Source organism: Lactuca sativa, chromosome 4, assembly GCF_002870075.4.
Source record: "Lactuca sativa cultivar Salinas chromosome 4, Lsat_Salinas_v11, whole genome shotgun sequence".
NCBI lineage: Eukaryota > Viridiplantae > Streptophyta > Magnoliopsida > Asterales > Asteraceae > Lactuca > Lactuca sativa.
Window position 1 is genome coordinate 19,077,289 of NC_056626.2, and position 72,089 is coordinate 19,149,377.

The following is a 72,089-nucleotide window of genomic DNA, read 5'->3' on the forward strand; positions in this document are numbered from 1 at the left end:
CCGCAAATGACTGCCTTAAGGGCCTTTAAATAGGTCCCAAACCCAGGAAATTAGGGTTTCATTAAACAGCATGGACTCGCCGAGTCCAGCTGTGAACCCGGATACGAAACCGCGACCATACTCGGCGAGTTTAAACACCAACTCGCCGAGTCTCCTCACAACTTCCAAAAATACAAGAATAAAATATTATACTTGGGAATCCGGATGTTACAACATACTTTCAAATTCAATGAATAAAACAAGAGTTAAAAGAATACCTTTCTTGTTGATTGCTTGATCTTGACCTTTAAGAGCTTAGTGCCTCCATTGTTGCACCTCTAATGGAGTCACAAACACCATAAGAAAAAGACGAACAAGAGAGATAGATAGAGAGAGAGAGATAGATAGAGGATGAAGGCTTATTGAAATCGGCTAGGGTTCTCTTAGAAAGCATAGGGGCCGAATCCTGTAATCTATAGGGTCTATTTATACTTATGGCTGCTAGGATTTTAGGTGGAAACCCTAATTTGACTGATTAAGCCTTAAGCAGCCCATGGACACCTTCTAGAATACTCCTTGGATGAATTCTCCATGGGCTTCCCATAGATTTCGTCCAACCTTATTCCAAGGGGATCCATCAGCCCAATTGCAACTATCAATGAGTTGCAATATCAGTCCCCGTACTTTTAATCAGTCTCTTTTGATCACTAAATTAATTCCAAATTAATTTTTGATCAATACTAATTAAATAATATGATTTCTCAATTAATATATTATTCTTATAATATATTAATAAATCATTTATAAACTTCTTTCTCATAATTCATCTTGTAAAGTTGCTATGGTGAAGGCAACCCAAAAGGACCATGCTACTATCGGGCAAGTACATACCAATTATAGTTATGGCCTTAGACACATAATGCAACATCAATATTACCACCTTATCAACTGGTTCACAACTTTTCTATGTCTTTTTTCATATCCCAAATTTTCTCAACATAAAAATTATTGGGTACTTATCTTCTCTAGTCCTCAATTGCTTGTAAGCCAAATGTTATGACTCTTACACTTCTTTTTACTTTCTCTATACTTGATACATCTAAAAGATGTATTTTCACATACATACTCTTTTCTTACATTGGGAACTCACACACTCCTAATATTTTTAACTTTTCATTTCTAGATGACACTTAGCCATCACATTCTCTGCTTGGACTCTAAACCTGATTTTTGACTCTTCTCATGAGTCCACTAACTTTCCACTTCTCTATCTAAATTCATAATCTTTCTCTAATTGTCCCTTATTACGCATAAGGTTCAACCTTTCTTTTTCCTCTAGCAGTTACTCATTAGTTAGTAGCCATAACATACATACATCTACATACTTTCACGGGTCCATCTTTTCCTACACCTCCTCTTCTTTCTTTCTTATAGTCAATCTAACAAACTGTCCTGTTACTCTATATACTCAACATCTTTTACTTACTCAGAAGTCTTGACGCATTTTCTCATGTTACTTACCTCTTAACACAACTAAAATGGAACATTTGTTGCATCGCTTTCTCTTTATCTACATGTTTATCTCATTTCCATTCTAAACTTTCTTTGGTTAATGCTATCACCATAGCATCTACTAACATGATACAAGCTTTACTATACATATATTATACATTGTCCAAATAGAAATGGACTTTCTTCTCTACATGGATATTGCTCTCAAGCAATTCCTCTCTACTTTTGTACTCAATAGTACACTTCTTTACTCCTTATCTCTTTCTAATATATACTTGCTCTATCTTTCTTTTCTTTATATGGGTATTCAAACCTTCATACTCTTCCTAATATGTTTGTCCCGATTTCAATTTGTGCCTTTTCCCAGTCCATCTTTCTTTACATTTCTATCGCTATCCTGTTATGTCCCTCTTTTTGTACCCATTCTTTCTAAATCTCTACTAACTATACTTTTTGAGACAAATGCTCTATCTAGTGCCCATCACATCTTTCTTTCATGATACCATAATATCATTCTTTCTACATACTCTTGGCATATCTTTAATTAGAGACCCCTTCCATGTCGTTTCTCTAAATGACTTGTTCTTATTCATTCTATAATAATCTAGACCCAAACCTTCAAGTTTGGTCAATCTACTAATCTTTAACTGTTTAGGTTCTTGATTGTAACGCCCGTAGATCCGGGCTTGTCAATTTAGAGACAGTGAGCATCAAAAATGATTTTTGATGGAAGATTATTTAGAAGGAATAATCTTAACCAAGTGGTAGTATATGTTACAAGGGCTCCGTACATCTAAAGAACGTCGAAATCCGAGTTACAACGAAGAATTTATGGCCTGTCGAAGTTTCGCAACAGAATCGACACAACACTGCGCGACGTAAATAGTGAATTTACGATTGAGCAATATTTAGCCTTAGAGATCTAAATGAAAGTCATAGAATATGTTAAACTGAGTGTGTCTATAAAATGAATGCCCACATCTGACTTCGTATGAGGAAGTTATGATTTTTCAAAGTTTCGGCTTAACCATGTACAACCCGAAGTTCGAATATTAGATCGAGCGGTTTTTAGCCAACACGACCTTAACAAGAATCGAATATCTCGTTAATAGCAGCGTAACAATAAAAAGACAGACGAAATCGGACGTCGGATGAAGAAGTTATGAAGTTTTAACGGACCAACCCTGTCCCAGCCTGTTAAAAAAATAACTTATAAAATAGAGTCAAAATTAGCCAACGGAGTCTAAACGAAAGTTGTAGAGTACGGTCCCGCCTACGCATAGATATAAAGAACGTCGAAAGCAGAGCTCGTATGAAAAAGTTACGAATTTTAGAATTCGGGAAGGAAATTTGCGAAATCTGCGAGGGGGTGATGACGTGGCTCGATCTGGGCCGTTGTTTGCTGATCTCAGTGCTCGCTGCAGATGGATACATATCACACTTCGCCAAGTGTCCGAGTTCGGTATGCCCAATGTTTCGATCGTTTGCGCGGTTCCGGAGAATGCCACGATGACCCAGCCCTTTTGTGACATGTGTTGTACGATGGACCATTACGCCCCGCGTCCGAAGTGGCGTACGCCTAGCGTAATTCGAAAGCCTCGCCTATAAAAGGAGGTCGAGGGCAGCCACTTCTCTTATGCCAAATCCTTCTACTTTCTCTCTCTACTTTCTTTCACTACCCACTAAGCCTAGGTAAACCCCCTAACACCCGAAGGAAGCCCCGAGGCTCCCGGAGTCCCGAGAAAAAGAGCCTATCGGCTCAGAATCATTGCTCCAAGCGAAGCCCGGTTTTTGAGAAAAACCCGTTGTAAGTGAACTACGCCTACCTAATTTTAATATAGCTTTTAATTAATTATAGTAATGTTATTATGATGTTATAATAATTATTTAGGCTATTATTATGAGCTATATATAAGTGTCATTGTTATATCTTTTTAACCACTCGTGGTACGGAGAATCTGGTTTGGAGGGCCGCTTGGGTTGCTGGATTTCAGAAGTGCTATATGCCAAAATGATCTTGTCCTCCTGTGTTCCATGTCTGGCCGTTGTCTGTACATAATGGGTGAAGAGTATTTTGTAACACTTATATAATAATAATAATAATAATAATAATAATAATAATAATAATAATAATAATAATAATATCTAGACTATTAATTAGACGCGGTTAACGTTAGACTAAACCCTAGTGGTATTGATACTAGGTTTTGTCGAGGGAAAACTATTTTCTGTAGACGAAGCGCTGTCCAAGTACAGATTCACCACCTTATCAGGTGAGTGCATAGTTACTTTCATCTTACACATATATATATATATATGAATTATTTTATATAAACTACGTGCTATGTGTGCATAATGTCTGAAGACTTGTTGTCTATGTTGGGTAAAAGATTTTTATACATGTTGCAAATGATTTAAACTGTATACGTATTTTATATCTACAAAATGTGTTGGGTAAAACTTTGGTAGATGAAATAGTTGTTGTGTGACAAAAAATGATGAGAGGTGATATAGACCATAAGATAAGGGTGAGAAGTGAGCCATGAGAGAAGCCTTTTACTCAAGTGTTGGCCCCGTCATCTAGCAGAGTATGGATGACAACCATAGACTATTCTAGACAGTCCAGTGGAACACTAGTAGGCTCGCAACCTGTATGTGTTTATTTGAACTGTGTATTCACCAGCTGTACTCTAAAAACCCATTGATATGTATTGCGAGTGGATTCTCGGAAACGACACTGTCGATAAACGAGATAAACTCTGGCAACTATGGATTTAGTGCCTATTGAGTAAACCCTGGCAATGATGGATTTTGTGCCTATTCCATAGGATAACCCTTAGGAATAAATGAACGAGGAATAGCTGATTCTTAGGGAAGAATAAAGAAGATAATGGGGATGGGTAATTGGGTTAACTGTTTGATGATTAAGTAATAATTATATTATTGTGGGTTGAAAAACCCTATGTACTTACCAGGTTTCCCAACCTGACCTATTCCAGCTTATTTGTATCACAGATGTCGATACGAAGCTACCTTACACTAAGAGACTTAAAAGAGATGTAGATCACTAATGTAATTGAATGTAAGTTCTATTTATGCTTATGTTTCTGTATTGATGACGACATCCTAAGGTTTTAAAATGAATATAAATAGATTTCTCCGGAAATGCTTTGATAATGTATTTATCATGTTTTTCTGGCAACAAATTCCGCAACATTTTTATTAAAAGAAGTACTCTGATTTTTATAAAGCATAAACAAAATCGGTCATTTCTGGCCGTAAAAATGGGGATGTTATAGTTGGTATCATGGCATTAGTTTAAGAGAACTAGGAATATGGATTTATTTCTAGACTTAAACTTAGAATGCTAAGCATTGATTGTGAGGAGTGTGTCTTAGGTAATACACATGAATAGACACAAGCACATGCTTATTTAGGGAAAATGCCTAACATGATTTTATGTGCTAGATGCTTTATGATGCTAAATGTATGATCAAATCTATGGTCTGTTGCCGACCGGATCTGGAAACTTTATGTGTTCAAATTTCTAAATGTTTAATTAAGGTATTAGAACTGGCATGTAACTTTTCGGAGTAATAAGGAGATTTACACGTCGATTGTAAATAAAATCTTTCCTATCTTAATTCTTGTCACTACACACCGAACGTCTGACTTGGTGTATAGATCGACATGGTGAGCACTTGAAGCGGTTTTGGAGGTGGAAACCCGCAGCCCAAACCACAAATGATTGAGCATTCACCAGAAGTAGCAGTTGCACCTGGGCCAATCACGATGGTAGGGAATGGTGCGGATAATGTTGGATCAACAGATGGAAGAAATAAGGCGTTTACTTCAACAAAGTAAGGACGAACTTACTATGCCAGTACGCCAGGCACCCACTCTTGAGGCAACCGTCTGGGTTGCTAAGTCTGTCGAAGAAATGATCAACGATAGGATCGGCAAGAAGGTTGAAGTTGGCAAGAAGAGGAAATTTGAGGTGTATTCAAGGTCTGAAAAGAACTACATGTTCTCAAATTCTGGAGGAGGAGGTGAAGCAAAATGGTGTGACAAGTACGGAAGGAAACACAATGGGGGATGCCCTAAGGAATTCAATTGACCTGCTTCAAATGTGGGAAGACTAGTCACTATGCCTAAAAATGCTCAACCGAGGAAGAAGTTTGCTTTAAGTGCAGTAAGGAGGGACACTTCAAGCAATATTGCCCGATGAGAGCTACAAAGCCAAGTGTACCACTGAAACCCTATGGGAGGTACTACGAAAAAGAAACTTGTTTCTAGTGTGGAAAGCATGGGTATTACGCTGATGAATGTACATTCAAAACAAGGGTGTTACGAATGTAATGAGAAAGGGCACTTCAAGCAAGACTTCCCACAGAGGAGAGGAACTACAAAGCCAAATGTACCGCTAAAGCACTATGAGAGATGCGACGAAGAGGTGACTTGCTACAAATGTGGAAAGAATGGAAATTACGCCAATGTCTTCACATCCAGCAAGAGGTTCTGTTACGGATGCAGGGACAAGGGGCATATATCAAAGGATTGCCCGAAGAAAAGTAAAGCAGCAAGAGCTGATGCACCTCCAAAGCCAAAAAGCATCCCTAATGAAGCAGCTGACAATGCAATGAAGAGTGAGGATTGATATCCGAAGATCGAGTTATGAAGTAGCCATAGTATCATAGGAGTATCCTATTAGAGGCATAGTCTAGGGTGAAATTGAACGCCTATGTAATCTTTTCAAGGAATATTATATAAAACCTTCGTTTTGATATCTGGTGTGTTAATATTGTTATGTGATTTTCTTGTATAATGACTTCGAAAGAACTACGAGACAATACTTGGGATGAGTATGAGTAGGTGTGAATGGTAGTAGAGGTCTAATGTACCGGATGCACAGAACTCGCACTTGGATCAAGGAAATTCACAAGGTTACCAAGAAGCTAGTAATTGATTCCGTTTTGTTCATATTTGTCATTACCATTGTTTCGGTAATGATCAAGAAGATGATTGTCATTTTGACCCTAGTGGTCATAAATCGAGTCTGACTAAGACGAGTATGTTATATGGTTTAGAGAACCAAGATCGATGTAGCATCTGACTTAAGCCAGAAGATTTAAGTGAAACCGAAGCGATCAATAGAAATATCATGGATTGCCGTTAAAGTAAGAATTGTAGCTAGAAGTGCTACATGCTATAATGTGATTATATCACATTAGAAGATGAAGTAAGGTATAATCTATTCTAGAATCTGACTCTAAAAGACTTGTGTCTAAACGTTGCATCACACGATGATAGGTCATTAGAATATGACACATCGGTCCATTTTAGTAATCAAAGAACTTATCTTAAGTTTGATGAAGAAGAAGTCTCTAGTAAAGATCAATATTGTGACTTGAAGGTCATAATTTGGAGTCAAACATGAGATAGGAAGCAAGTGCAAGATCGAGCACCACCTGCGGTTAAGGAGTCCAAGAGTTGGATACTCGTTCAAGGAAGCATAGAAGTTACAGTTATTAACTAGGATGAGGAGATAACATATGGATTCATTATACAAGCCATGTTTCATTGATGATTCTGGGACGTAATTATCGTAAGGGGGAGATAATTGTAACGCCCGTAGATCCGTACTAGTCAATTTAGAAACAATGAGCATCAAAAATGAGTTTTTTATGGAAGATTATTTAGAAGGAATAATCTTAACCAAGTTGTAGTATATGTTACAAGGACTCCGTACATATAAAGTACGCCGAAATCCGAGTTATAACGAAAAATTTATGGCCCATCGAAGTTTCGCGAAAGAACCAGCAAACACTACGCGACGTAAATAGTGAATTTACGATAGAGCGATATTTAGCCTAAGAGATCTAAACGACAGTCGTAGAACACGTTAAACCGAGAGCGTCTATAAAAAGAATGCCCAAATCTGACTTCGTATGAGGAAGTTATGATTTTTCGAAGTTTCGACTTAGCAGTGTACCTAAACGAGAATTGAATATCTCGTTAATATCAGTGTAACAATAAAAAGACAGACGAAAACAGACGTCAGATGAAGAAGTTATGAATTTTTAACAGACCAACCCTGTCCCAGCCTGTTAAAAGTATAACTTATATAATAGATTCAAAATTAGCCAACAGAGTCTAAACGAAAGTTGTAGAGTACGGTCCTGCCTACGCGTGGATGTAAAGAACGTCGAAGGCGGAGATCGTATGCGAAAGTTATGAAATTTAGAAGTCGGGAAGGAAAATTGTGAAATCTGCGAGAGGGTGATGACCTGGCTCGATCTGGGCCGTCGCTTGCTGATCTCAGTGCTCGCTTCGGATGGAGACACGTCGCACTTCGCATACGCTCAACATCTGAGTTCGGTACGCCTAGAGTTCCGATCCTTTGCGCGGTTCCGAAGCATGCCATGATGACCCAACCCTTTTGAGACACGTGTTGTACGATGGACCATTACGCCCCGCGTCCGAAGTGGCGTACGCCCAACGTAAGTCCGAAGCCTCACCTATAAAAGGAGGCCGAGGGCAACCACTTCTCTCACACCAAATCCTTCTACTTTCTCTCACTACCCCCTAACCCCCTAAGCCTACGTAAACCCCCTAGCACGCAAAGGAATCCCCGAGGCTCCCGGAGTCCCGAGAAAAAGAGCCTTTCAGCTTGGAAACGCTACTCCAAACGAAGCCCGGATTTCGAGAAAAAACCGTTGTAAGTGACCTACGCCTACCTAATTTTAATATAACTTTTAACTAATTATAGTAACGTTATTAGGACCTTATAATAATTATTTGGGATATTATTGTGAGTTATATAAGTTCCGTTATAATATCTTTTTAACCACTCGCGGTATGGGGAATCTGGTTTGGAGGGCCGCTTGGGTTGTTGGATTTTAGAAGTGCTATATGCCAAAATGATCCTGCCCTCTGGTGTTCCATGTCTGGCCCCTGTCTGTACATAGTGGGTAAAGAGTATTGTCTAACGCTTATATAATAATAATAATAATAATAATAATAATAATAATAATAATAATAATAATAATAGCTAGACTATTAATTCGTCACGGTTAACGTTAGACTAAACCCTAATGGTATTGATACTAGGTTTTGTGGAGGGAAAACTATTTTGAGTAAACAAAGCGTTGTCCAAGTACAGAATCACCACCTTATCAGGTGAGTGCATAGTTACTTTCGTCTTACACATAGATATGAAATATTTTATATAAACTACATGCTATGTGTGCATAATGTATGAAGACTTGTTGTCTATGTTGGGTAAAAGATTTTTATATATGTTGTAAATTATTTAAACTGTATATGTATTTTATATCTACAAAATGTGTTGGGTAAAACATGGGTAGATGAAATAGTTGTTGTGTGACAAAAAAAAATGATGAGAGGTGATATTGACCATGAGATAAGGGTGAGAGGTGAACCACGAGAGAAGCCTTTTACCCAAGTGTTGGCCCCGTCATCTAGCAGAGTATGGATGACAACCACAGACTATTCTAGACATTTTAGTGGAACACTAGCAGACTCGCAACCTGTAGGTGTTTATTTGAATTGTGTATTCACCAGCTGTACTCTACAAACCCATTGACATGTATTGCGAGTGAATTCTCGGAAACGATACTGTCGATAAACGAGATAAAAACCCATTGACATGTATTACGAGTGGATTCTCGAAAACGATACTGTCGATAAACGAGATAAACTCTGGAAACTATGGATTTAGTGCCTGTTGAGTGAACCCTGGCAACGATGGATTTTGTGCCTATTCCTTAGGATAACCCTTAGGAATAAATGAACGAGGAATAGCCGATTCTTAGGGAAGAATAAAGAAGATAATGGGGATGGGTAATTGGGTTAACTGTTTGATGATTAAACATAATAATTATATTATTGTGGGTTGAAAACCCTATGTACTCACCAGGTTTCCCAACTTGAACCCCTCCAGTTTATTTGTATCACAGGTGTCGATATGAAACTAACTTACATTGAGAGACTTAAAAGAGATGTAGATCTTTAGTATAAATGAATTAAGTTCTGTTTATGCTTATGTTTTTGTATTGACGATGACATCCCAAGATTTTAAAATGAATAAAAATACATTTCTCTGGAAATGCTTTGATAACATATTTATCATGTTTTTCTGGGAACAAATTCCGCAAAATTTTTATTAAAAGAAGTAATCTGATTTTTATAAAGCATAAACAAAATCGGTCTTTTCTGGCCATAAAAATGGGGATGTCATATTTATCTTCACATATCTTTACTCGTATACCTTGATCTCTTAGCGTGGCTTACCATAAAACCAACTCATAATCTATACTTCTTATCTATCTTCCACAATATAAGACTAGGAATGGATACAACAAACCCAATTCACTTAAAATATGGATTTGATATCAACTATAATTGTAGTGCTGAATTATAGGTTCTTATACCAATTGTGGTGGTGTTGATTATGATGGCATGTGCGGAATTAGAAAAGATCTAGTGAATCATCATAAAAATCAAGAACACATGAAGTAAATAAATCTGGGTTTAGCTCTCATTAGTATTGTTAGAAAGAGTACAGATGGGTCTTGCAATTTCTCTCTCTAAACTAATGCTCTCAAAGTGTTCATTATATAAATGAGTGTCACTCACTTCCTATTTATAGGAAAGACAACTCATTACACAATACAAGTGGGTAAAACACAAATACATCCAAGCATGATGTTGCACCCTAACATTCTCCCCCTCAAAGTTAGGATTAGATGCATGGCTTCAATATCCGACGAGCTCGCGCGATCAATACCAGACTCCCCCTCGAAGTAACATTGGTCTTCAAATCCACAAATGAATACCCGAAAAACTCGCTTCAAATACCCATCATTCTCCCCCTTTTTATAATCAAAAAATGATTATAAAACCCATTAAGGGTGAGAAGCGCCCGAGGAATAAATTTCACAATACTCCCCCTTGATGAGTACAAAAAATGAAACTCCCAAAAAACTTGCACGGAAAAACAATCAAGAAAAAGCCACGAAAAAATTTCCAATTTATGAAAATTTTCGACTTTTGGGTGAGAGTTGCAAGATTTTCCAAAATCTGGGTAAAAACCGTCAATAACAGAATTCTACAGGGACCCATTACGCAAAAAACAACCAAATATGCGAAACTCTACCCCATTTGCGAAAGTGGGTAGAAAGTGTAAATTCGCACAAACTGTAGGGACCAGAAATGATAAATCTTCAATTTCTCAGCTTTGTAGCACCATTTTCAAAATTGGGTATGATCTGCCCAAATTTCGAATCTACAGGTACTAATTCTGAAAATTCTGCCTCTTTTCTTTAAACTTTTGAAAATTTGTCCAACTTTCGAATATAGGGTTAAAGTGTCAAACTTTCGAAACTTTAAGGTCCACTTTCGAAACTTTTATGTCTTCTTCTCTCAGTTCATTATTCCAGTCAAATTCTTCACACATTGATATCCAATTCTTCGCACATCTACTTCAAAATCTTCGTTATTAAAACATTCATTATCAACACCTTCTTCAAACTTTCGAAAGTCTTATATCTTCTTCAATTCGTTACCTAGTGAACGAAATTCACATCACCATTTTAGCGAAAATGAAGGCATGCATCATTCTGTCTCAGGAGTTGAAGTGGATGTGATGCTAAATGCTCAGGAGCATCGTAGTCAAAGTAAACTTGAGAACGTAAATAGAGATCTTGAATCTAGGACCAAAGCTCATTCTGACTCCTTTAATGGTGCACTGAAATAACTAAAGGTAGTTGCCAAAGAGTGACATGTTCTTTTTTTTAGGAAGTTAATAATGTTCGTGAGAATATAAATCTCAAGATTCAAGAACTTCGTGATGATATGGCAAAGGAAGTTACTGAGTTGGGTCATAGCTATTCCAATCTTCATAATAAGGTGGATATATTGGAAGATGCTATCACGAAATTTGTAGAATGACATACCATAATTGCTCCAAAAGTTGATAAGCTTGGTGATGATGCAGTCAAGGGGTTTGGAAATATTGCAAAACTGTTGGGGGAGCTAAAAGTTCTTATGGCCAAGGATGAATCTTCGAAAGTATGTCCATTTCTCTTGAGTTGTTAACAGAAAATTTTCAAAAGTTAGAGTCTTCAATTCACTCTGAATTGGCTCCACTTGTGAAGTTTGCTCACTTCATGCCAACGGATGCCCTGCCTGTTAACACATGGGTGCAAGGGGGAGAAAAGGGGGTGTTGGCACCGGTACGAAAATAAATGTTGGAAGCGGTTCCGGAGGAAGTGTTTCTAGAAAGGTTAAAGGTGATGCCAAGTTGGTTGGAAGAGTCTTAACTACTCAAATTCCAACATTTTTACCAACAACATCAACAACAATTGTTTCTTCATCAACTACAACAACAACTAGACCAACAGCGAAGGGAATAGTTATTGGGTCAGCTGATGGTAATTCAAGTTCTTCTAAGCCCAAGCCAACTTTAGTTGATAAAGGCAAAGGAAAAGGTGTCATCATTGAACCTTCGAAAGAAGAGATCAAAGTAGCTCAAGAAGCAGAAGTGGAAAAACAAAGGCATATTCAAAGCATTCTGAGGCAACGTGCAAATGATCCTCCTGCTCTGAACAAAGGTGATACAACGAAGCTATATCACTATGAATATATTGAGGCTTTAACAGTAACTGAAGCTATGCATGAGTTTGATAAAGTTCCTAAAAGAAGTTTCAATATTGTGAACTCAAATCTAAATCAACCAGATTTTCCAGTGAATAGAATAATGTTCTTGGATGAGCAGTTCGAACTTGCTGACAAGTACAAGGATAAGAATGAATATAAATTACTAAAGTTTCATTTTCATGTTGTACTTGGGAAAAAGGAGGAGGATGTATGGTGTTTAGTCAAAATAGTTCAAGTTCTTGGAATATGAAAAGACGTTTTGTTCGAGGGTATGTTACAGAATTACCGTTATTATGCAGTCTGAGCAAACAATGTTCAATTCGACTTCTTGTTGTCTTTTATTTCCTTGGTGTCTAATAGTGAGAACGAAGGAGGAGAAAAGGAAGGACATCCGATTGAGAAAACACGATGGGACTCACGTGGTAACCTAAAAGGCCTGCAACCCATACTCACGAAGTCAAAAAAAGATGATAAGAATTTGTGCTGATCTTTCACCAATTGGGCTATCATATATTCCCACAGCAAAAACAAAATGTGATTTGTACTTCCGTTAAGAAATTGGGACTTTCATATTTTATCTTAGATGGGATCCAATAGATGCATCTTTGGGCTCCTTTATTCCTTGGCATCTTATTAATTATTATAACAGATTGTGAGAGCGATGGCAAGATACGAACTTCCCCAAAGGTCAAAACTGAACAAAAGCTTCGTAGGCCCATTTCTGGTATTTTGTGTGTCCATTACGTTTCAAAAGAAAACAACAAAAAATTGTTGGGCCCACAATTTGGTATCCGTTAGTGGATTCACAACGTTTTAAAAAAATGAAGCAATAACAAACGAGATGGGGGATCTCTACTCCTCAAAAATGGCAAAATTAAATATGGTGGGCCTTAAGTTTGACAATTTCTTATGTTCAAAATTAGTAGAAAAAAAAATCGGACTATCTATTAGTCAAATGGGCTCCTGAATTTAGTTTAGCAATATGAGCTTATCCTACACCATTTCTTCATCTTAATAGGCCACTCTTTGCACAGCAATAACCAGCAATTTAACGCTAGTATGCCGCAAGCCCGCTCAACAAATACGTTTCCAGAATATGCGTTGCGGCCCGAACCACTCGGAAGAAATTCGATTGGTTTATGATTTAAATAAAATACTAGGACGCTACTACTACTACTTGTAAAGCATTTCGAAAGAGCCCCGGAAGAAAATCAATTGGTTTATGATTTAAATAAACTACTAACGGATTGATCGAGTTGTCTTTTCAGATAATCGTTCCAGCATCGCGACACTTAGGGTGCGCCAACAGCAAACTTGCGGAGCAAAGTCCGGTTTGTAAAGCATTTACAAGGGACTTGTGAAGTGTGCACCGTTGACTAGTCACTCAAAGTTCCCATCCAGCGGGCATAGAGATATAACTCCCCGCCCGGTGTTGGCTGTGGGTCTCGTCCCCCTCACCGAGGTGCGCGCGCGACGCTTAGAGCATCTATTTCTATTAACAACTTTTAGCTGTGACAGGATTGCGGGAATCACGGACCAAGTACGTTGTATCTATTTAAATACTTCGGAGCTCGACAATGGTCTTAGGGACTGTATCGAGGTTACACTTCTTAGCTACCCCGACGCGACATTTTATCGACATCAGTGTCACGTAACACTCTTTAGCAGCCTCGGTCCGCACGATCGCAGGAACAGTTACGTTGCATCGCACCGATCAGCTCGTACTCCTCTTAATGGAGGAGTATCAAGTCAGCTTAAGTAGTACTTGGCTCATTGCACAACCCCACGACTCTCGTGGGCGAGGTTCGGTTGTTCTCTCTGTTATTTAATGTATTGGTGCTTTGTCTAGTCCGTTCCGATTGTCAACAACCCAATCGCATCAGACTAGGGGGACTTGATGACGCACACTTTATATGACTAAGTCCAGTCCGATGTCATTGGCCGCGTACCAATAACACCAGACTGGGGGGAGGGGGACTTGATAATTATGGTCCATTAGCATGACCTAGACTACTCCAGCGCACCAGCCTGGCTTGGCGTGCTCCTACCAGCCCTGCCTGGCGTTCCCTTGCCAAGTCTTGCCGGGGACTCCCTTGCTTGCCTCGCTGGGGACTCTCCTAATAGTTTATATGACTAAGTCCAGTCCGATGTCATTGTATGCGTACCAATAACACCAGACTGGGTGGGACTTGATGATATATGGTCCATTAGCATGACCTAGACCACTCTAGAGCGCCAGCCTGGCCTGGCGCGCCCCTGCCAGCCCTGCCTATCGTTCCCTTGCCAGCCTTGCTGGGGACTCCCTTGCCAGCCCTGCTGGGGACTCTCTCGCCAGCCCGACCTGGCGCTCCCTTGCCTAGCGCCCCTTGCCAGTCTTCCCTGGTGCGCACCCGCCAGCCCCGCTCGACGCCCCCGGGCGGCCTTGCTCAGCTCCTTGCTAGTTAGGGCTGAATCGGGCTGGCCCAAGGCCTGACCTAGTTCCCCTTGACCTAAATGTCCACTATAAATAGAATAGTGCCCTTTTAATGATGGGGGACCTCTCTTAGACCTTTTCCCTGGACTCTTCTCCATGGTTCAGCCACCACACTATACTCCGACCGAGTGGTTCAGCCGCCACCCGCCGCCGTCAGCCACCATACACCACCACCAGCACCAAGATGGTTCTCTCCAGCTATGGAGGACCATCTCAGATCTTCCAGCTGATCTAACTCGACCGTCGGAGTCCGCTCCCGGGGCATAGTCCATGGGGCGGCTCTAACGGCTCTGCACTGTGATGTCCAGATCTACGGCACAGTTGAAGACAAGAAGACTCGCTGGAGGTCGATGTCGCATCACAGACTTTCCCATTATGAATCTTCATGATTTGATAATGGTGGCCATGATAATGAAGAATGTCGATGTTTCAAAGCTTCCAGTTACGATCAAAGAATATTTTTTGATTGGTTTTGCTCATTTGAAAACTTTTATTGATGGGTATTATGGAGCTTTATCGTTAACAGGTATTGAACTGGCCAAGGCTGTGGACAGATAAATTTTTGTTCCTCAAACTATTCATGTGAAAAAGGCTAGTCTAAACAAATTCGAAGATGGAGAAATCTGTTTAAAGCCACTGGGAATTGTGTTCATTAGAAAGAATACAAAGGGAAACAATTCTAAGTTTTTATACCCTGTGTGATGTTGAAAGGTTTACAACACCTCATTACACAAATCTTCTGATTCGTATGAATAGCTGTACCAAAAACAATGAGAAGGAAAAAGCTGAGATTCGAAAGATTGTGAATTGGTATGCTAAGATCAGAAGAGTTATTCATCAGTCTGCGAAGATATTAATGATTTGATTCATCACTGCTCACAAAGGGGGAGAATGTAGAGGTCGAGTTTTGTTGTGTGGTGTCGAATCCTATTAATAGTTTCGTTAGATTGTAAACTTATTGCAAGGGCATCATAATGTACGAAGTCTAATGTTTTAGTCCCTTGTATTTTTTGTTCGCTTTCATCTTTCCTATAAATAGGGAAGTATACTAGAGTAGAGAAGACCTTTTGCCTTTCGCTCATTCGTGTAAACTTGTCTAAACTCTCTGTACTGATTGAAAGCTAATTCGAGCCAAAAAGATTATATTTACATCATGTGTTCAAAATCAAACTTAACTCTGATCTTGTTATTCAATCTCGATTTTATTGCAACTTCATTATTAGAGTTTTGTCTGTAGTTGTAGAATTCTACTCTAACTAAAACACTTAAATTCCCAGGACAATCACTAGTTTACAATACATCTTACATATAAATTAGAAAAACAAGGAAATACAAAAAATAGTAACCTATTATGTAAGTCGTGTCCTTGTGCTCATGTCTTCTCCTTCTGTACCACGACTACTGCTACTTAAACCTACAAAACATGAAACCTCTGCAATATCAGACACTATGTGTCTAGTGAGTTATTCTTCCATCTTTCTTTATCATTCTTCCTACTTGTCTTTCTCATGCTCAATCATCTAACTCTTTTTCTAATAGCATACACTTCTATTCTTCTCATTCATCTATTTCTTCTATCTTTACTCTAATATTTCCTTCTACACTTTCTCATCTCATCTATCTCTTCCTCTGTCATTTACTCTGTTTCTTATACTCTTTTCTTAGCCTCTTCTTATACTCTTCTCATACTCTATCTCTATATTTTCTCTGCTCAATATTTTCTCTACTCTTTCTCTTCTCTAATCTTTCTTTACTATACTATTTCTTTGCTCTACTCTTTCTCTTCTCCATCCTTAGTTCTAATGCCTCAACATTTTATTCTCATTTAGACCGAACGATCACATCCCATACTCTATCTGTCACATCCTATTTCCAGATCGGATCGATTTAGGGTTTGAATGATTCAAGGAATGGTTTTTAGTTAAAACCAAGACTCAGAGCGTGAGCCATAGAGAGTTCATGATGTGAGTAGTGATCAATTACGATTCTGCTTTAAACTGAGCTCATGATGTGAGCAATAAGAGCTCATGACGCAAGGTACGCTGCAACCCAAGCCCATGATCTTTTAGGGTTTCCTTCGTATTTAAGCCCCATGAACCTCATTTTAGGGTTTCTAAACAACCTCCTTCATCCCTAAACACAATAAAATTCTAACCCTATCCTCTTATTATGATTCTTGTACCTTTAGTGGAGTTTTGGTGGCTTGAAGAAGAAGAAGAGATCACCATTGAATCATAGTTTCAGCTTGGGAGTTTTATTTTCAACCTCTAGCTACACTTCTGGACCAATGTGAGTAATTAAGATCCAAGCTTTATGGTTCCTCTTTGCTAGATCTAAGGTTTTATGAATATTTATCCAAGATCCTAATAGTTATAGTGTTGAGACTCCATAAAGTTGGCAAGTTTATGGGTCCTTAGGGTCCCTTTGTGCTTATATGTCATGGATCTGAAGTTTGGAGGAGGTTTGAGTCCATGCTTGAGAAATTACTCCCTTATTCTTCATGAATGACCTCGTTTGAGCTCAAATCTTGTATTTTACGTACAAGACCATAAAGCATCGGTTTTTATGAACCTAGGAGTGTTAAGAAGCCTCTTAGAAAAGATGGAATGATCGCTTAATGGATTAAGAGGTTTTTAGATCAAAATGGCACTCAGATGGATCTCACGACGTGAGGATTATGCCTATCATATCGTGATGATTGAAAGACCCAATTATTTTGTCCCGCAGTAGCTCATGATGTGAGGCCATAGATGGTCATGTCGTGAGGGTCTGTCTGTTGACTTTCATTGATTGTTGACCGTTGACTTTTTGACCAAGTTTGAATTTAGGTCAAACTTGAGGATTTTGGGCTATTGATTGAGATTTTATCTAGTTCTGGTGTTAGTGGATTCATGGAGCAAACGGTTCTAAGAAAGGGTTCGTATCACAGTGTTTAGAGTTCTTTGATTCAGGTGAGTTTCGCCTCATTGTACCGTGGGTCGAAGGCACCAATGTCGACCAACTAGTTATGGTTATCTGTTAGTAGAGGGATGCCTTAAGGACTATATATAGTCATGTAGGGTAGACTAAGGACTCTTGGTCTAGGCTCTTTTACTTGTTCCTTGTTTGGTTGTGGTTCTAGAGTAGGATCACCTGTTCAGGTGGCTATCTCACCTATGAGTATATGCGGTTATGCATTCCTTGGAGTGTTGATATTTAGTATGGTGCTATGCTATAGTGACCTCTTATATTTTCATTCTGGTATCGAGTATGATGTTGTGTTGTAGTGATCTATTAGATCAGTATCCTGGTATATAGGATGTTGCTATGCGGCAGTGATTTGTAGAATTGTATGTCTACTTGTACTTGTTGGTTATCATCTAGTGGAGTGCCCTAAGGATTGTCTCTAGTCATGTAGGATAGCCTAAGAACTCTTGATCTAGGATTTCTTTCATGTTCCTTCTTTGGTTGTGACTCTAGAATATGATCATTTGTTCGGGTGGTTATCTCACCTCTGGTCACTTATGGTTATGCACTTCATGAAGGCTAGCCAGTAGCAGGACAATGTGAGGTGTGTGAACTAGTAGGCGATAGTGATTTGTATGGTTGATGCTTACCTGTATTATGTGTCTGCTTGATCCTTAATTAATTATATATTGACATATGGTAGTAGTGGGTTGAGGTTGTCCCACTTTGTGACGTAGGCCAAGATACCCGGTGCGGGCCAACTATAATCTGTAGGCACGGAGGCTCAGGAAGAGCGGTTGGGTTAAGGCGACAGGACAACAAACCCTAGGTATTCCAGTCTGATGGCTGATTGGACCATTTGCATGTTGGCATCCTAGTCTGATAATTGGGCATTCCAACCGGGAGGTTGTGGGCCGTTATGCATGCTTGTATGTTTATCATATGGGGTATTTTGGGGGAAACTCACAGCTTTGTGCTTACATAGTTGTTTATTGTTTCAGGTATCATCGGTCACCATAGGAAGGCGTAGGCATGACTGTACATATTCATCAACAACAATGAAGATTATGCGCTTTAATATCCCTATGATTTTAATAAATGTATTTGGAATAAATGGTTTTCTTCATGATGGAGTTATAATTGGGAAGTTATACTTAAATAAAAATGAAAATTTTTGGTTGTGAAAATGGGACGTTACATTATCATCTCTATCTTCTAAGGGAAACAACATCCCACTACATTACCGATTATTCTTATCCAGACATACCTCTCTCTCTCTCTCTCTCTCTCTCTCTCTCTCTCTCTTTCTCTCTCTCTCTCTCTCTCACTCTCTCTTATGATCCCTCGTTGATCTTTCATCTTTCTTCTTCTCCTGAATCGTCTCATAGATTCTTACTCTTAATCCATCAAGAATTATCTCTACATTCTTACAAAGAACTCTCTTATCTTATTCCTCTTAATGAATCTTTCTCTATCTTCTCTAACCATAGATAATATGGATTCTCGACGAAACCATCTATCTACATTCCTAAAGGGAATCATCGTCTATTTCCTTATAGAGACACAATCTCATTCCTGAAACTCTTTGTCCCTAAAGGAAACCATACTCTTATTTCTAAAGGAATCTCTATCTCTTATCCCCAAAGGAACCATACTCTTGTTCCCGAAGGAACCATACGCTTGTCCCCATAGGAACCTCTATCTCTTGTCCCCAAAGGAACCTCTATCTCTTGTTCTCAAAGGAACCATCTTTCTTTACATCTCTATCCTTGTTATATGACTCATCACATAACAATTATCCCATAGACAATCTATCTTTTTATCTCTTCAAGAGATTATCTAATATTTGTCTTCTAGTACTTAACTTATTAAGTAGTTAATCTTTATTTATATGTAATAACATATTGCTGTTCTACACAACACCAATAATGTCTAGATATACATTCTTACTCCTATGATTATATTGCTTATAAGCATCTTCTGTTACTTTCAATTATCTCTTGGGTATTAAAAAATATCATCCTCATCTCTAACCATGCATATGATTATATTTCGTATGATCCTATACTTTCTCTATCTACTCTTATAGGTATTGCACATAATACCCATCTAGCTTCCTTGTATATATACACATACTTTGGTTATACATACATGCTCATGTACACAGTCTTACATATATAACCATAAGCATTAAGTCTTCCATAGGGTTATAAATTATATAAACCTGTATTTCCTTTCTCCTTGTCATGCTCAAATACATGAATCTAACACACATAAACACACTATTCGATTAAATTGTTTAAGCTCATAACTAAATAGGTATATTCTTGTAATTAAAATCAAAGTCCTTTTTGAGTTGCCCTCATACCTAAAAGTAGCTAAAAATGACATTAGGAGAGAGAAGAAATGATTTTTTTAATATATTATGTGATTAATATATTAATTTGAAATAGATAAATGTTTTGTTAATTTATTATATGATTAATAAATTAATATGAGATCAATAGTTAAATAATTGATTTGTTATTTTATATGATTAATAAATTAGTAAGAAATCAATAAAAATAATTTCGAATTAATCATAATTAATTTGAATTAATTTCCAAATTAATTGGAATTAATTAAAAGTGTAATGAGTGAATTGTATTGCTCAACAGTTGAACAAAAAGGGAATTCTAGAACCATCCATGATATGAATGAATTTAGAGGAGGTTCTAGGGTTTCTGGAAGCATCTTAGTTGCAAATAAGGAAAGGATTCAAACTAGGATTAAATCTATTATTTAATTAATTCAAATTTAGATTCATCTACAAGTTAACTAAACTATAAATAGTACTCGTTGGCCCTTAGTTTTCTTGGCATTTACCTCACACAAAGGGGAGAATGAAACTTCTTCCTCCTTCCTCTCTCTCTCTCTCTCTCTCTCTCTCTCTCGTCTTCATTCTAGGTTTACTAGAATTTTGGGTATGAGTCATTAGAGACATCATACTATTGGTGCTTAATTTCTTAAGTTCAAGGAAGGATTCAAGGATTTTTTTATAATAACAATTCAAAAGGTATTTAACTCTAATCTCATGAATTTCGATTATGAGTGAGGGTTCTAGTAGATCATTGTATGTTGATATTAATTGTAACCACATAAATCCTTTGGTTGAATGTACCCTTAAGTGTTATGAAAATTTCCATAAGTACATAGAATTTATAACCTTAAAATTCCATCAGTAGTATCAAAGCCTTGGTCGTATAATTGACTGTGCATGAGATAAATAAATTTTTTTTTTCAAAAAAGCACATCGCACTTTTCTGTTTTCGATTTTTGTGCCCTTTATGTGCCTTTTAGTTGTTATTTGGGTTTTGAATTGTTAAAATCCGAATTTTAATGTGATAAATATAATTAAAACCCTAATTCGAAGTTTGAGGAGATGAATAAGGAAACCTAATTTTTAGCTATAAGATAATTAAATTGAATTATCCTTTATGGACTTTAATAATATATTTAATTAAATGATTAATTAAAAGATAAATATAAAATCCATAGTTGGTTAAATGATTTAATGAATTTAATTAACTGATTAATTAAAAGATAAGATAAATCATAAATAAATTTAATAGATTAATTAATTAATAGCCAATTAGAAAATTAATTTTAAAACTTGAAAATTTGAAAATGTTTAAAACACACCCTATACATATATAAAATGTTTATTACTATATGTATAACTAAAAGTCCATCAAATCAATAGTATGACTCATTCATGAAACCACACTCTTAGAGAGGTGTAAGGAAACGACCTATAAAATGAATGTCAAATGGATGTCCTTTTTTACCCACCACTTCTTTGTGTGATAGAGGTTTTTTAGCCGAACGAGTTCAATAGGATAATCACACCAAAAGTATAATACTATAAAGTACTAGAACATTCTAAAATCCCAATCTAGTTACTTTAGGAAAATGTGAGATTGTATGCTAATCCATGAAAACGCACATTGTTTCTTTATGAGTCGTTAGTGGAATGTGTGTGGTTAACAGCCACACTGATGTGGGACTATAAAGATGAAATGATGAAACAACTCGTGTTTATAGTTTTCAATAAAGCATGTGCGGTTAACCGACACATCAATGGGAGATCATAAATCGATCGAGGGTGTTTGAGCGGGTTTGCATGGTTATTCACATCTTAGTTATGATCCTAGGCATCCTAGTCACAATTGGTAACAACATAATCCGAGATTTAACATGCCATCGATGCTTTAATGAAAAACGCAAGAGATCTAGGAGTTTCATTTGATTGAATTGGTGAAATGATTCAACCTACGAGATCCCTCTTCATATTACAAAATGAATATAGGTATCCTATCCTTAATTTAATCCTTTTGGGTTAATAATTAAGGACTAAAATCAACTAACTTGAATTCTCTATTTTCCCACTTTTAGATGTCTAATCAAGATCGTAATGGTCTTTCTCGTTCTTTTAATTTTTTTCCTCCATCATCTGGTGATGGTCTTCCACATTCAATTCAAGGTGAAATTGGCTTCCCTTCCTTAGGTAATGGTGTAGTTGGACATCATGTCTCTTCAACTCTTCCACCTCCTCCTGTGACTCTCCCAACGTCATGTTTTCCTTAAGTTGAAAGATATGAGACTAATCAAGTCCTATTGGCGTGTAAACACAAAGATGGAAATTTTATGTGTGCGCAAGTTCTGAAAATGAAATCATATAATGAAAACTTAAGAAGAATGAGTGTCGTGTTACCGAAGGAGAAAGCTAAGGATTTGGTTCTTCTGCCGCTTCCAAAGTCATATGGTTAGTTTGTTACGAAATTTCATACGAGGAATCTTGACGTGACCCTAAAAGATCTGACATAGATGTTGATAATTGCAGAGGAAGAAACGCTTAACAGTAAAACTAAAGTAGAAATGCTTAGGAGATCTAATACCAAGAGTTCCATGGACATTGACTATGGAAATATTGACGATCTAGAAAAGTTTTCTCTTCCGAATCGAAAGGGATCAACTAAGGTCAAATTGTTTGATCGTATGATAAAGAGAAAGGTTGGTTCTAAGATTGTTCCCAATGTGGACCATAATGAGTCCATTTGTTTCGACTACCAATTGAAGGGTCATTAGAAACAAATCTTCCCAAAATACCTAAAGTATCTTAAAGATAGTAAAGTTAAGTCGTGTAACTCTAATTCAAGTACATTCATTATCTAACTACATTATTTTAATAACTTCATATTCTAGACTTTTAACACATAACGTGATGATCACATTTTAATGGTATTGAAGGATCTAAGAGAAAGAAGGAAGCTAGAGAACAACAAGCTAAATATGATCATGGGAAATAGAATTTAGTTGCATGGTTCGATGGTCATAATTTTTGAGCTACTACTAAGGAATTAGGATAGTTTAATACAATGTCATTACTCTTCAGAGATGAACATAGTTTCCTTTTATGCATTATGAGGACAAGTTCCAATTTTCTCGTTAATCAATAGAAGTGAAGTTTTGGTTTATATGGTTGCCTTATTTTATATTTCCTTGTAATGAATTAATGAATGTGTTGATGATGTTTCTAATAACAACACTATTAATTGTGGATTTGATACTTATGATACCGTTCCTGTGGTACTATCATAATTGACCAAGTGAAAAGAAGTCTCACCACCAATTGGACATATACTTGGAGTCTTACAATTTGAATTGTACAATATATGAGAATCTTGTTTATTGGAAAATTATGACTGAATCATTTTTCACATGTTTATATGAAGCAAGTGAAGGATTGATGGATCTAGTACATGTTGATATGGACTTTTTAAATCCACCACAATGGAAGATAACTCTATTCGTCATGATTTACAGATGCTTCAGTAAATTTGATGTGGTTTATAAGAATAAGAAGAATTCTAACACTTTTGAAAAGTTCAAAGAGTAACAGAACGTAGAGAATAATCGATTAGGCAGAAAAGATAAAACATTCTCCCATCTGAAAAGAAAGAAGAATACTTTAGTATCATACTTTATGATCATCTTAGTAATTGTGTCATAATTGCTACTCAAAGAATATCTTATTGCAATTGTATGAATAAGAAGAGGAGTTGAACATTGTTGCAGATGGTTTGATAATAAATGAGTCATGTTTCGTTACCAATCAAATTTTTGAGCTATGTTGTAGAAACTATGAATAGTATCTTGAAACTCATTTCAAACTAAGAAGGTTGATAACACCTTGTAATAAGTGGAGTGATAATGCTTTCCTTACTCAATCACATTAAGAATTGGAGTTGTGATGTTTTCGCTGATCGAGAAACAAAAGATAAACTGAGTCCAATTCTATGAATTTTTTTCTTGTTGGGAATCTGCACGAACTTTTAAATATTTGTTTTAGCTCGTCAAGTAATGTTCCTAGAGAGAAAAACTCATATGTAAATAAGTTAGTGGGAGTGGTATTTATCTTGAGACTTTCAAGAGTCAATTGACAATGATCCTTTTAGTTATCACTCGCACGCGACCTGAGGTTGAAAACTTGTTGTGTTTAATTGACACATTCTTATTTTTATGTTGGAAATGCTTGTGAGTTCTATGTTTTCATTTAACTGCAAAAGCAAAGCATGTTGGTAAGTGAAGGTATACTGATCAATATGGGTGAGCTGCTAACAACATGGAAGCGCCGGTAGGCTTTTACGCTGCCAGAAGGCAAGAGATCAAGAACAACGGAGTTTAGTTCATGATAAAAAATTGAGTTTTAATTTGTTTCGTCCGAAACCTTGTCTTATGACTGTAAGTTGGAAATGAAAGGTTCACACAGATTGGAATGTATGAACCTTCAAATCTAGTCGCCAAAAAGTTTCACTGTAATTCATGAAAATGATTATGAGGAAACACATTCGCTGATAGTTTTTAAAGATCTAATAAAGATCAATATGGATATTGGTTATATTAATTGCATTCTCTTATTCGCAATATGATTACAACATCCCTCTTCATATTTCTAATTGTGAGGCATGGAAACGAATTGTTTGACTTACTTAACAAAGCACCGTGTAACAGAAATATGCACTTCCGTATGAAAGTTAAAGAGTATTGATTTCTTGAAGTCTAGTTGATTTCTGGGTACATGTCAAAGCTAATGGGAGCATAATTATGTTGCTGAAATTGTGTGAGGACAATATTTTTCGTAGGAAACAATGTCTATGGTTTGCAAATTGCAAAATTTGAAAAATGTTTCACTATGGTAGACTTGGGTAGAGGGAACTCATAATTCATTTCAAATGTAAAGGTTTAGATTCTATAATTTAATAGAATTTAGTCAAAGACATATATGAATATCATGTTGAAATATTTCAACATAGGAGATTTGATATATGAAAATATTATAGTAAAAAATTGAACATATATTAAATCCTTGTACAGGTAATAATGAGTCGAGTCCCATATATTTTGGATATATGATCGATCACATATGCTATAATATTTGATTATTCTAATTTTTCAAATGCCTTTAGCTTTATATGAAAAGGATTAGAATTTTATGTGACTAAAATTGCTAAACAACTGTCAAGAACATTCTTAGGTTTACCAAATATTGGTTGCTTGTGGACAGTTAGAAAATGATGTTATTTAGGACAAACCATAGTGACATATTTTGGATTGAGATGATTGTTGGTCAAAATTGATAGTCATATGAGAAATGGAAATGTTTCCATAATGGTAGATGATTGTAAAGTCTACATGTGAGTTGGAAACTTTAATATAAGAGAAATGTCCAAGGAATGTACCATGGTTTTGAAACTTCATAACCATGAAATTGTTTCAAGTAACAAGTTCCAGTGGAACATTCTACATTATCGATGGGCTAGTCTCTCTGACTTTGAAACCTCGACGTCACAGAAGGTCAATGCATGTAAAGATGGAATTCGACTACATCTTAAATAACAATAAGAATTGGGAATTGTGAAAATGAGCATCTTTTGATTAAATCTATTATTTGATTAATTCAAATCTGGATTCATTTGCAAGTTACATAAACAATAAACAAGACTCCATGGCTCTTAATTTTCATGGCTTTTACCTCACACAAAGGGGAGAATGAAATTTCTTCTTCTTTCCTCTCACCCATCTTCGTTCTATGTTTTATAGGGTTTTAGGTGTGGGTCATTAGAGGCATCATGCTTTGGTGCTTGCTTTCTAAAGTTCAAGGAACAATTCAGAGAATTATTTACAATAACAATTCAAAAGGCATGTAACGCTAATCTCATGAATTTTAATTGTGACCTAGTGTTCTAGTAGTTCATTGTATGTTGGTGTTAATTCTAAAGACATAGATCCTTAGGTTGCATGTACCCTTAAGTGTTAAGAGAATTTCCGCAAGTACATAGAATTTGTAACCTTAAAATTCCATCACATACATACATATATACATAAAAAGTATAAAATAACTTAAAGAGAAAGTGTGAGAGTAATAACTCACCTTGTCAGTTAATGAAGACTAACTGTCCCGTTCTCATCTACTCCACCATTGATGCATTCTAGATCCATCTTCTTTCTCTTTAGACATAATCATACATATATACAAGTTCTTATTACTTGTATTAGCCTATTAAGAGCTTAATGACTCTTAAGGTCAAAATGACCTCTTAATGGATCAAAACTCTATCTTTTCATTATCTATCTCTTAATCTCAATCAATTAATGAATTAAACATCACATAATACCTAATTCATTATAATCTACATCTAATACATCAATTAAACATAATCACTACTTAGGGTTTCAAACCCAAACTTTTATTAGATTGATCCCACTTCTAGGGATTACATACAAAGCTTGTTTAAGGCATCCAAACCCCTTCATTAACACTACTAAAAAGCTTTCTTACTCTAATCTAATATAGTTAGCTCAATTCATCAAAAATACCATTAAAACCATAATATATTAAAATGGAGAAGATGATTACCTCATGAGCTTTTCATCTCTAATCCAAGCCTCAAACACCTTTAATAGCCTCTTGATTGTCTATCTTCCTCAGATTCATCGCGCCGCAGTGACTGCTTGAGAATAGCCCTTTAGGCTGATTCTATACCAGCTTTGGGACAATTTTGTCCCAATTTCTAACATTCATAACTTCTTCGTTTCTTATCTGTTTTTGATGTTATTTATTCCCACACGAAGGTGGAAACATATTCTACACTTCTGTTAACTCATATCTCACTGACTTCATACGGGTCTTAATCTATTAAGTCACAAAGTTAGCCTAAAAAATATAAAATTCTCATTTTACCCTTTTGACCAAAAATGCATATTTTCATACATTCTTTCTCTTGAAATTACTCATCTACTCTCATATTAATGAATTAAACTCTTATTATCCATTTTCATGAAGTCACAACCAATGTTTTAAAACTCGGGATTTTAGTTGACTTGGTGTGATGACTGGTTCACGGGTCAACCGGTTGAACTGTTGGGTTAACCGATTTATGGTCTTTTTCTATTTACATATATTTCTACTTTTCTTGCATAATGCATAGACATATAAAACCAATAATTTGGTGTTCATGCTCTTGCTCATCAAGCATATTTTCCAAATCATCATAATTAAGTTCTCCTTCCCGCTCTTCTTCAACCACCCAAAATTCTGTCTTGTCAATATTTTCATAGTCAATAGGATCGTAAGACCTCATATCAATCTTCAGTCTATAAAAACATTCACAAAAATCTCAAATATAACTTGGTCATTTTATAGCATAGTATATCTTAGCAAGATACCATACCTATTTTGTAAACACAAGTTGTAATAAACAAATACAAGATCATTTACCCTTTGATGTTCCAACCTATTCCTCTGTTTCGTGTGAATCCTTTCAATACACTCCAATTATGTTCGCAACCGGAAGAAAATGCGGTTTGACTTAATATTGTGATAGCAAACTTTTGCAAAACCCGAATATCTCTGCCAGATAACTTCCACCACTCATCTACAAAAGATATGGTTAGCAAAAAAATATATTAGAAAAATACAATATTTTATATATAATAACAACACATTAAATTTAAATCATACCTGGACGAGTAAGATTACGAGAAGCAACGACACTAGATCTACCAAAGGTACCATGAGCATCACGAAACCTACCTAAATTCAATTCAATGTAATATTTAAAACATCATCACCTTTAAAAGTCTTTTCAACCATTTCAAGAACGTCTTGAAACACCTCATTCTTCTTACAAAGATTTGCATGATCATATTGAAAAACGAGATTCAACCAATAAGTTGCACAATAAATATTTTTTATTAACATCCTATCCCAACGACTATCAATTATGTTAGTGTAAGGCCTGTATAATTCCTTCTGCTTTTTAAACAATTCCTTAACCTCTCTCCTTGCCCGACGCATTCCCTCGTAAATTATTTTTTTGACAAAAATTACATATATCCATGCATTTTCCCCTTCTCATCAACGACTTGAGTTACATGTTCCCACGCTATATCCGTCCTTGTTTGTACATTTGATTGAACCCAAGAATGGGATTGAGATTGAGATTGTGTTTGTAATGGTTCTTCTTCCCTTGATTCCATATTTAACTGCTTTGAAAAACAATGTTATAATCAATAAACATATGTCAATTGGATCCTAATTACATAATCTACACAATCAAAACCTTTAAATAGATTAACAATAAATAATCAGTAAACTAACCAAAACCGTCACCCGTTTCAAAAGAAAAGATTTCAAAATTGATTTCAGATTTCACCTGTTTCAAATAAAAAACAGGTGTCAATGGTTGTTTTGCAACAGGTTTCAAACCATGATGAAACAAATTTCACAGTCGATAGGAAAAGAAAAGAAAACAGGCTTCAAAACCATGAAATCAAAAACATGTTTCAAAAGATGAAATCGGAAAAGGAAAAGATGAAACGAACTTCACAGTCGATAGGAGAAGTCGAGAAGAAAGCATCATCACATTAAGTGATCGGAGAACAGGAGAAGAAAAACTCACCTTCGTTGTTTTGCATCTTCGTTGATTTGGAGTAGGAAGAACCGAAGAAGCCGCAAACGGCTCGTTGTTTTGGCGTTCGCTACTTGTATCCAAACCCTATTAAAGCGGGTCAATCCGATTTTAACAGTTTGACATAAACGATTCAACCGCGGTTTAGGGGAAACTCGACCGGTTTGATCCGGTCCGTATTTTTACAAAACAAAACATTCTCAATTACCCGTCTTCTACTCCGGGTCATGGTCCAACGGATCGGGTCAACCCAGGTTTTAAAACATTGGTCACAACTTCATGATCTCATCTAATTCTCATTATTGGCCATTTTGCTCTATGGTCAATATGTGACTTTCTCTAAGTTTCAGGTTATTACATATAGTGGATTTTTATATAGGAGGTCCCACAATTTAATCCCGAAAGCCATACTTTAATCAGGTGTGGCTAGGAGGGGGTAATTAACACCGGATCATTAACGGAAAAAAAGACGTTTGTACATATTCATAGAAGATAATAAAACCATCTCCATGGTCGCTACTCTAAGCGAAAAACCTATTTTGAAAGTAATTAAGAACAAAAAACGTCTTAAAGTTGTTTGAGGTAGATTTACAATTATATACAAAGCTGCTTATTTATTTATTTATTTTTTGCAAAAGGTTAAAAATCACAAGTGTTATAATATAATATCTATAATCAGATTTTAACATATTAAATGTCAATTAAATATTTAATAAAATGAAATTTAAAAAAAAAAAAAAAAAATAGTCAAGCTTTTTAATGACTTAACCAAAAATAGTTATGAAACCAGGCAAACATGCATGCATTTTGCTTTGAATGGGCTGCATAATCATGACCTAGCCCATTAACCCAGTATATTTAAACTCTAAACACATTTACCTCATTTTTCACATTCAAATATGAGGTTCTGATTAACAATGTTGTAATTATCTTATGTATATCTTTGTATATCTTTCTTGTTCGTTTTTTTCCGGGAACTCGAAAAGAAAAGCGAAAGCCATACCATTTGTTGTTTCTTTCATCTTAATTTTTTTATTGTTTCGGTTTTTTTTACTTTTCTATGCTTTTTGTAGGCGCCCTTATATGATATCCCTGATGATGTAGACTACATTAAAAAATTTAGAGAAAAAAAAAATGCATACCAAGTAAATAAGCTTCCAATCTGATACCAAATCTGTTCAAATATGATATTACAAACAATAAACAAAAAAAATGATGTAATCACATGTGAAATAAAAGAAAAAAAAAACAAATGCACTTATGCCATACACGATTTCGTGTATGGACGAAATGACCATCCGATTTTTTATTTATTTTTATTTTTTTTAATGGAAAATTTGAAGTTGTAGATGGCTCGACAAAACCACATATGTAGTTTTTATGGCTAGTTTTCTGAAAAAACTCAATCTTTATCTATCTTATGGAAAATGATTAAAAAAGTGGCTACACTTTATAAATTCCTCTCCAGTAAAGGATACATGAAACTACTCAAAATAAACCTTTCTTCCAGGTGAAGCTCTCCCATGCTAGTTGACCATCATGACCACACTCCTTCTAATCATCTCCATGACACCGGCCTTATATATTTAAACCACAAATAAATTAGTATTTTGGTATAATAAACACCCAATACGAAGAAAATCATCATATTTATAATGTGGAACTTGCATCTTCTACACATCATTAAACATAATACTAGCTAGCTCTCTCATACAACTTTTATAATGGGGACCAACCAAACCAAGGCATGCATAGAAATTGGAAGTAGAGGCTTAATTTGTTATTTTATATTTTATTATCACGTGGCTTTCTAAAGACATCATCGATCTATATATTCCTTGAATTAGTTGATTAATATAACATAACATCATCTACTCCTTGAAGAGAGGGAGTGTTAAAAGTGGTTGTGGTGGATATAGATTGGTCTGGTAATAACTATGGCTATTTGCAGAGTGGTCAAGACCTTCACCACCATCGTCATCAACATCATCTTTCTGGTTCTTCTTTGCTGATGCCACCTGTAACTGTAAGTCAACATCTCATCAATAATTCTTCCATGGCAACTCCACAACAAGATTGAGGTGAAACAATTGCAGTTTTCATGTTAAAAAGATATGTATATATATTTACCTGCTGTTTCAGTTCTTCCTTTTCCTCAGTTAATTTCCTTACCTGTTCATGAAAGGTCGACATACGCTCCACCATCAATTGAGTCTGTGCAAACAATATTATAATTATTGTCAATTTACAGACTCAATGAGAGAGCAGAATCAGTTAGTTAGACGATGAATCACCTTTTTAGATCTTGTATGCAAAAGAGCAGCATGAAGTTCCTCCTCTAACTTTGTCATGTCACTCACAGAGACCTCATTTGGTTGTTCGTCAACCCTGTCAAGCTCTGGGATTATCTTTGAATTTTAAAACTACTTAATGATCCCTATATTACTACTTGATTCACCATACATCATATACAGACATATATAGAATAGTGCTTCCATGATATACCTTCTCACTGACTTTAGAAGCTCTTTGCATGTTCGGAATCTTGTGGACTTGTTAAATGCCTACAAGATATCTTGCAAATTTAATGTCATATGGGGAGATCAAGATATGAATAGACAATTATAGATCACAAATAGTAGAGAGCTACTACCAGTTGCTCAAATAGTCATTACTTACCATATCTTCAAAAGCTCCTTCTTGGGTGGTTCTCTCTTCTGCCTGATACCTGGAAAGGATAAGCTCCACACTGAACAATAGCTGGTTAGATAGATAACATTTAAGTCTAATGATTACTTGTAACCTTAAAAAAGGTAACCATATTTGGTTGTGTTGCATAATTTACTATTTGATTAGAATGGATTGCATTATAAAGGGAATCAAAGGACAAAGGCCCTTGATTAGCTTTCTGTGGGCTTAGCCCTGAAAATATTGGAACAACTAAATTATTCAGATTTTTTATGCCAAGGAATAATAAGCCCTACAATGAACCATAGCCAGTTAGATAAAATCCAGATCCAAAGATTAGATTGCAACCTTCAGCTACAGAAGCATTCAAGTAAGTAACTAGTGGCGGATCCAGAATCAAAGTAAAGGAGTATCCCCGACAAGTAAAGAGGTATCCAAAACGAAAAAAAAAAATCGCATGATACACAATAAGAAAAAAATTTCCGGAAAAAATTACACTATTAAAATTTTTTGAGGGGTATCCCGGGATATATACTAGATCTGCCTATGACTAACACACTCTCGTAATAAAATAGGGAGATTTCTATATATTGTCTTATTAAACATCAAAATATCATATTTTCCTAACTTCAAAATTAAATATCATGTTTACCCTTCATAAAATTTTAAAGTATTGTATATGTTTTTCTTAACCATATATATATATATATATATATATATATATATATATATATATATATATATATATATATATATATATATATATATATATATATATCAAACTATTATATATGCTCTTCTTCAACATGAAAATATCAATGGTAATTTCTAAAATATCATTTATCTACAACATGACAATATTCGCCAACAACAAAAACTAAACAATCAATGCATACATTCCATGGGAGGTCTGAAGATGAAGCGTTTTGTTTGTCAAGAGAGCGAGATCTCAACAATTTAAAAGTAATGTTTCATTATTATTGACGTAGGGATAATACATTTATGGGTTTTAATTATTATAATAATTCTAAAATATAAAAAATAATTATTAACTATTAAAAACGTTGTAAAAAAAGATTTGGGCAAATATAATATTTTGAAGGTTTTTATAAAGTGTTAATATAATATTAAAAAATTATGTTAGGCAAATATGATATTTTGATGTTTAAGAAGTGCGTATATGAAATTCTCCCAATAAAAAATTAGCCCAAAACCAAATTGTGGTGCATAACATATAAAGCTCCAAGCGTAAAGGATGAACAACCACCCTTGACCTTTACTAATAAAAGTTATGCATGTAAATAGTGTGTGTGTGTATATGTGTGTGAGAAGGGGGGGGGGGGGGGGGGGGAATGATGATGTTCAAGCACCATTGATGGACTTGTTCAAACTCCCCATGCATAGTTAGTCCCCTTAACTCAGCCAACTATAGGTCATAAACACCAAATAAACGAAACAAAGCCAAGTAGCCAAATGCTTGAATGACTTAGAGAACTTGTACAATAATTCAAAGGTGAGTACAAACGAAATGGGAGGGCCTTATTTATACTTGAGACTTTCTGGGAAACGAAAAGGAAAACGATTAAAGCATGTTGCTTCTTAAAGACGATCATACAATATCCTTCTACAAGCTCACTAGAAACTTTACAAAATATATATGAATAGGTGGCTCATTACATAGTGATGTCTCTATCGTGCCTTCTTCCTTGTTTCCTTGGAGTTAGGTTCAAATAAATATCCCCAATCACTCTATTGAAAGAGGTCATTACAGTCGTTGGTGCTTACTTAGGCACTCCTCAATTCAAATCTTCCAAGTCTTTGTAATATGAATTGCAGATGTTCACATAGAAAACCGAGTGGCTCTTCAAATTAGGTGGGAGTTGGAGTTGGTATGAGACTTCCCCAACTATCCTTATCATCGGGAAAAGACCTTCGCATTGGTGCACTAGGCTTTGTGTATCACTCCTTTTTCCACTTATAAGCAGTCATTACGTTCCCTTCATAAGTTATGGCCAATGCATTCAAAGTTAAAGGTTTTCGTCTCATGATTATATTAAAAGGGATTTGACCTATAGCCTCACCTTTTTGCTATTATATGACAATGAGCTATATCAAGAATTTTTTCCAAGTCCTTTGGTTCAATCATATAGTTCCATTATTATATATCAAGTACAACATTCACCATCTCTATATCCATAGGATATAAGCTTATGAAAAAGTTTAGCTCTGTTCCTAGTTGTTTCAACAGTTTCGTCTAAACCTACCCTAGAATCATGGATCTCGACCACTTATAATAATCATCTATGGTATATCCCAATAGCCATCTCATCAATAATGTAATTGATTGATGCTACACTGGAAGTTGCATAGTGTGATAATTGATCAATGACCACAATGATGTTGATACGTCCCTCCGAGGTTCGCAATCATGTGATATATTCCGTAAGTACACTTTCCCATGGACCCACGAGTGTTAGTAATGATGCTAATAATCCTTTTGGTTGGCGTAGCTTGACTTTGTCTTTACATTACACCAAACACGTTAACGTCTACTTCCACATCATTCCATACGAAAATAAGTATTAGATCAATGTTAATGATTGTCTTATCCCTGCTAGTACAACACTTTTGGAATCAAAACTCTTTTGTAATGCTCCACCTAAGGTTATCCCACTTAGGAACGGATAACAGATCCCCATTGGTGAACATCATGTCACCCTTTTATCAAAAAAATCAATTTTTCCTTTCTCGATCCATTTCCATTCGATTCTTAGGTAAACAATTTTGTGTTAATACTTATTTAATTTGTTAATGTAGAAAGAATAAGGATTACATAACTATTGCAATCTCCACCTTGTAACTTAGTGTGTTTGTCACTATGTTTGTCTTTGTGGGGTTTCACTCTACTAAGTAAGAAATTACACTAGAAAATCGTTTTTCAAGCTTGATTTGGACTCAACATTTTTTGGGTTTAGAAATAGCTCATGGAAATATTATACTTTTAGATCATAAACTTTTCCAGAGCAAATCTTGCCTTAAATCGGCAAGGAATGTATAACCACATTCATCTCTTTTTATTGAATGTTAGAACACCTCTCCAACTTATTTAACTTTCGATTTTCAGATGCAATTGAGTGTCTCAGGCAATAGGACATACCCAAAGTCTGATGTATCTATATGTAAGTTGAATGATTGAGCCTTATGTAGTAGTCTCATCACCGTTCTCGCATTACCACACCTTTCAACCTTTGGATAGCTACTTGACAATTATCATCCTATTCCCACACATAATCTTTTGTCAATATATCCATAAAAGGATCTATTTGACTCAAGCATCCTTGGATAAAACTATGTTAATGGTTCACATGCCAAAGAAAAATCGAAGTTCCTCAACCTTTTTTGGACCCATCCAATATCCAATAGATTTCATTTTGGATTCGCCCATCCTCTACCATAAATATTGATCTTGTGTCCTAAGATTCCATTTTCTTCTAAGTACATAAGCACTTCTATTTATGATAAAGCTCGTTATCCAAATAAACATGGAATACTCATGTCAAGTGAAAAACATGCTTGTATAAAGATGACTATAAAGAATGATTTTGTCCAAGTACATCACCAAAAACTTGTCCTGCAAATTATGGAATAAGTGAATTTGTTTAACAAAAAAGAATGACCAAGAACTTATAAGAAACATACTTTTAAGTTTTAACACATGTCATTTTTTCTTTGTCCTCTTCGGCAATCTAAATTTGATAGTACTTTGGTCTGAAGTTAGGTTTAGAGAAATATTAGGTTGTTCCCAATTGATCAAATAATTTCAAAATTAAAAGGATACTTGTATCTCCATGACCTTTTTCAAAACTCGAAAACCGATGCATACTCATTAAGAATCATTCATATTTCGTTAGAACAAGATTGTTGAACCATAGAGGTCCATGGATGGTTAATTTACCCTTATCATCTTTAAGCTGTTTCTACAACTACTATAACTATGGTCGTGCCATACAGGAAGAAGATTTGGAATTTGGCTTGGAATCTAGTTCCAACTCGATCCACCTCCGGTCTTGTGGAAGCTTCTTAAGCAACTCCTTATGCCTCATGTCCTTAAACTCACCATAAACTTGCTCAATTTTCTTTAGGACTGTTTATATTATCTTAATTTTTCCCAACTCATCCTTTATATCCACTAAATAAAAAGACTTGTTTCGAAGCCCAAATTGAATTGTATAATGTATATCATATTCATTTCGTTCTTAACAACCTTTTGCATAAAAACCATGAAGATAAATATAGAGTTAGCAAAAGGTATTTGGAAATCACATACTTTGTGAAAAACTCTAACATAAGTACGAGTTAGAAGCCATCTATTGGAATCGCTAATAGGGTGATGATTTCTTCACATTCTCTAATCTTGGCACTTATATCATGTTTCACTCTGTAGTTAACTATGTATTTGAGTTTAATCCCTTGTTGAAGCAACTCCCCTTCATGATATTGATACCCAACTGTTTTGCTTCACCAAGAGACACAAAATTGTGACATCACTATCGAAAATAACAAACCAGAATACCTTAAATGGTCAATTCCACAAATTAAAGTCTTGTTTCTCACTTTTGGAGTCTTCGTCTTGGCATTGATTCCATCAAGGATTCTCAATGCTCCCATGATAAAATCTCCATTCTTAATTGCGACTCTACCAAAATGTGTTGTTATTATGAAAAAATAAGGTTAAAACACTTCAAATTATAATCATATATGAATGCTAAAGAAGTTAGATAATATCTTGCCCTTTCTGTTTACCATTGTTAAATTGATCCCTAAGGCCAGATTGAGAATATATATTGTAAGAGAGAGAGAGAGAGAAAGAGAGAGATAGGTTAATATAATCTATGAAATATACAATAAAAGTCCACCAAAACAACCTAATTGGTTTGAGAAACTAAGTGTGAGCGGTGTTTACTGCCAAGTCCCCAAATCCAACTGGGTGGAAAGTGACCGGCCTAATTCTTGCTACACTAGTCAATCAATGCTAACCAATCAGAACACCATGTGCAAACAAAGAACGAAAATAAAAAATAAACATAAAATCATAGAAGCATGTAAAATTATAAAAGGAGGCCATGAACATATACTAAGAAAATTATACTTATGGTTTATAACCTTTGAATTCCATGTCAGGTATGGGACATGTTCATTAATAAATAGTAAACAAAATCATGGAAGCTTGTAAAAGTGCAAATAGAGGAAATAAGCATGTACTAAGAAAATTATACTTATGTCATAACCTTTGAATACTCAGTTAGGTATGGTCATATGTTCATTAGTGTGCTTATGGGTAAAATCAAAGCAAATCATTAATTAAGTGGTATGATATTGAGAATATGTTTAACAATAAAGCATTGAACAATGAAGTAGGTTATTTAATTGAGTAATTATAGACTATATAGATTGTAAAAGGCTTTTAATCCTTGTTACATAGGGCCTACCACATAACATGTAAGGAATAAAGTGTGGAGGTTTGACTAGTTAATTTTATAAATAAATTGTGGAGGTTCGACTAGTTAATTTGGTATGTTAATTTTGTGGCCAGTTTGTTTTTGATATACCAAATAGACTAGTCCCCTCAAAAAATCAAAAAAGCTATGTAAAAAATACTATAACATATAAAAGAAAGAAGAGACAAAGGTTGAGAATCTAATAAAATTGAAAAAGGAAAATCCAAAAGAGTATTTAAAGATATAGTTTGTAATAATTGTGGTAAAAATGTATTATACAAATACTTTGGTCTAAAAGAAACAATGATATTAGAAAAGATTTAAGAACTACAAATTGATGAAGATTTCAAAAAGAAAATGGGAACCAATAGAAAACATGGATAATGAATCCTTAATAACTATCCAGATAGTGAGAGTTTAGATATGATCTCAAAAAACTCATAAAATAGTACTAGTACTGATAGTAGTTTTAAGTGTGTATAATATAGTATTAAGATTGATTATTACAAGCCTATTATAGATATGAATGGTTTGAGCATAAATGTACTCAATAATGAACAAAAGTTTATCCTAGATTTAGTTGAACAAATTGATGAAGAACTTTAGAAAAACAAGATGCTTTAAAAAGACTTATTGAACATGAAAAACAAGAACAAATTAAAAATTAAAGAATAGAAAGATTTCATACTCTTTAATGAAGTTCTAAATAAATTTCATGGTCAGTCTACCAAAAATCCAACCATTAATGATTTGAGAAATGAAATAAATATACTAAAAGAAGGAACTATAGGAATCAAAACCAAACTTAGTAAGATGGAAAAAGAAAAGAAATTATTAATATGAGATCTTCTAAAAAATGGACTTTAGAAAACAAAATAGATTACGAAATAGAAATCAATGACCTCCTCCTTCAAGAGATAAATTATCAAAAATGTTATATTAAAATTAACTTAGTTATAAATGAGGAATATAGTCTAGAACTAATATTATTTAGTGATAGTGGTGTTAATATAAATTGTACAAAAGAATGACTAATCCTAACTAAATATTTTGATAAGTTTATATATAAAAATAATATCATTATAGCCAACAAAACAAAAATGATATTATCATACAAAAGTTTTTTAAAAAAAACTTTTGTTTTTAATGATGGAATATGTTTAAAGAATGATTTTACAATGATATATAGGTTATCACAAGATTTAATTTTAGAAAAATAATTCCTACACCAAATTAAACCTATTGAAAGAATAAATTCTAATGGAATGCTTACAAATTACAAGGGAAGAAATTTTTATTTAAATGTATTATGAAACCTAGAATTAATAGGATAAATGAATTATAACGGGAACTTGTTTTTTTTTTAAAGAAAATCAATAAATTTTATAAAAGAAGAAATAAATGTTTGCAACCTACAAACAAGTTTATAAAACCCTTCTAATAAAGAAGAAATCAAAACATTAGAAAATAGAATGAGAGAAGAAATTTGTAGTGAAATTCCTTTAGCATTCTGGGAGAGGAAAAAAATGTGGTTTGTCTACCATATAAAAATAATTTTAATGAAAAAGATATTCTCATAAATGCTCATCCTATACAAAAGAATAAAGATATGATTTATTATTGTAAAAAAGAAATTCAAGGATTATTAGAAAAATATTTAATAAGAAAAAGTAAATGTTCATGGAGTTGTTCAATATTTTATGTAAACAACAATTCTGAAAAAAAAAAGAGGGGTCCCAAGATTAGTGATAAACTATAAACCTCTTAATTAAATTCTTAAATGAATATGATATCAAATTCCTAATAAACAAGACATTTTAAGTCATTTGGATGAGACTTTTATTTCTTTAAAATTCTAATCTAAAATCAAGATATTGGCAAATCCAAATTCATGAAGAAGATAGAAGATTGCTTGTGTGGTAGCTTTTGGTCAATATGAATGAAATATTATGTCATTTGGACTAAAAAATGTCTCACTCATAATCTCAAAATATTATGAATGATATATCCCATGTTTACTCTGATTTCATGATTATTTATATTGATGATATTATGATGTTTTCTAAAAATATTAATCAATCTTGTAAACATTTGAATATTTCTTCTAACCTGCCAAACATAATATTTTGATTATTTTGGGAAAGAAAATGAAAATTTGTTCAAACAAAAGTTCGTTTCCTTAGTCATGAAATTGAAGAAGGAAAATACATTTTCATTGATATATCTATTAACTTTGTAGATAAATTGTTTGATGAGATTAAACATCAAACTCAATTACAAAGGTTTTTAAGAAACCTAAATTACATTTTTCACTTCTGGTAAGTGGAATGATGCTCAAAAAAATATTCAACCACTAAAAAAAGAAATGTTCTATATTATTAAATGCATATCTAAATTCCAAGAGGAGTTGATAAATCAAGAAGTCATATTAAGAATTGATTGGAAATCAACAAAAGAAATTACTGAAAAAGATGTTAAAAACCTTGTCTCTAGATTGTTATAAAAAGATTTTGAAAATGACATGATTCATGATTATTCATCATAAAATACAAATTATCTAGAGGGGCCAAGAAACAATCGCCTCCAAAAATGCATAAATAGTAAAAATCATGCCCATAAATGAATGAGTTATAGCCCATACCAATTAAGGATTATAACAAGTAAAAATTTCAAAAACCAATGTATTATTACATATTAGGATTATATCAAAGCATATAAGTATGCTTTTTGTCATCATAATTCAACAAGAAGTCATACTTTGTTCTTTATGTTTGTTAAAGACTCTTATCTTAACATATATTTTCCAAATTGGTTCTTATAAACATGGGAGAGATAGTGTCCTCTACAAGAAATTTCCTAAAAGGATTTAGAAAAGGAAAATATGTCTTTATTTTTAAACAAATTTGTGTTTTTATTTGTATCAAAATACAAGGTGTCATGGATAACAACATATAGACTACATATTATAAAAAATTATGCAAATATTCTCTCTTTGGAGACAACGTATTAGGTCAAATGGTGGGAAAATTCAACCCTAAATATGTTATTGGTCAAGTCATGGATGCTCTTGCAGAGCATGATAATAATCAAAAATTAAAATCTTATGAGGTAGATACATATGCCAAAAATGAAGATAAGTTGTTATGGTCCATTACATGGAAAAAATAATAAGAGAAAATCCAATCATATCCCATGATGAATTAAATAAACTAATCCAAAAAAGAGAAAATTCTTATAGAATTCTATGTGGAAGATAATAATAATATGTCTTCACAATGATATTTTGATAGTGAGGATATGGATGGAATCGATCTTAGTTTAGAAGAACAAGAAGACTAACTAACGAATGAAGTTGCAGGTACAAATTCCAAAGATGGTGCATTTAGCAAGAAGAAAGAAAAAAAGAAGACAAAATCAATTAAAAAAATTCCAAATCCAACCAAAGGAGGTGAAATCTCTACAAATCAAGTGGAATCTTTACAGTCACTGTTTAGAGAATTTAATTGAGAAAATGAAAAAATGATTCTTATGCTAAAAGAAAACAAAAATACATTTTCCAATAAAGAATCCAAGTTGAAGTCTGGTTTTCAAATCTTACTCTTGGTTATAAATAGAGCATTGCTTAGTTGAAGAAGACATCCATAAAATTTCATATCTCTCTTTAAATTTCCTTAGTTTTGTCTATGGATTTCAAGTTGTAAAAGTTTTTCAATTTCATAGAAGTGTGTAAGGATCTCATATACATGGATACAACTTGTAAGTTTTATTTTCTTTAATCTTGTAATCATTTATGTATTATGTTTATGTTTTGTTAATTAATTTAATAATTTTTTATAGTTATTTAAATCTTTAGTCCACATTAAATTAAATTATATAAAAATAACACTTTTATTCATTAAATTTTCTATTTTGGGAACACGATCCTAATGTCCATTGGTAAAAAAACTATATGATGGTAAAAAAAAATCAACTCATTTGGAGCTCATATGAGCAACTTAAGGTTGTTTAAAGTTAGGAAAATTATTCTGCAAAATGCTAGAGACAACCCCAAAAACCCATGTTTAGGGTTATGTAGCTCAGTCAATCCTAGCAAATAAGGTAATTCAACAACCTAAAATGTAGCCATGATAGAGAACTACATGTTGGAAAAAAAAGCTAATTCTGAGTTCGTATAAACAAGTTAAGGCTATTCGATGTTCGGTAAAAATTTATTCACACAGTTGGAAACAACCCTCAACATCCTTAACAGCCTTTACTTAGCGTTTTCTAACTTGGTAAAGTCTTAACCAATTAAGGTGATTCAGAATCTTATAATTTATCACGGACATATAAGTACATATTGGGAAAAAAATCAGCTCATTCGGAGTTTGTATGAACAAGTTATGGTTGTTCAAAGTTAATAAATCAATTTCCGGTTCCAAACATGAAAAAATCGAGAAATGTGGGACTGAAAAAGAATCTTTATGACAAATAGGACCCGAGAACCACACCATTTTTCATATTTGGTTCCGATTCGATTCTTTAGAATATTTTGCTCGTCCCTACAAACATAGAGCGATCACAAAAAATGCAACAAAACATGATCTTGAGAATTTTCATACTCATGGATGCAACTAAATGCCCTCCATTGATGTAAAACTATTCAGTTTAGTTATGGTATCATACAAGCAACACCAATGCCATTGTATTCATAGATAAGGTAGTTACATAAACTTGTAATGTAGTCTTTTTCTACAAGGTTTAAGAAATGATTTACGAAAGTTTGTCATTATGTCTTGACCAAAACCTCTCAAGAAGTGATGTAATTAGCAATCTTTGTTTAGAAGGATGGTTATGTGCCAGTCAATCATCATCTAAATGAGAAAAGAAAGTTTGAAAGGAGGAACTATAGTCAAACATTTAAGAATCCATTAAATGAAGGCATAAGTACACTTGACAAACCAAATTGTTCCAAATGTAATAAGAATCATGCTAGAGAATGTATGATAGAACATTTGCAATAAATATGGTCATCTTGCCCATATGAGGAGTAATTGTCTTCGGAAGAGAGCCTGTTACAATTACTGTTAAATTCGACATCATACAAACAACTGTCTAAAGCCTAAGAAATTGAGACAACTATCTACTTATAAAGAGCATATTAGACTTACATGTGATTTTTTTAGTGGTCTTTATGTAATGTAAAAACCCAAATTTACCACTTTGTATTGGGATGCAACACCCCAAAGTTGAACAATGTTTCACAAAGAAGTCCATGAAAAGATCAAAATTGGAAAGTAGTAAAAAATTTGCATAATCTCCTAACGCTCAGTCTGCCCCTAAGCAAGGAGTAAAAGTGCTTAAACAAGCAAGTTGGAAAACATTATGCTAATTTGGCACAAACCATTCCCTTCATAGCCAAAATATGGAACGAAAAATACACACCCTTATGAGGTACTCAATAATTTATAAGGAAATCAACTTAACAACTGAGGGATTTTTTTTTCATTTTGTGAGGGGAGGGGGAAAGGGGGGGGGGGGGGGGGGGGTTGTCATAAGCCACATGCAACTTTTGAGGGGGATTTTTTAAAACGCCTTTGTTAGATTTTCAATCATTTTCCTCCTTTGATTAATTAGTGTAACCTATATTATTAGTTTAAGATGAGTAAGTAAAGTTTTATTTCCAATAATGGGTGTAACTAGTGGTACTATTAGTTAATTAGGAATGATTTGTGTTTGTTTTTATTAATTTTTATGAATAAAATCATTGCTTGAATGCTAAATTTTTTATATATATTTAATCAAGCTTCAAGTTTGAAGAAAAGGATAATTATTGTCAAGTGATTTATGATAATTACTTAATTGATTAGGAACTAGTGATGGTGACAATTGCTTTGAGTGAAATATTTGATTAACCTATTTAGATGATACAATCCAAAATAGTGATTTTGAGCTTGTAAAATTATGTTTTGGATTTGATGATGTTTAGTTCTTAATGTTAATATATAATTTGATGTTTGGTTTAAAAATATTGCCATGAGGGAGGAAATTAAGAGCCTATTCGATTTCCCTATGTCTAGGAAGAATCTTGGTTTCTTGAGTTCCTAAATGATCACAATCAAATCAAAACACATTAAACCATTTGCACCACAATGTATGGTTATCAATGAGTTAACTGAAATTGCAATTTAACTCAATAATATGTTGTTTCTTTCTATAAGGTTTTATCCCTATAGTTTTTTATTTTATGGTTTTGTGAATATTAATCTATAATATATAGTTTCTTTCTATTAGGTGTTATCCCTTTAGTTTTTCGTTTTATGGTTTTATGAATATTATTATGTTTAAAATTGATGATAGTTTACAAACTCATCCCCCTCCTTTTCTAGCTTGTAGTTGATTTTTACAAATTAAATGTATAGAATTGATTATGAGTCAGACATTGTGAATTCGGTCCTTTTTTACTGTTGTCACAAGTTCTTTTGTAATCACTTGATTAGATTTTGTTAGTATCGACAACCACCTTGAATACTATTAACTATTTATCATTTTTCATTTAAAATAAATCTAAAATATAGGTTGATACTTGATAGACTTTAATAGTTAAAGAGAATTTGTAGTGGATCTTTTAGATAGTGAAGTTGGTTTTTTTTTCAACATTAACCATTATAAATAACATGATTTATATATATTTTATCATTAATCAATTGGAGTAGAGTGTTTCTAATCAATGTACATCTAACCACTATCTACACCTGAGCTTCCTACTAACAACATGCTCAAAACCATTGAACCAAAGTAACAAATAGTTAGTACAGTAAAACCTAAAAGGACATATATATATGTTGTACTATCATGGCAAAAATGGAAACAGTCACTACAAGTGGCTTTGAATCTCCACATGCCACCAAGAATAGGTGCTTAATTACTACTTGGATAGTCGGATGAATAAAATGGACCATAAGATGTACATGCATTTCTAATTATAAGAGTATGGCGTTAAACATATCGTTAGTCAGACAAAAAAATCAGCTGTGAAAACCCTAGAAATGCCATCATGAAGTTCAGAGATCCCATATTTATATCTAAATTAGAACAACATATATAGAGAAAGATACAATAAGAACACATATATACGAACAGTTTTTGGGAAAGAAAATCAAGAAAATCATGTTGGATAATGTACAAAACAACGAAATGCACCTGTTACTATTATAGCCACCGCTGCAGAACTCATAGAGCTTGCCGCTATCGGAGATTACAAAAGCGGCGACATCAACATCACAGATCACGGACAGGTGTCGTGCTTTCTTAAATAATCCTGTTCTCCGCTTTGAAAATGTCACTAACCTGCTACTCTTATCTTGGATCCGCTTAATTTCGAGTTTCCTCCGCCCCATTTTCTCTCTCCCGGCCGATGGATGAATCAATCTTCTAACCCTAAGTTCTAACTTCTGATCACCGGCGTCTCTCACTAAAAGTCTAAAATACTATTTCTATCTCTCTATTATATAGATGTATAATCCTGTCCAAACTATTGTAAGCGATTGAAACGAATGCACCTTGTGAAAGATGACCTTAGTCCGTACTACTCCTTGTTATTTATATAATTATTTCCCTAAAAGTCTTTGTCGTTTAATGTCGGCAACGAAAAAATAGACTTCTCTCTTATTCAAGATTTGTATTATGTCATGTCATGTTTTTTAATGATGTTATTTTTATCAATTTTTATGAAGTGAACCAGTAATATTGTTACATATATTTTTAGGGTTTAAGAGAAAAATCGTTGGCTACCTCTACATTTACAGATAATAATTAATATTGTTTAGTTTCTTTAAACGTTTTCTCCTAAACCTAATGCATGGTTATTAAAGGTAGATATTAATTTATTATAAGTTTGTAACTTGTTTCATACAAGTTATAATATTATCAGTTAGCAACAGATACATTCAAATGAATGTTTACCAATTAGCCTGATTAAAACTTTGAACTTATTTTACAAAACATAAATTTGATCATTTCATCTAAGTTCTTATATAATGCGAACATAATATCGAACGTATAAAAATTACTTTCATGATTGCTATATTTTTAACAACCATGTATACAATTACACTTCTTAACCCATCTGATCATAATTAATCAATTGTCAAAAAATATATAAACAAGTTACTGTAAAATGTGGAAAAGACCCCATTGATTATGGTTTAATATCACCACAAGGAATGAGGCCTATACCGACGACACTTTCAGCAACTATGTAAGCGGCATCTCGTCGGAAAAGCCTATACCGATGACTTGTCATCGGTACTGAGTCGTCGGTAAAAGTGGAAAATGTCCTCATGATAAATGTCGTCGATACAGAGCCACTAATGCCGAAGACATGTCCTCTTCAAAGGGTCTTCGGGACTAATTTTTAAGGAATAAAAAGTTTTATTATAAACCTATTCCGACGACATGTCGTTGGTATAAAGGTCACATTTACTGACGACATGTCGTTGGGACAGGGTTAAGCAATACAGATGATATGTCATCTAGAAAAGCGGTTGAGAGACAACTTCCATTTTAGTAGTAGAGACGACATGTCGTCCGTAAAGGTGAAACCGTTATTACAGTTATAAAGCTATACCTACAATATGTCGTTTGTATAGCATTTTTTTAATATTTTCATACATTTTGTTATATATACCAAACCTGTTTTTTAAAACAAATCCAAACAGTATATATGTAGAATAATATCAAACACTTAATAACCATAACACACCATTAAAACTTAAAAAAAAAATCTACTAGATAGCAAAAAAAATACAAGTCTTCAACAAACATTGTTCAAAAATAACATAAAAGATCAATCAGAATCTTCATTGTTCTCATTCTCATTGTCGTCCTTGTTCTCCTTCTCTTCGAGCTCGTTGTTTTGTGTATTGGGATTACATTGGAATTGTGGCATTGGTTGTGGTTGGAAGTTAGGAATGACAGACGTGAATGTGTTATTATACATTTGTTGCATATGTAGCATTTGTTGTTGCATGTATTTCATTTGTTGAGTTATAACAACTTGGGAATTATCTGAAGATTAGGATGTGGTAGTTTTGGAACGGTTGGAATGTTCATTTGGAAATAAATTAGTGTTGATGTTTAGTTTCCTTCCAACACTTCAAATATATTTGCATCTCTCACTGAGGGCACGAGTGAGACAAGTTTCTTCATTTAACTTTTCGTTCTCCCTAAGCTCTTCTTGCATCAACATCTTCTCTCGTTGAATATTTTCCTAAAATAAAGAAACAATAAACATACATTAATTAAAACAAATAACTAAATATATATAGTAAAATAATAATAATATACCTTAAAGTAACTATAATAATAATAATAACAACAACAATAATAATAATAATAATAATAATAATAATAATAATAATAATAATAATAATACTAATAATAATAATAATAATAATAATAATAATAATAATAATAATAACATGTTTATCAAATAACGTATTAACTTTGTTTATTACTTATCTAAGTTGCTTCCGCTTGCGGTAAACACCAACCCCGACTTTCTTTTATCTTTGGTTATGGTTGCTCAGTCATGGATGAGCTAGTTGGTTTTGAGGTCTCGATGGTTTTGCTCAAGGTCGTGCATTCGAGTCGTGGGACTTAAGGATGGATCGACCATTATGATCGGTTTGGGGATTGCAGTTGGAAGTAGAATGGTTGATTGATGGATTTGTATGTCATTATAAATAACAACAATTTCGCCCTTTCAGTCTTCTGGGTTTGGTGGAGGAGTAATCAGGCTTGTGAATGTTGTGTGTTGGGATGTAACCCAGTATGGGGACTGTTAGTCGCGGTGTTTGGAGACAGACTGCCAGCACGGTAGTGCGCATGTGGGTTGATGTAGATGTTGGTAATGTGATCAAGGATCCGTGTTCTTAGGTGATAGGCAGGCCAGGTACCGGTTTGGCGGTTGGAATTGCAGGCAAGGAGTGTATGTGTTGGATCATAAGTCGGTATTGGGTTATGCTCTTATAAGGGAACCTCAATGTTAAGTGGGCATTATTGGGAATTCCAGAGGCCTTCAGCTGAAATTCCAGATTCTCTTTGGATTCGTTTGATCCTTATCTGGAAGATCGTGTGTGTATTATTCATTCTCGTGGGTCAGGGATGGTTGTACCTGGTTGAGCCGATTTGAGTTATGGTTTGGTTTCAACACCTGTGGGTGGTAGTTCAAACCTTAAGTATGGGAGAATTTGGTATTCTGTGTGACAATTCGTAATTTCAAATCTTGTAAAAGTCAATCTTGGTCAAGGAAAGTCAAACATATCAAATAAAGGTCAAACTTGGTTCTTTAATTACCTTAATATGGTTAGATTAATGAGATATAGGTGTATAAACCTTGTATTCAAAAGTGTTGTGTGTTTTGGAGGGAAAACACTTGGAATCGAGAACCTTCATCTGAGCCGCAAACCCTTGCATAGCTTGAGACTTTGGACCGCAAAGGGTTCGCAGCCGCAAACGAGGTTCACGGCCGTAAGCTCTGGTCTTATCCATTCGATGTGGTAACCAACGAAGGTGTCCCGTCAGTTTTGACCCTATATAGGGGTTGGACCATGAACACCTCCTCGCTTCTTCTTTTCTAGCCGAAAACACACCCTTCTCTCTCAAGAACACCAATTGAAAACCCTCATTCTCTCTCAGCTATCATCCTTCAATCCTTTGAATCTTCTTAGTATCTTGCTTGGATCTTCAAGTGTTCTTCATTTCATCAAGAACACTTAACCGTAAATCCTTGAATCTCCTTCATTTCTTCTAGAACACCCAACCGCAAACCCAAGAACACCAAGATCTTCTTGGGCCATAAACTCCAAGGTTGAGCCGTGAACTCCTAGCAGCCTCCCATTTTGCTTCTAACACTCTTATTTGTAAGTTAAACTTACAAATTAGTCAATTTCCTTAATGTGTCTATGATTCTATACACTAATTGTATACATATATATATATATATATATATATATATATCACGTGAAATGCATTTTAGGACTTGTTTTGTCTTGGGATCTAACTCGTGGAAATAACGTCCTATATCGAACATCCAAACGAATCCTTCACATAAGGTGAGTTCATACCCCTAGAATTTACCTTTTCAAAAGCTTTTAGGGAGGAATACAAGTAGAACACAATTTAATTGTGTTAACATTTACATGTGAAAACAAACAAAGATTTCTTATGTTTTTAGAGGTTGTTAAAATCATTTCAAAAACTCTTTTAAACTATTTTAGATTGTTGTTTATTTATCAAAATCATATTCACTTATATATTTATGTATAAGTATGCTTTAACGGACTTAGGACTATTGCTAAATACCTTGAATCCTGTTCCTTGTTTGGTTGTGGGTTTAGGGTAGGATCACTAGTCCGATTGTCAGTTAAATCATAATTATGCATGCTAAATATATACATGAATATTAAATCTCATTTTCTAGGACATACTTAACTCATTTGTATATATGCTGATCAAATGAATCTTTACTCCAAAACATTTACAGTTCAAACAAACATACTACTAAATTGTAATAGGTATAGTTTAGAGATCAATACATATTATTTTCTTGAACAAAGAAACAATATATTCTAGAAACATAATTATGAATGCTAAATATATACATGAATATTAAATCTCATTTTCAAGGACATACTTAACTCATTTGTATATATGCTGATCAAATGACTCTTTACTCCAAAACATTTACAGTTCAAACAAACATACTAGTAAACTTTAATAGGTATAGTTTAGAGATCAGTACATACTATTTTCTAGAACATAGAAACAATACATGAATCAATACATACATACTATTACTATTCATTACAAAGTATATTATTCATTTACAAGAACAAAAAGGAACTTACATACTATAACAAGAACAAGATAACTAAAATGTGAGATACTACTTCATGGCATAGCAATATTCTTGCTATGTCACGTTTTCTAACCAGAGTCTCATGGAGGGAGAGTGCGAGTTTATGTATAGATCTATACGGGATTGACCATCTCACACCTTGCTGCTAGCTATAGTGGGACCTGCAGGTCCACGTGTGACAAAGGTCATATCATTTTCGACGCCTGAAGAACGTCGTACTTTATACTAGTCAATCAAGCATGGTTATAACCTAATCACATTTAAAACCTTAATTAACCAGTTTGGTTACAAGGAAGTTAATGCATCAGTAGTGTATTTTATACAATACTACTATAAATCTTCATTTTCCATTACATTCATATAGTAATATTCTTACATAAGAAATGCATACTATTTTTCTAGTAATGATGGTTTACAAATATGGAAAACATACATTTTATACTATTTCAAGTGCAAACATACATTTTATACCATTTCAAGTATAAACATACAGTTTATACTATTACAAGAGAAAAAACATACAAAACAGTCGGGTCTTGGGTAAAAGACTACTTTTCCTTTTTAGAAGAAAATATAGGATTTTCTAGGAAGTATACAAACGTTTTCACTAAACAAATACAAACATTTTCATGAAACAAACGCAAACATTTGACATTAAATACTTATGAACTCACCAACTTAAATGTTGATACTCTCTTTTAAAATAACTTGTATTCTCAGGAAACCAGTAGGCAGGTACACTGGCACAGGTTTTGGAGAAGATGGAGCATGTTTAGACTCGTCTTTTATTTTGATATATTTTTGGTGTCTTACAATTATACGAAGAACGCACATGTATTAACTATTCTATTAATGCAATGGATGTTGTTGCTTGTTTTACTGTTGTGCATTGTTATGATAATGTACATGACATCCTCCGCCCTCGAATGTTTCTGCCATTCTGGTTTGGGGGTGTGACATTCTGCTCTCAGATCATTGTTTATAGTGAACTAAGTATATCAACCCATAAAATATATACAAATATAAACATAACGTGACTAAAACACTCTGACCATGAAATTATACTTTTTAAATAATAAACTATTTTACCAATGTATACATACATGCGTCCATACTAAGAACATTGTCATACTAGAACAGAGCAAAAGTATTGCGATTGTTGAATAACACAAGTAGGCTTAGGGACATATAATTAGGTCTGGGATTAATACAGTCTGATCAACTATATCTATTCGAGCAGTGATTAGCATGTGCCTAGGAATGGTTGCGGTGTTGTAACAAATCTGAAACTTACCAACTCTACTACAATGAAAAACTAGAACATATCATAAACTTAAAATACTATAGGAGTATTTTGTGGTACTATAATTAACTTATGTGAAAACTAAAAAGGTCTTTACTAGTAGGTCTATAGTTGCTGAGTGGATACACTAAGGTTATATGTGACTAAGATGCTATAGACTTAGAATTTGTGATCTTTGCGTTACTTGCTGTTCCTCGTTTGGTTGTAGTCTTAGAGTTGGATCACTTATTCGAAGGTCTATTCTATCTTGGTTATATATAGCTGGTATGCACTATGTAAGTATAGAAGTATCTGGTAAGTATCATCCTATAAATATATTTAGTAATACATCTATTATATGTCTCTTACACCCCTTTTCTCGCTTAGATAACATGGCTGGATTTCATCTACCGGGAGACTCGTACTTTCATGATCAAGGGAACGGTGGATGGATTGAAGCTGAACAAGAAGAAGATGACCCTATAGTCCCAGTAGAAGAAGACCCCGAGGAAAGTTTTGAGGAAGAGAACGAAGAGGAAGTTCAAGAAGACTCTGACTCCGAACCTGAGGTCTATAACCCACCTCAAGTTGCTCAAAATCCTAACCCTCGATAGGATTTTCAAGGCCCGACTCCTCTGTGGGCAGTGAACTTGGGAAGGTGGAGCCACAAATAGGGACAACCACCTCCTTATAATGGATATCGAAGCTTCTACAACTTGAGCAAAGGAGGCTAGGCTGACAGAATCCTCCCTATCTTGGTGCCTCTTGTTGCTTGCAATGCTGAACAAGGAAGAGCAACCATCGACCAAGTCATGGAAATTAGGGCTAACTTAGGAGTCAACACAGTGCGCCTCCACCATCTGACCGATGACCAGGAGTTAACAAGGACTCACACTAATGTACAACAGATGGAACTAAATGCCAGCCGATCCGAAGTAAGAGAACTTCGACAGAGCCAAGTTGCATTGGAAAGGTGTGTGTGTGGGAAAGAGAACACCAGCTGGCTGAATCCAGGGCAGAGTCTAGTACTAACCAGAACAACGCTCCTCACGAGTAGAGCATACTCTACTCACTCTTTTGGATATAGCTTAGGTCTACTTTTAGACTCTAGTATTATTTTCCTGTTTATATCTAGGCCTTGAACTTTCAGTTCGTTAGGTCGTTGTGCTGTTAAAGTTTTCTCTATATTGGTATGTTGTAGACCTATTACAAGGTCAAGTTTTTCCCGAACTCTATACATCTATAATACCAATGATATTGAAAGGCACCCAATCCTCTTGGAAAATCTCTATCCAAATACTTTCATCTTTCTAATGGTAGTCCTCTGTTGAAAACACTTAAACAATTACAGGTTGAACTATGATGAATTAGTTCAAGGAACACTCTCATTATTCTCACCTTTAAATACTTACCATTATCTTCATTTTTATAAACTTATAGTTGAAAGATGCCTCCTCGTAGATCGAGCACACACAATCCACCAATAACTCCAACTAAACCACCACCTACTCCACAATACGATCCAACTGTTTTTCAAGTTACAGTAATTGCGGCTATAATGACAGCCTTAACTCAGATAAACGCTAGCGGTACTAGCGGATGTGGAATGAGTGTTAACTCTACCCAAGGTGATACTCACAGGCACCCTAGAGAGTGTTCATACGAAGACTTCACCAACTGCAAACCCTAAGCCTTTATCGGTAGTGGTGGAATCATTACTTTATCGCAATAGATAGAGAAGACGGAGTCTATCTTTGAGATTTGCTCTTGCCCAGATGGAAGCAAAGTAAAATTTGTTGCCTGCACCTTCTCAGACAGGACCCTCACATGGTAGAATGGCCATGTTAAGTCACTTACTCTCATAGTGGCTAACTCGATAGGCTGGGATGCGTTGATGGATCTGATGGTAGGAGAATACTGCCCGAGGGGCGAAGTTCAGAAACTCAAACATGAACTTTGGTTCCTAACCATGAAAGGCTCCGACATAGTAGCCTACACGACTAGGTTTAGTGATATGGTGGCTTTATGTCCAAGGATGGTCCCTACAGAGAGCAAGAAGATCGAGAGGTACATATGGGGAATGGTACCTCCATTTCATGGGAACATAATGTCTGCGAACCCCTCTACATTCGACAGTGCCAAACGATTGGCACAGCGACTCATTGACCATGGAGTCCTCACACCAACAACAACCCCTGTTGTCTCAGAACCGGCCAAAGCAAACGATAACAAAAGGAAGTTTTCGGACAGAATGAAGAACAAATTGGCACAGAACTCTACCAAGAAACAGCATATTGTGGCTGTTCATGCCACAACAACCCCTGTTGCCCCTACACCGGCAAAGCAGTACACTGGAAGTTTGCCAAAGTGCAACTTTCATCACAACAGACCCTGTCAGGAGATGCAGTGTGCTAAATGCAACAAGAAAGAGCACACGACCCATTTCTATAAGGCTCCGGCAAGACCAATCACTCAGGTCCCTTGTATTGGAGTAGGCCAGGCATGCTACGGGTGTGGTGAAGTTGTACACTACAAGAGGAACTGCCCGAAAGCAGGGAATACTGGTGGAGTAAGGAGAGTTTTGGCAATAGGCCATGAGGAAGTTGTGGCAGACCCTACGGTGTTCACGGGTACATTTATCCTCGATAACTCTTATGCATACATATTATTTGATAGTGAAGCGGAGAGGAGTTTCATGAATCAAAAATTTTCACACTTACTTAAACAACAACCACAAGCACTAAAAGAAACGTTCACCGTAGAAATGGCTAACGGGAAGACTGAGAGCACTAACATGATATACATAGGATGCAACCTCTCTCTATATAGCTATTCATTCCAAATCGACCTCATGCATGTCTCAATTAAACGTTTCGACGTCATTATCAACATGGATTAGTTGAGTCTTCATCATGCTGGCATCTTGTGTTTTGAGAAAGTCGTTCGTCTTAATCTACCAAATAGCGAAACCCTAGTTATCTATGGTGACAAACCAGGCACGACTCTTCGAATCATCTCAAGTATTCAAGCCCACAGACATTATCTCTCAATGTATCAAATAGTGTTGGTGGATCGAATAGAGCACCAATGCTTATGGAAAATGAATATCACCACTAGTCCTAGAGAATGGAAAAATATTTAAGGAGACTTGAAAAAGACGTATGGAGATCTGTTGAAGAAGGACCTCATGTTCCTGTGCTTACTCCAGTACAAACTGATGGAGCCACAACCAGACTAGGAGGTGGTCAACCAGCTCTGAATCGTCCCACCAAAGACGATCTAGACAAAATGGAGAATGATGCTATTGCCTTTTATGAGATTTCGTGTGGAGTTGCGCCTGACAACTTCGACATAATCATAAATTGCAAGTCTGGAAAGGAGATCTGGGATGTACTGAAAAACCTGTATGAAGGACCTGAACAGGCTCAAGACAAGAAACTCACTAACACACTCAATAAGTTTAATAACTTTAAAGCTCATGCGGGTGAAAGTTTGGAAGATTCCTTTAAAAGGTGTAATCTGATAGTCACTAAGCTATCCAATGTTGGCACTGTCCGAAGCAACCATGAAACAAATCTTCAGTTTCTTAACGGTTTAGGAAGACACTAGACGACTACCAAAATGATTGTTCAAGGGGATAGAAAAATTCACTCACTCTCTCTCTCTCTCTCTATAAGCTTTATGGTGAACTCCAAGCCCAAGAGTCTACCGTACTCAAAGACTGTGCAGACCTCAGTGGTCCACTTGCCCTTGTGGCATAATCTCTTTGCTGTCAATCATACTCCGTAGCATTCGACAACTCTCCGCAGTCATATGAGGCAGAATCAGAGTATGACGATGACGAAGAATTTCAGAATGCAATCGTTCTTGTCAGCTAACAATTCAACCGACTACTACCTTCTTCATTCCAAAAGAAACAACAGTATAACAAACCTCCCTTCAACCAAAAAATTAACTCTTAAAACAATCACTCTCGTTTCACTAAAAACACTCACCCACCACCGTAGTCTCAAAATACTCAAGCCAAGGAAGCACCAAAGCCTATCCAAACCATTGACTTCGGTACTCCCTCAGAAGACAAAAGTGATGTCGTGATATGTTACAAGTGCAACAAAGAGAATCATTTTGTTAAAGACTGCAAGGAAAATGTAGTAAAAGATAGAACATTCTATCTCAGAATGGCTCAGGAAATGGAGGAAAAAGAAAAAGGAAGAGCATACGTTGCTCAGGTAAAGAGCGATCATCAAGTTTGGTCCTCTAGGATGAAGATGAGGACATCAGCAGTGTCAAAGGAAAAGGGAAGATCTGTATGATAGCAACTGCCGATGAAGATTGCTCTACAAAGATGGAAAATAACTACTGCTATATGGCTAAGGATGGGACACTCAGCATTGTCGAACAAGTAAAACTTATGATTCAAACTCTAAATTATAACATGCATGATTGTCAGCCCTTCATAGACAACCGTAATGAAACATGTGTTGCCGTCCTTACAGACTATAACAAAGCATTAGATGAGAAGAACATTGCGTCCCAGTAGATGTTTCACGTAGGAAGACGACTGGACAACAAAAGATTCAAAATGGCTATGTTAGAAAAGGACTTAATTTTAGAGAAAGATGCAAGAATGTTGAGTGAAACACAGTTAGAAATAGCTTTGAATAAGAGAGATTTAGCTCAGAGTGAAATTGTATGCTTAAATGTTTTAATAGAAAAACTGTTTATTGAAAGTGAAGCCATCGAAAATCATGTTAACAATGGGACTACTGATAATACTTATAATTGAGGTTGGTCCATTGGGTACTATACCACAATGGACTCATCACCCCGATTCAATAAAGATCGTCCCTATGTCCCTCCTGACCAAAAATTTATGTTTCCGGTCAATGACAAAACATTTCCAGAAGATATCAAAGTTCACTTTGGTAGACTTCACGATCTGAGTAACAATTGTGTTATGGAAGAAATTCTTCCTGAATTCTCTAATCCCATAGATAGCACAACTATTCCCAGTTCTCAGACTTCATCAATTGTTGATGAGGAAATTGTCTTGGAAGAATCCGAAGTCTCAATAGACTTCCCATCTCTGTCGTCAGACCGTAGTATCCCTTACTACATTCATGAACCTCGGTTTGTCCATCTACCTTCCATCAATTGTCTCACCAATGTATCCACTCAGACTTATTATGTGGTTGTTCAAGGCTCCGAACCGTAGACCTTAGTCAAAAGTACAGTGACCATCCAACCAATTCATCATTAATTACCAATCAAGAACTTTGAAGTTGGTCAATGTTCCCTGAATCCTGAACTCTCCATTTCGGATGAATCAATTCCTCGTTTTTCAAAATTACTAAATGTTTCAAGGAAACCGCAACTCAATATCACTGACTGCGGTTCTCCTAAAACCGAGGAAAAAAAAATCTTTCAAAGAAGAAATTCAATTCCATGGCAAAAAGCGGGAAAATATTTCAAACACATAAGCAATTTGTCAAAATTCCTAAGTCTAGGAGTCCATAAAAACTTGTTTTCTTAAATTATCTATCCAAAATCTTTGCAGTCAAGAAAATAAAGAAAAAGAAATTTAGAGTTCCTAAATCCATTCCAAACTCATTTGACACCACCCAAAAGAAAGTAAAGTTTTTTCGAAGCAATGGTTTTCAAATCTATTCCTCAGATGATCCAAAATGGAAGGGTACTTTTCCAACTCCAACACTTTTAAAGTCACATCAAATTTTTAATAAATCACTTCTCAAAAGGTCTACACATGCTTTTACACCTGCAAAATCTGCTTTTTCAAATCCTACTGTCAGACCTCACAACCCTCGGACTGGTCACAAGCATACTCCCTCACCGAGACCATTGACTAAACAAAATGTCAAAACAAATGACAAAAGTTCAGTTTACAAATGGCATTGTCAAAAGATTTCTTCTCATGTCAAATCAAGATCTTTTTTAAAAAACTCTCAACTTTTCTCAATCTCACAAAACTCTAAGAAATCTCAAGCACCCAGGACTAGGTCTAAAAGTTCACACAAAACCTGTCCTTGCAACCTCGTATCTTGCATCAATTAAGAACTCATATGTTGCCCCGGGCTCCAAACTCGTTTGGGTGCCTAAACCGGCCGTTTTATTCTCAGGCTTTGTGCAAGGAGGACCAAGAAGAAGAATGGTTAATCGACAGTGCCTGCTCCTTGCATATGACTGGAAGGTTAGAGTACCTTCGGGATTTCTGGCCTATTTGTAATGGGGGTAACATCACATTCGGCAACAATGCGAATGGGATCATTCGAGGTTATGGTATTCTTACTACTGGAAAATTTTCTATACAAAAGGTCACTTATGTGGAAGGTCTTAAACACAATCTCAGTTGTGTTTGGAAACTATGTAAGGTAGGCCATCAGATTGAATTTGATAACCAATTTTGCTACATAATGACAAGCAATAGGATCACTTGCCTGATCAAATCCAGATCTGAAGGTACTATGTATCCTCTAGATGTTTCTCTGATCATCGGGAAACCACAGCTACGTTTTCTATCAAAAGCCATATCCGAAGTTAGCTAGCTCTGGCACCGCAAGCTTGCTCAACTCAACTTCCGGTACATCAACAACCTGCTTACAGGGGAACTTATCAGAGGTCTCCCTATTCTTAAGTATCATAATGACACTCTCTGCCCTACGTTTGAGTGTGGCAAATAGTCCAAAGCAAGTCATCCTATAGTGATCGACTCCTCAATCTGAGAATCATTGGAACTTCTCCATATTGATCTCTGTGGTCCATCCGTTGTAGCCAGTCTTCATCACAAGAAATACATACTGGTTATAGTAGATGATTTCACATGTTTCACATGGGTTTTCTTTCTTAAACTCAAGTGAGAAACACCACAGGCACTCATCAACTTTATCACGGAAATAGAACTTCAAATCAAACTACCAGTGCGTCGCATCCGCAGTGACAATGGAAATGAGTTCACTAATCATCATCTAAATAGTTTCTTGGTGCCCAAGGGCGTAAGTCACAATTTCTCATCTCCATACACTCCACAACAGATTGGAGAAATAGAGCGAAGGAACCGCACTCTGGTAGAAGCAGCCAGATCTATGCTCAATTTTGCCAACCTTCCTCTCTACTTCTAGGCCAAAGCAGTGGCCACAACATGCTTTGTGTAGAACCAAAGCATCGTGTGCAAACATCTCATCAAAACACCATATGAGGGCCTCAACAACAGAAAGCCTAATGTCCGTTTCTTTCACATATTTGGATGTAGATGTTTTGTGATCAACAACAAGGACCATCTCAACAAGTTTGCACCAAAATCTGATGACGACATCTTCCTTGGCTACTCAACAAACAAGGTAGCCTATAAGGTTCTCATAAGACGTACCATACTAATAGTCGAAAGCTTTGATGTAAAGTTCGATGATTATTATGTCCGCAACATTGCTCCCTCCACCGAGACTAAAGCAATTCTTGAATGTGATGTTCCTGACTTTACGGCTCCATTAAACATAGTTGAAGTTAACTATGATGATCTCTTCGATCCAATAGAGACTGCTAAACTCTCTAAGGTTCTTGTGTCTCCTAAAGCCTAAATGCAACACGCTGAAATACCTGGGCCTACGCTATCTGATGATGTGTCGCTTAGCGCTTCCACCTCGCCGGTTGAGGGGGAAAACTCAACTCCGGATCTTACGACAACCATCGAGGTTCCAGTATTAGAAGAAGCAGCTCCAGTCCCTCTCCGTAGAGGATTTCAACCATCAAATGTCTCTTCGGATTCGGATGATGAAAACATAGAAAATATAGACACCATAACTGACCCAAGAGTTCTCACAATTCCAACAATCCAAGGGAACTTTCTCACGCTCAAGAGGATCTTCCATCAGCAATCCAGGGGGAACCTCTTCCAATCGCTCAAGAAGATGCTAATCTTGCTCTAACAGTCCAAGATGATTCCGCATGATGTTCTCAAATCCAGGGGGAACTACCATCTCCAATCGAAGAATCTTTTGATATTGAAGATATTCCCTCTACAGCAGTTGTTGATCATCTGCAACCCCGTCTACACGTTTAGACGAAGGACCACCCACCGGGTTAAATCATTGGCAACCCATCCGCAGGTATCTAGACTCGATCCTCCAAGGATTTATCTGATCACTGTCACTACGCAGCATTTATGTCCTCGGTCGAGCCACGAACGATCAATGAAGCATTACTAGAACCAGACTGGATATTCGCAACGCAAGAAGAACTAGACGAATTCAAAAGAAACAAAGTGTGACAACTCGCTCCAAAGCCGCAAGGTAGGACTATTGTTGATACTAGATGGGTGTACAAGAACAAGTTGGATGAATCTGGTGTGATTGTCAGAAACAAGGCAAGGCTGGTTGCCAAAGGATATAATCAACTTGAAGGTATTGACTATGATGAAACGTACACTCCGGTGGCACGAATGGAAGACATCCAAATCTTCTTAGCATATGCAGCCTACAAGAACATCAAAGTACACCAAATGGATGTAAAAAGTGCTTTTCTCAACGGTGAATTAAAAGAGGAGGTTTATCTTCAGCAACCTCCTGGCTCCAAAAGTCTTGAATTTCCTGATCATTGTTACAAATTTAAAAAGGCGGTCTATGGTCTGAAGAAAGCTCCAAGAGCATGGTATGAGACTCTCTCAGAATTTCTTGTCTCATCAGGGTACAAAAGAGGAGTGATTGATCCCACTTTATTTAGAAAAACAAACGGTAATTACCTTATGCTAGTACAAATATATGTGGATGATATCATTTTCGGATCCACAGATCAAGGAATGGTGGATGAATTTGCAAAGCTCATGACTAGTAAATTTCAAATGAGCATGAACATAGAGATTAACTTCTTTCTAGGTCTTCAAATCAAACAAATTTCGCTAGGAATATTCATTCATCAAAGAAAAATATAGCTCTGAACTGCTAAAGAAATACTCACTGGACAACTGTTCCTCAACAAAGGTCCCAATGGCCTTCAAACATAAAATCTCCGCTAATCCTACCGGTGAATCCGTAGATCACAAAATTTATCGAGGAATAATTGGTTCATTGATGTACCTCACCTCAAGCCAACCAGATATTGTCTTTGCAACAGGTGTATGCGCAAGGTTCCAGGCTAATCCAAAAATGTCATACATGACCACAGCCAAGCAGATTCCAAGATACTTAAAGGGCAGCAAGACTCTTGGCTTATGGTACCCCGCAGGAAATGATGTTAGCCTACAAGCATTCACTGATGCGGATCAAGCCGGATGCAGACTAGATCAAAAAAGCACCTCCGGTGGATGTCAATTTCTGGGTGGAAGACTCGTCAGCTGGTCATCAAGAAAATGAAGTTGTGTATCATTTTATACTACAGAAGCTAAATATGTGGCCGCAGCCTGCTGTTGTTCTCAAGTCTTGTGGATGAAAACACAACTTATGGACTACGAATACAGAATGCTTCGGATACCAATTTATGGTGACTCTGAGAGTGCTATAGCAATTTCTCACAATCCTATTCATCACTCTAAGACAAAGCATATTGAACTGCGGTGTCACTTCATCAAGGACCACATTCTGAAAGGTAATATCGAACTAATCTTTGTCAATACTCATGAAGAGATTGCTGATGCATTCACTAAAGCACTTGACTCTACCAAATTCAACAGTTTCTTACAAATGTTAGGAATGATGAATCCGGACCCACAATTTTTTTTGAATTAAGAGGTACCGCAGACCATCCGTGGTCTCTGTTGCGGTCCTCATTGAACTTAGTTATGATAGATAGTTTTGGTGTATTCTATGAATCACAATATATTCTATGTACCGCAGTATCCCTCTTACACCGCAACTATATATCATATCTATCTCTCAATGGTCCATATTTTTTGTTGTTACTAGTTTTTTGTTTAAGTGCTCTCCTCAGCTCTTCTACTACAGTCATCTAACCATCAACCCTCAATGAAGTCTCAATCCGCAATGAAGTCTCAATTTCTCAACTACTTCATAAATTCTTGAAACGTTGTGTGTTATTTAATGATCCTTCATTAAATAAGAAAAACATTCTTGGTGTAACATATAATCGTTGCAATTCTGCTTTTCAAATAAACCTTTTGTCAGACCTATTTTGGGTATGATGACAAAAAGAATAGTTTTCCATGAAATTTTCTTTTTAAGAAATATTTTTCATTAAACTGTCTCTTCCTATTACCCCAAAACATCAAATCTGTTACATCTTCTCTCTTTATACAACAAATTAGCTCCCTCACCATACGTTCTTCAGACGTGATGTTTTAGGGACTGACATTTTCATTAAATGCAACCGCTTTTGAAAAAAATTAAAAAGTAAAATAAATCTTTTCATAAAATCATCTATGGCTGGGATTGCATCCAAATAAAAAAACAAACGTTTTTTTACCCAAATCTAATTAGGGTAAAATCAATTAAGTTTTATTTCCGCCGCTATAAAACCCTCTTTTTCTTCCCAAGAAAGGTTTACGCTTTCTAAAAACTCTCAAGACGAACTTCATCTGCTTCATCCTCTCGCACTCTATTTTCCTACAAGTTCTTCAAACCTTTTGAAAAATGGAGAAATCGGGCATCTCAAAGAAACACTCCAAAACATTTGTCTCTGTTAACCCAACAGGTTCAGACTCTGCCTCAAGAAATCAAATACCAACGATTGCCTCAAGCAATTTTAGGGCTGTGTTCAATGTGCATTCTTTTTACAATGATTCAATCAAGTTGATGATCAAGTTCTTGCCAAATCATCTTTTGTTCGGCCCCTTTGATGCCTTCACCGACGTATTTCCACTCTCAACCCTCTACGAATGTGCTTTCTCTGCATATCGCCCTCTCAACAACCTTCAAGAGGTGCATTTGAACCTGGTGAATGATTCTTTGGTTATTCTAACCAAAGAAAAGTTTCCCAACGCCATTAATCTGTTAGTTCATCCTTCAACTAAGTTCTTCAGCCCACGCACAACCAATATTTTATCTGCACTTTACCAAATGGGTTACCAAAAGAAGCTGAAAGGCGTAGGCGAATTCAAGAAGAATCAGCTGCCTGTGGTATGGTAGTTCGTATGCCACTTCGTAATCTGCAGTCTATCTGGCAGGACCGGAGGCACTGATAACATGGGCCTCAAACTGTTAGAGCTAGTCTGGAGCATCTTCACTGGCCACGATGTCAACTACAGTCAGATTCTATGAGACGACTTCCTGCAGTACATTCCCAAGGAAAGCCCAAGAGAAATCCCAACCGAACTCACCTTTTCAAGATTTTGGTCATTATGCATCTTCGATCTTCATGCTGATGCAGGACTGAGCGTGGGCAACGATGTCAACCTCTTCATAACTAGGGATCTTAAAAGGTACAACCCCTTTAAATATCAATCTCTGTTTGGACTTATTAGACGATTACCAGTCCACATATTGTCTTCACTTGGACTTGAAACCAATGATGTCGCAGATCACTTAGACGCTACGGAAGGTATCGACCCATAACTTCCTACCCCGCCTCTACCTAGTCAGAACATACAAACCGAAACAACACCCATCAACCCTGATAGTATCGCAGCCCCATCCTCTACTACACTATCCAACTTGTCTTTATCACAAAGAGTCAAGAAGGTTGCCTCAACCAACCAAGGCCCCCGCAACATCTCTAAAAAACATGGAACCCCGAAGAAAAAGGATGCTTCCAAGAACCCGGAACCATCCAAGAAAACCAAACTCAAACCAATTGTGCCTTCAAATGACAAATTAGATGATGATTCTGATGATGTACAACCCATTACAATCCTCAAGAAAAGAAAAACCAAATCCACAGACCAAATGTGTGACCGGACAGATACCGCAGCCTCTCAAAAGGCTCCGGTAGTCCTTGGGGTGGCTGCAGACCCATTCAATGCAACCATTGAATTCTACTCAGACACAGAAAGTGTGTATGTTTCACCTACTAGTGGAGACTCACCCCTAGCTCACTCCCAAGGGGATGGAACTGGTTCTCGCCCTAAGGTCTCCAGGGCTTACCATCTACATTTCTTTACGCCTGAGGAGTTGAACTCCATCCTTTTGTCTGTCACCCATACACTTCAACCACCTTCCCAACTGCAGGGCAATTCTTTCGCCCTTGCTAGAATTGAGCCGAGGCCAAACTTGACCACGGGTCAAGGAGACCGAGGAAGCTCAAGAAATCCTACTTTGCTTCCAACCCTTCTAGGTGGTTTAGGCACGGTGAGCACAATTATGCAAGGATCTGTGGACCCAAGGGACACCTCGGTGCGTTATCAAGGAATTGACGATATTGATCTCAATGATTCATGGAGTACATACAAGCCAAAAAATGAAGCTGATGCAAAGAAATATGCCGCTTTACGTAGGGCATTTCAAGCAAGGAAGGACTGACAGACCAAGCAGCTTCAACAAAAATAGTTGGAAATTCAATCGGTGGCAAAGTGTTGGGCAGACGCAATTAACAACACCTATATTGTATCCAATATTTTTAAAGTTCAAGAGTGGATGTCCACGATGGCTGAAATGATCCTCAACACCACTACCACTCCTGGTGGCGAAAATCAATCAAATCCCCCTCCAACTCCAAGTGTTAGAGACTCTCAAGAAGATGGTACCGCAATCGAAGTTAGCTCCGCCCCCACATTCGGCCTTGATGACTTCGATCTCAATGAGGTAAATCAACTTGCTCATTCTGATGATGACTTAATGATCATTGATGAAGAAGAATCCTCGAGTGGTTCTTCACACTCAACCTCCAAGCCTAAAGGGAAAAAGAAGAAAAATAAGAATGGTGTCTCACGAAAAGAATTTTTGAATCTTCAAGCAAAAGTAGATCAGATTCTTGCCGCTGTCAAGCCCACACAATCGCAACATGAAGACATTCCAGGACCGCAATCCCTAATTGAAAGAATAGAAAGATTGGAAACTCGTGAACGACTGGCTGCTGAGGTAATTTCTCTGAAAGTCGAAATGGGAATTCGTTCTTTGGACACAAGTCGTAAGGCTGACCATCTGTATTTTATGACTACTGCAAAGTGACTCATCTCTGAAGTATCCGCAATCAAGGCAGAACTTCAAGGAGTCATTGCTGATCAGTCGACTCACTCGAAGAAGCTGATAGAGGAAACTCATACTGCCTATGAGTCCACTATATCAGTCCTACAATCTACAATCAACGGTCTTCGACCCTCTCTATCTTCAAACTTTCATGGTCCTGAGATCTTTCAACTTACCAAGGAGATTCATCGACTTCTTTTCAACACCAATCTTCCAAACAATCAGCAACTGGTTGATGCCCTCAAGGCTCTATTCGACATTGTGTGTAATAAAGTCGATGGTCTTCGACAATGGCTTGAGGAATCCCCAGCTCTGCATTCCTCAAGAGGGGGAAGTGATGAAGATCATCATTCCAACAATTCCAACAACATCTCTCAGCAACATCAAACTCCTCCTCAGCATCAAACCCCTCCGCAACATCAAACTCCACCACAACATCAGTCACCACCGCAAAAAGAAATCATTCAAGAATCAAATTCCAAGAGACCAGAGACTCCTCCCCACTTCAAAGAATTAGCATCCAACATGTCATCCGAACACTCAACTGACTCTCCCACTACAAAACGGAAGAAATCATACTGGAAAGCAACCAAGTTTGCTGAACTAATATGAAGAGAAAACGGATTTGACATCACCATGGATGAATCCTTAATAAGATCTTAGATTAATCCTCACCGCAGACTATTAGATGATGACTACAAACCCTACCTTACCTTTGTTGAACCCCCATCTGATGGTTACTGGGATGTTCCAATATCCCCCAATGCAAAATACTTCATCGTATTTGAGCAATTTGACCACCGTTTACCTGATCACAAGAGACTACCCATTGAATTCGAAAGACTCAATTGATTCCATGCTAAACATGCCTCCTCAATAGAGAAAATCTGGTCTAATGATAGACCATCCGCAGTCAAGAACTTTAATCCCCGGAAATTCATGAAAGTTGACTTCATCCAGTATACTCTTACAAGAAGGAATCAGGACTACGTCCACACCCAAGCAGACTTCCCATGTATGAATCCAGAAGAAGTCTTTCTAATAGCAAAGGTGTTCCAAAACAAAGAGGAAAAGTATCCAAAGATGAAGATAGCGTTTGAAAAGGCGAAAAGTTTTGAATCTAGACATACACTACTAGAAAAACAGCCTTTCACGACGCGCAATGCGTATCGTAAAATGCTCAGACGACGCATAAATGCGTGTCAAGGAAGGCCCTGTCATAACAAGAGACAACACGCTTTTGCGCTTATAGACGACGTGCATTTATGACACGCAATGTGTATCATTAAAATCCCTGTCAAGAAAGGCCATGTCATAAACGAAGACGACACACATTTTTGCGTATCGTAAATTTAAATGTTTAAAAAATATATATTTATATATTTGTTAATTTTTAAATTACATTTTCATTAAATGTCTCATAATAGAAATAAAATGCCATATACAAAAAATACAATCCATTGCATACAATTTAATGTCATAAAATTCTATTTTTTTTCAATATATAAATTTACATTCATCTAATCTACTCTATGTTTCATACAAAAAATCTATTTCATGCGGCTTCTTCCATTTCCTTTATTAGCAGCTTCCATCATTAGTAGTACAAATAACAATTGAAATGAAGAATGCAACACATGTATATCTGCAAAAAACTTGAAACAAACAACAAAGATTTAATGTTTCTATATAGCAAGAACATAGTGAAGATATATATATTTATATACATACACACACACACAATTCCAGCAGCTGATTCAAGAAGCTTAATCCTCCAATCAAGAGTGTCTCTTGGAATTATTTGATGGGTTTTAGCCATAAGAACTTTCCTATGTGCGCATGCAAAACCCTAATGCTTGGATCTAGGCTTTCTAATTAAACATGATTTGAATCCAAGACTTCTAATGACTATTTAGGTGTAATAACAATATTGAAACAGATCTAGAATCATACCTTTGAATTCCTTGTTGATCTTGTTGTCTTGGAGCTTCTAGAGTCACAATTGTCACTCCTCTAATGGCTTACAAACACCAAATAGCAAGGAGGATGATTTGGGAGAGAGGAGAGGGGAGGAAATCGGCCAGGGGTTCTATACTTCAGAAAAAGTACCGATTTCCTTATGCCATAGGGTCTATTTATACTTGTAGACTCCTTAAGGGTTACAACCTAAACCCTAATTGGATAATCTTCTCTTAAGGCTATCCAAACCCATTCCTTAGATAACTCTTGGACGATTTGAAGCAATCCTTAGCTTCTAGAATCCGTCCAATCCATATCTATATGGATTTACAGTCTAAAGTTTAACTATCAAACAATTGACAGTTTATACCCTCTTATTTAATTAATCTCTTTAAGTCACCAAATTAATTCCAATTAATTCTATGACTTATATTAATCAAATAACAATATATTATTCTTTATATTATTCTCATAATATACTAATAATATTTACTCTCTCTTGATAAATCATCCTATCAAGTTGCTATGGTGAAGGCAACCCAAAAGGACCATGCACAACCGGGTCAAATACTTTCCTAATATAGTTGCAGCCTTAGACACTATTCCAACAGTCTCCCACTTGGATAAGTCTAGTAACTATATGCACAAGTACAATTCAGTTTGCAATCGTAGCTCTCAAAGACGCTGTCAAACTCTGATGTAATCAATCTTGTCCTTTAGATAAGGGATCGTACAGTCCTCTGTTAGATAACATGTTGACAATCCTATGGAATGGTTAGTCAAGCATTTAGGTTTCTCGATCTCTGATTTATTCGACATAAGTCAAATCAAATCATCAAGCGGCCGAGATATCGCTTTTACCTTCTTAGATAAAAGTTACAAATAAACTTCGACTTATATGCATTTACTTATTCATTAACCAACTATACACAACAATGCGTTTTATAACACCGAGTTACTGATGCGTTTTCGCATTATCAATGTACAATCAATCAACAAATAACAAACCATATATCTAGGTTTTAAGACTATATGATATTATCGTCTTGCGATCACCCTTTTATATCATATTCAATAAGGTGATTCCAGCAAGTGCGGGTTTGTTCCAATGCTCAAAACTAGTTCATAAGCACTCATGAACGTCGCAGCAACCCTTTGCTATGTCTAATACCATTTAGACAATCTACGCACCGATTCACAACAATCTTCATTCATATCTACTTCCAACATATGAATGATTGTGGACAATTTGAATAATTCAATTATTCCTAATAAACTCAATTATTCTGGAAGTCAAAACATGCAAAGTGAAACAATAGCTAAACAATTAACATAAGATAGTAACATTACTCATAAATAAAACTCCTTTATTTAATCATCAAATGTCAATTACATTTATCTATTATAAGTTTCTAAAACTATCTAATCTAAACTAATATCATCCTTCAGCCCAATACTCCTAGCATGCAGCAAATGCTTAACCCTAGTCAATCCCTTCGTAAGCGGATCTGCTGGGTTATCTTCTGATGATATCCTCTTAACCACGAGGTGTCCTTCTTCTACTCGATGTCTAATAAAGTGATATTTTCTGTCGATATGTCGAGATCTACCATGATCCCTCGTTTCCTTGGTGAAGGCAACCGCTCCTTCATTATCACAGAAAACTTCCATAGGCTCCTTTATGGCAGGTACAACTCCAAGATCACCAATGAAGTTCTTCAACCATATTGCCTCCTTTGACGCTTCGCTCGCTGCAATGTACTCTGATACGCACGTTGAATCAGCTATGGTTTCCTGCTTGGAACTTTTCCAAGTTACTGCTCCTCCATTAAGAGTAAAGACCCAGCCCGACTGCGAACGGTAGTTGTCCCTGTCGGTCTGGAAGCTGGCGTCACTATACCCTCGCACCTTTAAGTCATCACTCCCCCGAGGACTAAAAACCATTCCTTGGTCCTCTGAAGGTACTTAAGGATATTCTTGACCGCAATCCAATGGGCTCTGCCAGGGTTCCCTTGATATCTACTGACCATGCTCAAAGCAAAGGCTACATCAGGGCGAGTACAAGTCATAGCATACATGATTGAGCCTACTGCAGAAGCGTATGGTACTCGGCTCATTTCTGCTATCTCGGTTTCGGTACTCGGACTTTGAGTTTTACTCAACTTAGCATTACTCTGTATCGGTAATTCTCCCTTCTTCGAGTTTTCCATACTAAAACGTTTTAGTACCTTCTCTAAGTAAGTATTCTGACTAAGTCCAATTAGTCTCTTACTTCTTTCTCTTACTATCCTTATTCCCAAAATGTAAGAAGCCTCTCCGAGGTCCTTCATAGCAAAGCACTTCCCGAGCCAGGACTTAACCTCCTGCAGAGTTGGGATGTCGTTTCCTATGGGTAATATGTCATTCACATATAGAACGAGGAAGCTTACTATACTCCCACTGGCTTTGACATATACACAAGATTCATCTTCGCTTCGTACAAATCCAAACTCTTTGACTTTCTCATCGAAGCAAAGATTCCATCTGCGAGACGATTGCTTAAGTCCATAAATGGACTTCTCAAGCTTACACACTCCATTCGGATGCTTCAGATCCACAAACCCCTCTGGCTGAGCCATGTAAACATCCTCAGCCAACTTCCCGTTAAGGAAAGCGGTCTTGACATCCATTTGCCAAATCTCATAATCATGTAATGCGGCAATCGCTAGCATCACTCTAATAGATTTTATCTTCGCAACTGGTGAGAAGGTCTCATCATAGTCAACTCCGGGAGTTTGAGTAAAGCCCTTCGCCACCAATCGCGCTTTATATGTGTGTACGTTTCCATCCACGTCGGTCTTCTTCTTGAAGATCCATTTGCACCCAACGGTCTTACGTCCGGGCACATTATCAACCAAATTCCAAACTTGGTTATCATACATGGATTGGATCTCGCTATCCATTGCCTCTTTCCATTTCGCAGACTCCGGGCCTGCCATGGCTTCCTTACAGCTATTAGGTTCATCAAGATTTATTAGTGTACCATCACTAATATACGTGTCCCCTTCAGTAGTAATATGAAAACCATAAAACTGGGGTAGAACTCTAACTCTATCGGAACGTCTAAGAGGTAAGGATTCGTCAATTGGTTCAACCGGAGTTTCCTCCTCGGGTTGAGTGCCAGCAGTAGAGGTTCCTTCATCTATCGACTCTTGAATCTCTTCAAGCTCGATTTGCCTCCCACTGTCTCCTTGGCCTATGAGTTCTTGCTCTCGGAAAACTCCTCTCCTCGCAATAAAGACAACATTGTCCTTCGGTCTATAGAAGAGATATCCATAGGATGTCTGCGGGTAGCCGACGAAAATACATCGCTCACTTCGAGGTTCGAGCTTGTCATGAGTATCTCGTCTCACGAAAGCCTCACAACCCCAAACCTTGATATGTGCCAACGAGGGAGCTTTCCCTGTCCACATCTCGTGAGGTGTTTTGGCAACCTTCTTAGTAGGGACTCAGTTAAGGATATGGGCGGCAGTCTCTAAGGCATACCCCCAAAAAGAGATAGGTAGTGAAGCACGACTCATCATAGAGCGAACCATATCCAATAAGGTTCGATTACGCCTTTCTGCCACACCATTCAACTGTGGTGTCCTAGGAGGCGTCAATTGCGAAACTATTCCACACTCCTTGAGATAATCGTGGAATTCAAGACTTAGGTACTCTCCTCCTCGATCGGATCGAAGCATCTTGATTTTCCTGCCCAATTTAATGAAAACCAAGCTAGGCTCTGATACCACTGATGGGTTTTAGCCATAAGAACTTTCCTATGTGCGCATGCAAAACCCTAATGCTTGGATCTAGGCTTTCTAATTAAACATGATTTGAATCCAAGAATTCTAATGACTATTTAGGTGTAATAACAATATTGAAACAGATCTAGAATCATACCTTTGAATTCCTTGTTGATCTTGTTGTCTTGGAGCTTCTAGAGTCACAATTGTCACTCCTCTAATGGCTTACAAACACCAAATAGCAAGGAGGATGATTTGGGAGAGAGGAGAGGGGAGGAAATCGGCCAGGGGTTCTATACTTCAGAAAAAGTACCGATTTCCTTATGCCATAGGGTCTATTTATACTTGTAGACTCCTTAAGGGTTACAACCTAAACCCTAATTGGATAATCTTCTCTTATGGCTATCCAAACCCATTCCTTAGATAACTCTTGGACGATTTGAAGCAATCCTTAGCTTCTAGAATCCGTCCAATCCATATCTATATGGATTTACAGTCTAAAGTTTAACTATCAAACAATTGACAGTTTATACCCTCTTATTTAATTAATCTCTTTAAGTCACCAAATTAATTCCAATTAATTCTATGACTTATATTAATCAAATAACAATATATTATTCTTTTATATTATTCTCATAATATACTAATAATATTTACTCTCTCTTAATAAATCATCCTATCAAGTTGCTATGGTGAAGGCAACCCAAAAGGACCATGCACAACCGGGTCAAATACTTGCCTAATATAGTTGCAGCCTTAGACACTATTCCAACATTATTTTGGTTATTGCCTATATGAAGTAAATTCAAGAATGGAAGTGGAAGTTATTTGAAGGGCTTTTTGGTAAATTTTATTAGTTGAAGGTGATTCTTACAGAAAGAAGTGGTATATCTTCATTAAGATTGCCAATCAATTGCCTAGAAGAAGGTAAATGGTTTGGACCATGAGTGTTAACCATTGCCGTCTTTACCAAATCCCCTGAAAGAAAATTGTAAAGTAAATAAAAAAGAAGAAGATTATCTTAATCAAATTCTAAGTTAAAATAAGTAAAATACCTAAAATGAAGCTTGTAAGATAAGGAATTGACCCATAATTATGTTCAATAGGAAGAGTCTTCATGAACCCTATTAATGGATGCAGTGATGATCTCTCATAAGCAGTTGTTGAAATGAAAAAAAATACTATGATAAAATTGAAATCACTGAAAAAATAAAAGAAATTGTGAAAAGAAACAAAAAGAATAATTAACCTGAGTTTTCTAGAATGATTATTAAGTCAATTGTAGGGTTACGAGAAGCAACTGCAAGTGCTAGTATTGCTCCAAAAGATTCTCCTACATGTGCCTGAAAACCACAAATAAACAAAGTGAATTACAAATTTGGTCCCTGAATTTGGATCTTTTCTCAAATTTGGTCCCAAAAGAAATCGGTTTGTAATTTTGATCCTTAAATCTGTTAAATTTTTAAGAGCATAGTTTTAAAATCATGTACGCTAGAATTTTGTTATTAAATTTAAGAAAAATTTACAAACATTGTTTTTGGTCCAAGGGCAAAATGGTCATTTTGGAAGAAAAAACATTTTAACAGTTGAGTAGTTAGAATTTCACAATTCAGGGGCCAATATGAAAGAAACATCAAAAGAAGGATCGATATTGTAATTGAAAGTACATTGCTACTTCTTGCATTACCTGTTTCAAAGCTCCAACATCATTGGTGCCATCACCACACATCAAAGTTACTCTCCTGGATGATTTAAAAGTTGTCATTATCAACTTTTTTTTGCTCTGGAGCCACCCTGGCAAATACATTGAAGTTGATTTTTTAAATAAAAACTCTAATATGAAATTGAAAAAGCAAATTAAAAAAACTAAGAGTTTGTTTCTTTTTTTTCTCCATTAAGTCTCGTAGACAAAAGATTTCCATACAAAATGCTTGTTTCTTTTCTAGACTGAATAAAATCATCTGAGTGAGAGCAAATGACCATTTTACCCTTGCATTCTAACAAATAGTTTTCACTCAGTGATACTTACCAAGTCATGTGATGATTTTTTCAATTCAGCCAAGACAGTAGTAGAATTTGCTTTGATAGGGCAATTAAACACTTGAACTTTATTTATATAACAAAAACATTTACTTCAAAATATATATATATATATATATATATATATATATATATATATATATATATATATATATATATATATATATATATATATATATATATAGGGAAGGGTTCAATGGAAAATGAACAATTAGGGCAACATATGCTGGAACCAATGATCAAGTGACACGTGTCCATTTCTTTATTCATAAGCAATGTACTATGGAAGTTATTTATGTAGTAATTCCAAAGTGATGTGTTGTCATGCTGGTTCCAACATGTGTTGCCCTAATTGTTTATTTTCCATATAACCCTCCCTATATATATATATATATATATATATATATATATATATATATATATATATAAAAGATATAAATAAAAAAATTCCCTGCCAAGCAAACATGTGACAGATAAATGATTTGTTGAAAAAAAATTCTATTTTTTTCCTTCCATAGTTCCATGTATGTTGAATTTTTCATAAACATGATTGATTCATAGAAACAGAAGAGTTAATTAGAAGAAAAAGAATGTGAAGTTATTAGGCAAGATATGAAGGTTGTTGTGAATAATATAAATAGAATTACAACAGGGTATTGAAGGTGGAGCTTTTGGTTATTCTGAAGGAATCATTGTTTGATAAGTTTGTTGATGAGCATGGAGTTGCTGATTTTGCTAGGATTAGCTGGATAAGTTTTCCAAAAGAAGCAAAACGGTTATTAACTTCACTCAACAAGCAATCAGAGAAACAACACAAAGACTGTTTCTCTGAAAAAGTATATACTACTATAGTATACATTTTCTTTCTAGGATAAAGTCTTGTGTTGTCTCGATAAATTATAAATAATAATAATATTGTATTATTTATTTATTTTACAGGAAATATTCAATTAGGCTAAACGGATTGGGATTAGTGAGGAAATTTTTGACAGGCTTGTGGAGATTATAAACACTGCTAGGTTTGTAACTAAAAATGGGCCAAAAACATATCAGGTAGCAACATACTTCCATTTAGCCCTAAAAAGTATGCATTTTTATAGTTGTTCACTCCAAAAGACATATTATACCTAGAACAAGTGATTGGAAGAATTTTTTAGTGACATAGTCTTCCTCATTGGAGTTTTCAAAAGCTAAGCTGAATTTGTAACACTTAAGAGTTTCAACCTTTTCCACTAAAAACACAATTAGAACATATGGACATGAATG

General features: G+C 35.7%; 3 protein-coding genes across 7 annotated transcripts in view; 1 reads left to right on the top strand and 2 right to left on the bottom strand.

Moving 5' to 3' along the window:
- Positions 1–5,752: 5,752 nt before the first annotated feature.
- LOC111880594 (zinc finger protein GIS2-like) lies at positions 5,753–6,148 on the top strand. Its single transcript, XM_023877024.1, has one exon. The coding sequence runs from the start codon at positions 5,753–5,755 to the stop codon at positions 6,146–6,148; it is 396 nt and encodes a 131-aa protein (XP_023732792.1).
- Positions 6,149–29,860: 23,712 nt separating this feature from the next.
- Positions 29,861–44,344, bottom strand: LOC111880218 (agamous-like MADS-box protein AGL27). 5 transcript variants are annotated; one of them, XM_042900854.2, is made up of 7 exons: positions 43,971–44,343; positions 31,282–31,351; positions 31,108–31,166; positions 30,897–30,990; positions 30,775–30,816; positions 30,566–30,626; positions 29,861–30,179 (listed from the first exon to the last, which is right to left on the bottom strand). In XM_042900854.2, the coding sequence occupies exons 1-7, from the start codon at positions 44,165–44,167 to the stop codon at positions 30,157–30,159; spliced, it is 546 nt and encodes a 181-aa protein (XP_042756788.1). In that variant the 5' UTR covers positions 44,168–44,343; the 3' UTR covers positions 29,861–30,156. The 5 variants fall into 5 exon arrangements, with proteins under 5 accessions (XP_042756788.1, XP_023732402.1, XP_042756786.1 ...); XM_023876634.3 differs by having other exon boundaries at positions 30,733–30,816; positions 43,971–44,342; XM_042900852.2 differs by lacking the exon at positions 29,861–30,179 and having other exon boundaries at positions 30,235–30,626; positions 30,733–30,816; positions 31,282–31,330; positions 43,971–44,344.
- A 25,292-nt stretch (positions 44,345–69,636) lies between these two features.
- The window catches only part of LOC111880602 (glycoprotein 3-alpha-L-fucosyltransferase A), a 4,496-nt gene continuing 2,043 nt past the window's right edge, over positions 69,637–72,089 (bottom strand). The window contains 4 exon segments of the mRNA XM_052770787.1: positions 69,637–69,761; positions 70,033–70,126; positions 70,471–70,577; positions 71,951–72,055. Of these exon segments, the coding sequence (XP_052626747.1) occupies positions 69,637–69,761; positions 70,033–70,126; positions 70,471–70,577; positions 71,951–72,055 (431 nt within the window).

Excerpts from the sequence above, each read along its gene's own strand:
- LOC111880594 (XM_023877024.1), top strand. The coding sequence starts at position 5,753 with ATGGGAGGTACTACGAAAAAGAAACTTGTTTCTAGTGTGGAAAGCATG.
- LOC111880218 (XM_023876629.3), bottom strand. The coding sequence starts at position 44,167 with ATGGGGCGGAGGAAACTCGAAATTAAGCGGATCCAAGATAAGAGTAGC. Across the intron at positions 31,167-31,281 it reads AAGGAGCTTTTGAAGATATG|GCATTTAACAAGTCCACAAG; the intron begins GTAAGTAATGAC and ends GATATCTTGTAG. Across the intron at positions 30,817-30,896 it reads TGCATACAAGATCTAAAAAG|ACTCAATTGATGGTGGAGCG; the intron begins GTGATTCATCGT and ends TTGTTTGCACAG.